Source organism: Tasmannia lanceolata, unplaced genomic scaffold (assembly GCF_043159265.1).
Source record: "Tasmannia lanceolata isolate RefF3 unplaced genomic scaffold, GAP_Taslan_0.1 ptg000015l, whole genome shotgun sequence".
NCBI lineage: Eukaryota > Viridiplantae > Streptophyta > Magnoliopsida > Canellales > Winteraceae > Tasmannia > Tasmannia lanceolata.
This window is the reverse complement of record NW_027518692.1, coordinates 25863927-25916398: the sequence shown is the minus strand read 5'-3', so window position 1 is coordinate 25916398 and position 52472 is coordinate 25863927. Positions and strand designations below refer to the sequence as shown.

General features: G+C 38.6%; 2 protein-coding genes and 1 pseudogene across 7 annotated transcripts; 1 reads left to right on the top strand and 2 right to left on the bottom strand.

Annotated features, from left to right (window-relative positions):
* The first annotated feature begins 1261 nt into the window (after nucleotides 1-1261).
* CLC-D (chloride channel D) lies at nucleotides 1262-25050 on the top strand. 6 transcript variants are annotated; one of them, XR_013234518.1, is made up of 24 exons: nucleotides 1262-1823; nucleotides 2488-2560; nucleotides 2722-2943; nucleotides 3044-3090; nucleotides 3196-3294; nucleotides 5462-5536; nucleotides 6774-6862; nucleotides 7932-8072; nucleotides 8176-8246; nucleotides 8355-8434; nucleotides 8556-8705; nucleotides 10858-10917; nucleotides 11124-11198; nucleotides 14131-14282; nucleotides 15471-15606; nucleotides 16024-16155; nucleotides 16258-16335; nucleotides 16419-16474; nucleotides 16886-16972; nucleotides 17060-17216; nucleotides 17335-17436; nucleotides 17520-17561; nucleotides 24075-24293; nucleotides 24704-25050. XR_013234518.1 is itself a non-coding variant. In XM_077354173.1 (23 exons), the coding sequence occupies exons 1-23, from the start codon at nucleotides 1647-1649 to the stop codon at nucleotides 24713-24715; spliced, it is 2313 nt and encodes a 770-aa protein (XP_077210288.1). In that variant the 5' UTR covers nucleotides 1262-1646; the 3' UTR covers nucleotides 24716-25050. The 6 variants fall into 6 exon arrangements, 3 of the variants coding, with proteins under 3 accessions (XP_077210288.1, XP_077210286.1, XP_077210287.1); XR_013234519.1 differs by having other exon boundaries at nucleotides 17520-17566; XR_013234521.1 differs by having other exon boundaries at nucleotides 17520-17586.
* Nucleotides 25051-29196: 4146 nt separating this feature from the next.
* On the bottom strand, nucleotides 29197-29307 carry LOC143847705 (U6 spliceosomal RNA; annotated as a pseudogene).
* Nucleotides 29308-34845: 5538 nt separating this feature from the next.
* On the bottom strand, nucleotides 34846-42008 carry LOC143845750 (sugar transport protein MST4-like). The gene is made up of 6 exons (XM_077354160.1): nucleotides 41792-42008; nucleotides 39820-40139; nucleotides 37705-37829; nucleotides 36588-36876; nucleotides 35965-36177; nucleotides 34846-35547 (listed from the first exon to the last, which is right to left on the bottom strand). The coding sequence occupies exons 1-6, from the start codon at nucleotides 41925-41927 to the stop codon at nucleotides 35059-35061; spliced, it is 1572 nt and encodes a 523-aa protein (XP_077210275.1). The 5' UTR covers nucleotides 41928-42008; the 3' UTR covers nucleotides 34846-35058.
* Between the last annotated feature and the right edge of the window lie 10464 nt (nucleotides 42009-52472).

Genomic DNA, 52472 nt, shown 5'->3' with positions numbered 1-52472 from the left:
CTATTTGGATTTGCCGTTCCCGTTGAGAAGAGAACCCGAACTGGTTTAGAATGGGATGTTGAATCCGATTCTTGATTCAAATAATCCAAACACACCCTAAGGATACCAAATTGACCCACGAGCAATTTTACATGGACCCACCTATGCTCAAAAGGGACCCATATTAGTTTTCTGGGTCGACTAACGTCCATAAACAAGGCACTAACGAAGATGCGATATTCACACTCCTACCTTCATTCAATATTTTTTTCCCTCATCATATTCTTTTTAGAGGTATGTTAAACTCAAGGGTGCCCTTGCAAAAATCAGCCGCGCGTCGCCGAGTGCATTTATAATGGCTTCAAGTCAAAGAGTATATAATGCACTTTGGTGACATGCAGCCAATGGAGGCGCCCTTTTAACTGATTTTTCAAGGGCACCCCTTAGTCTAGCACTCCTCTTCTTTTTATCTCATTCTTTCATTTTCCACCTCTACTGTGCGCGGGTATCAGTTCCCTATTATCTCCACATATTTCACCAACATTTCTATCCCATTTTTTTTGTCTTTCGATCTTTCTATGAAACGTAAATGCTAATAAAGAGGGTGGAATATCTCCTTTTTGTTGTAATATATTAGGGGTGCAACTCGGGTCGGGCTGAGTTCGGGTTCAGGTTGAGGGCTTAGCAACCTCACCCGAATGAAACCCGGCATTTTTTGTAATTTTTTTAGTGAGCTTAAAAAGTCGGGTTGGGTCATGTTGAGCTCAAGTTGGGTCGGGTTCGATGTGGGAAAAAAGGGTTTCTCGGGCCGGGCCGGGTTTGGTTCGGGCTTAAGAAATGGTTCCTCGGGCCGCATTCGGATTGGCCTCAAACCGACACAATCCGACCCGAGTTGCACCTATATGACCTATAATAGAGAACGACTGGGCACACTGGTAGTGGCAGGGGAGTGCCATCAGATCAAAGGTTAGGATCAATTATAGTGTCCCGAGAACATGAATGTAAAATCAAGACCGTCGATCCTGTAGAAAATCAAGAGGCCACGCACATGATCATAATCTCGTGCCAAACGGACATCTCATGCAAACAATAAATAACTACGAAAGGCTTAATCGATCAAGGCGTTCTGGAAAATAATCCGGCCGGACTTCTGGTCGCCGATTGGCCAACGGACCTGATCACATCGACGTGGCACAAACGGGACCACAAGCCCATAAAGTGACGGTCAGGATGAAGCCAACAGCCACCCTCATTTTAGTATATATTTTTTCGCGACTAAGGAGAATAGAGAGATTAGGAAAAACCAATGTATTTCTTCACTACAAAGCAAATGAAAAACAGAGAACGACTGTTCAACATTCCACGCAACAGTCAGTTTCTATCCTTCCTCCACTCTCAAAATCCTCTTCCATTTTTTCTTACGAAAAAAGTCCTCTCTATTTCTCCTTTTGAAGTCCTCTCTATTTCTCTTATTTCAATATCCCTCGATCTATTCTCAAGCGCTTCAAATTGCATGTCTGAATCTCTTACAACCTTGCAATGTCGTACGGAGCTGTATAATTAATCTTCTTTTGTAGGAAAATGTATCAGAGATTAGGGATTTGTTCAAATCTAGGTTTTTGATTCTGATTCAAGAAGCCTTTCTGCTCTTCTTTTTGGAGTCAATCATGCTTTCGAATCAGATTCAGAACGGAATAGAGACGGCGAAGCTCGTATGGTCTCGATTGCCGAGTTCGGAGGAAGGTGAACCGGAGGAAGTACAGATCAGGGAAAAAATTCATGGCAGTGGTGTGGAGAGTCTAGACTACGAGATCATTGAGAATTACGCGTACAGAGAAGATCAGGTAAAGTGTCTAGGCTTTTGATTCAGTTTCTTAAAACAATTACGTAGGATTTTGTATTATTCGCCTGGTAAACAAATCTGAGAAGATCAGCTCAAGGTCTAGGGTTTTGATTCTGTTTATTAGAGTAATTGCTTAGGATTTTATGTTATTTGCCTGATTTGTTTATCTGAGAAGATCAGCTCAAGGTCTAGGGTTTTTATTCTGTTTATTAGAGCGATTGCATAGGATTTTGTGTTACTTGCTGGTTTGTTTATCTGAGAAGATCAGGTCAAGTGTCTAGGGTTTTTATTCAGTTTCTTAGAACAATTATGTAGGATTTTGCGTTATTTGCCTGATTTGTTTATCTGAGAAGATCAGGTTATGTGTCTAGGGTTGTGATTCAGTTTCTTAGAACAATTACGTAGGACTTTGCATTATTTTTCTGAATTGTTTATCTGAGAATATCAAGCCAAGTGTCTAGGGTTTTGATTTAGTTTCATAGAGCAACTACGTAGGATTTTGCATTATTTTCCTGAATTGTTTATCTGAGTAGATCAAGTCAAGCGTCTAGGGTTTTGATTCAGTTTATTTGAACAATTACGTAGGATTTTGCATTATTTTCCTGATTTGTTTTTGCGTTATTTGCCTGATTTGTTTATCTCTATTAACTTTCGAGATCGGATAGGCATTGAGAGGAAAGCTGTACACTGGATATTATGTGTTGGTGAAGTGGTTGTTTTCTCTGCTGATTGGTATTGGTAAGAAGACAGGCTTTCTTTTTTGATGTACAGTAAATGTTTAGTATTTTATTTCATTTTTTACATGATAACATCTATTTTTATTGGTGAGGTGTGGCTATTTGAATTGTGATTTTTCAATATACAAAATTGTCTGTGATGACACTATTGTATACTATCAGGCACCGGATTATCTGCGATCTTTATCAATCTAGCTGTTGAGAACTTCGCTGGCTGGAAGTTTTCTGCGACTTTCTCTATCATACAACACTCATACATTGCGGGTTTTGTGGTGTACACAGTGATAAACTTATCTTTGGTCTTTTCTTCTGTATATATAGTCACACAATTTGCTCCTGCTGCGGCAGGATCTGGTATTCCTGAAATCAAGGGTTACTTGAACGGTAAGCTGTAGTTATTGATTTAATTCGTTTAGGTGCCCATGTTTATTCAATTTATCATTCTATCATCTAATTTTTAATAGAAGGTTGCAAAATTTTGCAGGAATTGATACGCCCGGTATACTTCTTTTCAGAACTTTGATAGGAAAGGTCTGTTTTTTTTTTTTTTTTTTCTGGCACGTCTGTGTTCTAGTGACATTTTTAATATTTTATTTTTTTCACAATTTATTTCTTTTCCCACTATTTGGTGAACAGATATTTGGAAGCATTGGTTCGGTGGGAGGCGGGCTTGCTCTAGGCAAAGAAGGCCCTCTTGTCCATATTGGTGCTTGCATTGCTTCTCTACTTGGACAAGTAAGTGCATATTCTGATCTGTTAGTTGTCTGATGTACTTGCTGATGCTGTGTAGACACTCAAAAAAGGTTTCTTAACTTATTTTGATATGCACAATTGGGCTGTTGAGGGTTATAGTATTGAAAATTAGGCCCGGTAGATGCGTTTAGAGGTCTAGCAATTCACTCCTTTTTAATGAAGGTGTTGCTAGTCATTCTTTTCTAATTGATATCCAATACAACAAGAATTGGGTACGGACACCGATAAATTGATCATTCCTTGTATTGTTATAGGCTTCTATAGAAGCGTCTTAATCTGATTATCCTTCTCAGATACTTGAATATCACAGATCTTTGAAGGATCCACATGTCATAGGCATGGATGTCCTTGGTCAGAGAATCATAAAAATATGCTTTGCCATGCTTCCCAAGCATGCGTAGTGTTATTATTGTTATATATAATAACCATCCAGATTACTCCAGAGAAGAAAGGGCATCTGTTCAAACCGACAGCTTGTCTTTTAGTAGAACGGTAGATCATAATAAAATCCATAGTACATACAAATAGAATAGTTAGAAATACTCGATTGTGTATTGACGTATTTTAGTCACATACCTGGGAGATGGTAAGTGAAATAACCTTCGTGTAAATGTAATATGAGCTTTTACCGAGCTTCTAGAGACACAAGTTTTTTTTCTTCCACATAACCAAAATTGTGGCCGACAGCACCACTCTCCACAGAATCCTCCCTTTCCTCCGCCAAGGGGCAAAGGACAAAGACTCCTGAAATCTCACTTGAATATGAGTACATAATAAAGCAATGGAAATTCTATTCTAACTCTTTAACTGATACTTGTCTAGGGAATTCTATATGTGGGATCGGAAGCTGTCACTTCAAATAACCAACTTAACCAACCTTGGATTTACAGCCAATTATGGATAATCAATATCAATGGTAAACACACAACCTATGGATAATTCTTTGAAGAGATGTTGAACAGGGAGTTTCAATCGACGCCAATTGTTGTCCACAATGAGAAGACGAAAACTTATACCCACCCAACAACGGCACTCTAATCACCTGTGACAAAAATTTAACTATTTCTATATAAATAGAAACACATTATAGACGGTGGAATACTACTAAGTTCTATCATCATAGTGACTTTATGCAAAGGAGCGCACGATACCACATATCAAGGGGGCAGTAAAAATTTTAAAAATTAGACATTGTTTAGTAAACATATGGTTATAACCAGATGATAACCGAATTCTATACGTGGGATCGGAAGCTGTCACTTCAAATAACCAACTCAACCAACCTTGGATTTACAACCAATTATGGATAATCGATATCAATGGTAAACACACAACCTATGGATAATTCTTTGAAGAGATGTTGGACAAGGAGTTTCAATCAACGCCATTTGTTGTCCACAATGAGAAGACAAAAACTTATACCCACCCAACAACGCCACTTTAATCACCTGTCACAAAAATTTAACTATTTCTATATAAATAGACTGTGCAATACTACTAAGTTCTATCATCATAGTGACTTTATGCAATGGAGCTCACAATGCTACATATCAAGGGGGCAGTAAAAATTATAAAATTAGACATTGATTAGTAAATATATGGTTATAACCAGACGATAAGGCATTGCCATTCAAAAAAAATAAAAATAAAAAAATACGGCAGTGAACCCTAGCCTAGTCTACCAGCTTTGGTCGACCATATGCTAGCCACAAACTATGAACCTGTTCAGTACAGAGCGTACTTGTGAACTAGGTAACTATAGGAGGGCATGGCCTTCTGAGGTATTGGGATTGGTCAACTGGGCTATTTAAACTCCATTTATGCTCCGATTTTGTTCGAAGTCATCTCAAGAATATCATTACTCTCTATTTCAAAAAAAAGAATATCATTACTCTGCTGGTCAAGTGTGTAGATTTATCGTTGGATGAACTGCATTGCTGATATTGATCCCAAAACTCAAACTTGCATGAACATGAGCATGCTTACGAGAATGCTTGTTTAGCATCCACTCGATGATCCATCCTGGCTTAATACTGCTTTTGTGTTCTATCAAGCTCATATTATTGAGTCATGCCTTGTCTGCTCCTTATTATAAATTAGTGTATGGTTCTTACTACTTACATTTCCTTTGCCATGGATATGTACTCAGGGTGGATCCACAAAATATCATCTAAGCTCCAGATGGCTGCAAGTATTTAAAAGTGATCGAGATCGTCGTGATCTTGTGAGTAGCTTGAGTAGCTTTAATACTTTTTGTTGTCGAAAATATTAGCTTTGATAATCTGAATTATGCACTATCTCAAATGTGGAGCTTCTATTTTATATTGTAATTTAGGACACACTATGCTTTGAATTGCTTTTTGTTGCTGCTAATTCTTGAACCTGCTTGTTCCATACTTGTTGAATTTTCATTTATTTCTGAATTTATATTATAATGTTTGGAGAGAAGGATTTTTGAACACATCCTTGGGCACTGAAGAACAGAATTATTTTGGAACGTAAGCTCTAGGTAATATGATCCACACCAAACAGTGTAAATGTAAGCATGTTGATAAATAAGCCTGAAAGTGTTGAGGGTAGGCTCTTCGCCTGGACCTATAAAAAATACATAAATAAAGCTCTTTGCTTGGAGCATAGTCCTCTGTTTTTTCGTAGATAAGTTAGGGTCAAATACCTGACTCAAGGGTTGTGACATACAGCTTCGCCCATTGAGTCATGGGATTAATCCTTGGAGCATAAGACTTTGACAATCATGGGGGTAATGCTACTTTCATTGCAGAGTAGGTTGTAGGCATCTTTGTAAATGAGATGGAACTGCTGATATAGCCCTATAGTTTCCCTTGCATAATCCTGGCCTAGACGCCCATGGTATACAACTGTTACTTTTAAGCATTTATTTTGAGACAAGGAGAAGCTTCATGAACATAATGAGGAAAAATTTGGTAAAAGAAACTCTCAGAGGAGTGTCTGCACTCCTAATTGAGCTGAATAAATACGTGGAAGGGCCTAAAATGTTATCTTGGCAAAGAAGGGAATTTGTCTATCGAAGGCATCCTGTGGAAAAAATTGGATTAAAAAACTACTGAAGGGAGTTTTCAAAGTTCTAGAACTTAAATCACTCAGAAGTCAGAATTATGGGTCATGTTGTGTTTGAGGAACACTGCTTTGGTGAATGAATTCACTCCTTTCAACTTCTACTTGACTGGAACCAAGATATTGGGAAAAACTTGAAAAGCTTACAAAAACATGGAGCATTATATCTGTTTGTATAATTTTTGTGCATGCATGTATTCTATCGTCGGCCCAAATTCAATGCTCATATTAAGTGGATGTCTCATCCTAAGCAAACCTATTAATCTATATTGTTTACATAACATATTCCAAATTCCTGAGAAGTAATCTTCTACTATTTTTTAATTAAGTTTTGCTTGTAGTGACTTGCGTTTGATGTTTTGAAAAAGGTAACTTGTGGATGTGCAGCTGGTGTTGCAGCTGCTTTTAGGGCTCCAGTTGGGGGTGTATTGTTTGCTCTGGAAGAAGTTACATCTTGGTAAGAATGCTTTTTTTCTTTGCTTCTATTGGATTTGCTAGCGTCCATCGCAGAAGGCATTTCTTGGATGGTCTGTTGCATCTGACAGCAGCCACCTCATGAATGAAGACAAAATCTGCTGAAAAGTGAGCCTCTGTGGGTGCTGTCAGATGCAACAGACCATCCATGGAATGCCTTCTGTGATGGACGCTAGCAAATCCCTGCTTCTATATATTATTCAACTCCAACAATTGTATGCTACTGACACTGTAGTTGTTGCGGGTATGTTTGATAATGGAAAAACTGCTCTTTGAGTATCACATTGTTTAGGGTTTGTTATTTCTTTACGAGCCTCGAAGTCCTTGTTGTACATTTCTCCAGTATCACGTAGATGTCATTTGGGAAAAGAGACGTAGGTACTTAGCATGTTATCTTCTCCTTACTAATGCAAAGTGGGCTCTATAATAGATCATGCAAGATATTCCAAAATCAGTTTAGAATATAAGTGAATGCTTTTTGGTTACCCTATTGTTGAGAAGGGGATATAGTTGTTGGTTGTGTGTGGCTATGTTTTCTGCTTATCGTTTCATGACTTATCATTTCATGACTATCTGTATAATTTCTCATTTACTTCCCGTTTTCCATTTATGAATAGATGGTATCTATTTCTGGACAAAAAAGAAAAAAAATTGAAAAACTGAATGCCTTTTCTTTTCTTCCCGTTACTTCTCCACAAGTACACCTTCAATCATTTTAGTTTGAAAGATATTATTCAAAATCCCAATAAGATTTGAGAATTCGAAACTGAATGAATATTGAAGCTTGAGGTGTTTAGGGTTTTCCAGGTGATTATATTGGTTTTTTTGTTTTAATGAAAGAATACTTTTATGCCGTTTCATTTTGCTGTGGTATTTATGAGCCTCATTCGTAACTACATCAACTACTTTAAATATGCTTTCCATAACATCATGCGGTGTTTAGGGCTTTTTCCAGGTAATTATATTGGTTTTAGAAGTGCTTTCCTAATTTTAGTGGGGTTCATACTCATAATAAATAGAACACACAATATTCACTTTATGTGTTCTTGAAGGTGGAGGAGTCAGCTGATGTGGCGTGTCTTCTTTACATCTGCTGTTGTAGCTGTTGTGGTACGTTCTGCAATGGGCTGGTGCAAAAACGGAAATTGTGGTCATTTTGGATCTGGTGGCTTCATAATCTGGGACATATCAGGGTTAGAATTTGAGTCCTTTTCTATTGTATTCTATTTTGTTACTTTTAGTTTGTCTTCTGCTGGGGTCTGTCTTTGCTTACAAGTGCTATTTTCTCTCTATTAGTGGTCAAGAAGATTACTCGTTCCAGGAATTATTGCCCATGGCTGTTATTGGTGTTATTGGAGGTCTTCTTGGTGGGTGCTCCGCTTCCTGAAACTTATGAATATGCTCGTGATATTGTTCTATATTGATCAGCATCTATCGCTTTTTAATAACTGTTACTCTGCTGGCTCCTTTTTCAGGAGCCTTATTCAATCAGCTTACTCTATACGTTACTCACTGGCGTAGAAAATATTTACATAAGAAGGGGAATAGAGTCAAGGCAAGTTTTGGGTGTATGGTTGCTGAATTGCATTCCAGCAGTTCATATTGTTTCTTTCATTTGCAATTCTCTGGCTGCATGTAATTGTTTAAAGTCTGGCAGTTGTTTTCCAATGTTGCAGATCATTGAAGTATGCCTTATATCTTTGATAACCTCAGTTATTTCCTTTGGATTGCCACTCCTAAGAAAATGCAGTCCATGCCCAGATTCAGAAACTAATTCTAGTATCGAATGCCCTCGTCCGCCGGGAATGTATGGAAATTATGTGAATGTGAGCTCTCTATCATGGTATCACTATTCAGATTTGGATTATCTCATAGCTTAATGTTTGCCGTTGTTCTTTCCCTCTTGCTATTTAATTGGATACATATGAAGAATTGGTTTAGTATTCCCATCCACATACAACTTATCATACATCATTTTAAAATATTTTGCAGTGTATAGAGAATAAATACTCAAGTATAGAGATAAAATGTAAAGATTTAGTTATAGACTCCTTTGTGGGCACCATCAACATTATACTGGATTTGGTGTGTTCGTGTGGGTGTGGCTGCATGTTGGTTGGATGGAGCCTCAAGGCTCACCTCATGGTAATAGAGACAATTGTAGGAAATGTTGGGGATGAGTGCAAGTTGTTATCCACTTTGGGTTTCTGAAATAATTTGGGGATAGAAAGTGGAAGCACCATGTTTTAATAGACCACTGGCTTGCATCTCTAATTGCATCTTAAACAGCAGGGTGTTATCTCATTATTCTAATAGATCAACAATTCTGTTTAGCTTACATGAAACATGTTAAGAGGCTTAAGATGAAGATAGAGAAATTGGAGATAAAGAGGACAGGGAGTCTAGTCTTGAGGTTTGATGAAGTGAGTGAATCAAATCTCAAGCCTTTGTCTCTTGTATTTTATTCAAAAAGAATTTATAAATATCCTTCAAAAGACAAGGAAGATGATGTAGAGGTAGTAGGTTGGCCAGCCTGATCAATTGCATTTCCTTGAACTTTTATAGCGCCTAGTGGCTTTTTATCATCCTGGCGTCGAGCTATTTTTCCGCAGGACCTCCCCTACAGTAGAGTTTAACCACCAAGTTCGGGATGGATTGGTGCGGTTCCTCTACGCCTAGGACACTAGAATATTGAACCATGAACGAAGAAAGGCATGAGAGAAAAGCGAACTCTCATCTCAGCTAAAACAGCACGTGCAAACAAGATTAGTCGTTCAGTTCGGTCCCTAAGATTAGGGACCTCACTTCACTCACTTTGATATTTCGTAGGTTTATACATAGGGAAAGCCGTGTGCAATGAAAAATGCAAGCACGGTTTGCGGAGGGATCTTTTTCTACTATTGCAAACAAGGAAATTATCTACTACATCCGATTAGTTCCGGGTTCGAGTCCCGAGCAACCCATTACCATACGTTAAAGTAAATCCAAAAAAACCACTATCGGCATTAGGGACAGAGGCGCCGGAAGGGGAGGGTCTGAAAGAGGCATATTCCCTGCTTGTAATACGATACGCCCGAGAAGGAAGGTCACCCATTTCATCGAGATGAGGCACTCTAATATATATATATATATATATATAGGGGAAAGTGATTGTGAACGGCCCCTCATATAAGCTTGTATGAGGTGACCGCTAAAAACATGGTGGGCCCACATTTTTGGGGTGATCCGAACCGGTCATTTGATAGGCCCTGACATAGATAGGGGGTGCCCAAAAAATCAGCTCCATAGGATCGATCATCCCAACCCTTAGAACTATGGAGGTGAAAGAGGGGAAAATGGGCGGGATAAATTTACCCACTTACCTGTCCAATTTCCCCTCTTTCACCTCCACAGTTCGAAGGGTTGGGATGATCCTATGGAGCTGATTTTTTGGGCACCCCCAATCTATGTCAGGGCCTATCAAATGACCGGTTCGGATCACCCCAAAAATGTGGGCCCACCATGTTTTTAGCGGTCACCTCATATAAGCTTATATGAGGGGCCGCTCACAATCACTTTCCCCATATATATATATATATATATATATATATGTATGTATAATAAATAGATATTTATATCTATATTTTGATTTTGATATATATTTTGATATCTATATTATATAGATTTTGATACATATATGGATGGATATGTATTCATCTAGAGAAGGCCCCACAAGCAAAGACAAAGATCCAATCTTCATATTACATAAATTCCACCCACAAATGAAAATAAGTAAAAAAGGCTAATTTTAACTTACCCTTACACTAACAATAATGACAAAAGGAATAGAAATAAACTTCAACTAAGTGCTTGCTTATTTTGTAGATTATGTGATAAATGCTGGTTCTGTTCCATATCTCAAAAAAAATAAAAATAAAATCCTGCTTCTGTTCCATTATGTGCTAATGTGGGTTTATCCCATTTTTATGCTATGTGCAGTTTTACTGTCCGAAGGATAAGGAATACAACGACCTGGCAACTATTTTCTTTAATACTCAGGTTTATATGAACTTTGCAGTCTTGAAATTTCATTTCAGTATTCGGTTTATGTGTGGCAATCCCTGCCCGGTCTGTAATTTTGTTATATTTTTTAAAATACTCAGGTTTATATGAACCTTTTTTGTTAGAATAGTCACTCCTTTACTTATTGAGATTTTTTATTAGTTTTTCCTATCAGCTAAATGTATCCATATTCTTGGTTGCAGGATGACGCTATACGCAATTTATTCAGTGCGAAAACATTTCACGAGTATAGTGCTCAAAGCCTCCTCACCTTTTTGGTATTAGATTTCTTACTTTTTATACGAGGAATCAGTTATGTTTTTTTTTTTTTCTGATGCTTATTTCAAAATGGTCTTCCGTAACTGCTAGTGCTGCTGCTTATGCTTCTAAATGAAATTATCATTTATAAAAGAGTCAGTTATACAATAGACCTTGTCCATGTAATCCTTTGCCAGTTTTAGGGATTTGTCGTCACTGTTTTTAGTTAAGGGTAAAATAGTTAGAAAAGGATTATAAAGGTAATTAAGGCACAAAATTGTTTGTTTTAGTAATTAAAAGAAGATTTAGGAAATTTTTGTTGATAAATTTTAACGGAGGGGTTTCTAGAAATTTCCTCTTAATAAAATCTATAGCTCGTCTTCAAGGTCATTTCCAGATCTACATGGATTTCTATGAATTTTACACGGTTTTACAGTTTCAGGACTTTGAACGTGGTCAACGTTCAGTGATGTAACTTTTCAGTTTTGGAAGTGGACAAATTTTAGTATGATTATTGAATTTAATTTCTTTATTTCCTTTAGATTTTGTTATTTGTTATTTTAGTTCAAGTGTTAGTTTTTCCCGCAAAAGCACAGTACTGTAGTACAAACAGTCTCTTCCATTTACTGTTCTCTATATGCCCATCTTCTATATTTCTGCTTATTTTCTGCTGTGTGTTTTTTCTTCCATCCTTGACTGGAACAAGAAGTCAGTGAAGGGAAATTGCTAATACAAAAGGAGAAAATTGACGAGGGAAAGCTTGACCACGATTCATGAGTAAAAAGAAGAGAAAATTGACAAGTCCTTTTTCACTTTCTTCATTTTCTTTGTATCTGCATGGATAACTATCGAGAAATTTCTTTTGGTTGTCACTTGTTGCGGGTCTATATCATTCCCAATCTATGCACCCTGGGCTCCTGACAAAGTAGACGTAATTTTTTTTTCTCTCATGACAATATCTGCATCCCACACTTTTGAAAGAAGCCAAACCTAACGTATCGTCTTGTTTCTTCAGAAAATTTATAAATCAAAGTGGCACTGCACACTTTTCTTTTGATCCCCAAAAGAACAGGGTTTGTTTCTGAAGACAACATCCATACTCCATGATACTAAAAGAAGCGAAACTCTAATTTTTTGTTATTTATTCTGGAAACTAAGAAACCAAAGATGTCATCGCACATTCCATTTCTATCCCCAAAACAAAAAAACTTGATTCTCCAGAATTTCTTTAAATAGATGGCCATAAGTTTGAGCCATCTCGCTGTCAGTATGCATGGTCGTTCGACGTCACTGCACATTCCTTTATTATCCCCAAAAGCAAAAAAAATTGGTTCTTCAGAATTTCTTTTAGTGGATCGCCATAGGTCTGAGCCAACTCACTCTCAGTGTGCATGGTCGTTCCTTCTACTCCCATCATTTTTAAAAGAGTAAAAAACCTAGCTTCTCTTTTTATTTCTTCACAAGGCTCATACGTCAGAAACCAAAGCGGTACAATATATCTGCTTCGTACTCAACCATCCTAGCCTTCTCTTATGTTGTTTGTCTAATCCAATGAATCTTAAATAGGACAAGTCACATAGAATTCCTTTTTTGTTCACTATTTTCTTCATTTCCAGATTTGCGTGAAACTCTTGATAACATATAATGTAGTTTTTTTTCTTCTTCATACGGGAAGATTAGGCATAGTGCCCCATAGGGTTTGGAAAAGGAGGGTTACTCCCAGTCTCCCACTAGTCCCCTTTTTCTTCCAATTTAGCATGCCAAGCGTCATCCTCTCCATTTTAGAAAGGTCAGTGTCAACCTAAAATCACTTCTAAAAAAATCCTCTTTCGGCAGCTTCTACTCCCAATATGCACATTTTCCCCATTTCGAATAGAATCAAAGCCCAACTTCTCTTTTTATTTCTTAACAAAGCTCAAAAGTCAGAAATCAAAATGGTACGTTATGTTTGTTTGTTATTCGACCATCCTACTACACTCACATGTTGTTTTCTCTAATCTCATGAATATTAAACAGGACAAGTAATGTAGTTTTTTTCCTCACGTGCGAAGATAGGGACTAGGCACCTCTTTCGCATCCAAACCTATTCTTTTGTGAGGTCAAATTTAACTAATATTTTCCATATTAATATCAGTCAAAACCTGTTATTTGGAATTTTAATGTTTTTATCATCAGGCGAGCAAAATGCTTCAACTCCTTGATGGGCTTAGAAGTGATCTCATGTATGTGCTTTTTTTTTGTTTGAACAAATGATTTAATTAACGGAAAGAGGGCTGAAGGCCATACAAAAAGTACCTAGAGCATAAAGGAAAACAAACAAAAAGCAAAAAAGAAGAAAATTGCAAATCTGGAACTTAGTGTCAGGCCATGAGATCATTACGTAGAGCCCTTTAGTTAACCAAATTATCAGCCTTGGAGATTTTTTTAGATGTGAATGTTTTTCTCTTCATCAGGACTTCCTGTTATTTGATCTTTCCTAGTATTTTAACACTGCCTGAGTCACTGATCCACTGATGTTGGAGGTGTTAGCTAAATTATCGGCCTTGAAGATTTTTTTGAATGTGTATGTTTTTATCCTCACCGGGACTTCCTGCTATTTTATCTTTCCTAATTTTTCTCTTCATCTGTTACCTCTCTCTCTTTTGGAATAAACTTTGTTAACCTAAAAAAAGTATTTTAACACTGTCTGAATTGCTGACCCACTGATGTTGGAGGTGGAACTTAGTGCTTTCCAATGCCATTCATGGGTTTAAGTTCTCTTGGACCTGGTGGCATCTGGTTACCTAATTGCGACAGAGCTTTGTCATATTCTTTGAGGAATATAGGTCTAGACTTTCAAATGAATATCTAGAACTTAATCATGTCAATCTATTGGGATTTGTTTGATCAACATTGTGTTATTTTTTTTTTAAGTTGCTTGGTTTCACTCTTCTTTTAATGTGTTATTTTCAGTTTATGTTTTACTCCCTAGCAGTGGTGACATTTGGAACTGCTGTACCATCTGGCCAGTTTATTCCTGGAATAATGATAGGATCAACATATGGACGGCTTGTAGGAATGTTTGTGGTTAATTTCTACAAGAAGCTCAATGTCGAGGAGGGAACGTGAGTCTCTTGTTTTTTTTTTCTGCTGGTGTTTATAAGATTTTGATATGCTATTTGCTATTTTCTCTTCTTCACTGTCTCTTTGTTTTTCCTTTTTACTGTAATATGATTAGTGAACCATCCAGTTATACAGGAGGTTTTTGTGTGTCTTGTTGGTTGTGTGTATTGTGTTGGTTGTTAGGAGCTAGTTCCGAATGTGGAAACCTTCTCCTGTTATTTTAGATATATGGAAAGACTGGAATTCATTGCATCTGTAGCAGGAAAATAGTGTGATACAGATTGAGGTTTCAGTTAGTGAACTTATATCTTTTGTTATTTAAAGGGATTTGCTAGTGTCCATCGCAGAAGGCATTTCGCGGATGGCCTGTTGCATGTGAGAGCAGCCACACCGGCTCACTTTTCAGCAGATTTTGTCTTCATTCATGATGTGGCTGCTCTCACATGCAACAGGCCATCCACGAAATGCCTTCTACGATGGACGCTAGCAAATCCTTTATTTAAATGTTCATGGTGGACACATGGCCTTTGTATCTTTTGCTGAACTTTGTCACTAGCCAAGTTATGCTGTCTGTCCTTTGAATAGCACATGCAAGAAGCTTTGCGGGCTCCTTGCCTCAAGAGTGGTTAAAGTATGTCACAGGATTCATACTTTCTTCCTTTTTAACTCGATTCTGGTCTGTTCCTTACATTCAGGATAGTGTAATGATTGTTCTTTATTCCATTTCTCATTCTAGATGTTCTCAGTTTATTATCACTTTTGGTTTATTTTATCAATTTATGTTGTCAGTAAAAATCCATTGACCACTCATAGGCTTAGTTCAAGCAGATAAAAAAAATAAGGTTTTGCAAAAAGATGCAACTCTGTGCAATGCCTGGGTAGTTTCAGACTTCATGCTATTTTCTTTTCTTTTTTTGGGTTGTTGCTGATCCTCCATGAATCGTTGCTCCCATTTATTTTGGCGTGTACTTTCTTGAGTTTTGTTGGATCACATTTATAGTCCCATTTCTTAGTTGCACTCATTCTATGGTTTGTTTTTAACTTTTTATTTCCTGTTTTTGCTTGTTACCTGCGACTCCATGTGCCACTGCCATGCACCAAACATGCTGATGTCACTATCTATGAGAAATTTTAATATGCAATCTACGCCTTGTTTTGAGAAATTCTCATAAAAATTCTTCAATTTTCAGGTATGCTCTACTTGGCGCCGCTTCTTTTCTTGGAGGTTCTATGAGGATGACAGTATCACTTTGTGTCATTATGGTTGAGATCACAAATAATTTGCAACTCTTACCTCTTATCATGCTAGTTCTTCTAATATCAAAGGTATGCCTTTCAATGTGGGAGCTTTATTCATGTTACTCTTGGGGGCTGTTTGGATACGTGGATTTTGGAATCCAGGTTGTAGTTTGAATGCGGTGTAAAATTCTGGATTTTACAATCCATTATCCTGCATTTTAAGTAAGAAATCCGGGTTTTAGAAATCTCTCCCCCATCCTGAGATATCTAAAACCTTGAAATGGGACGATCTCCTACTCTCTCGCTCGACGGAAAGAAGGGCGAGAAAACAGAAAACGACGGAAGGTCTCCTCTCGTCTCCCATCCAGGATGTTGAGGAAATCCAAGATTCTAAAATCCGCGTATCCAAACGGCCTCTTAGAGTATGTCCTTCAATGTGAAAGCTTTATGCATGTTACTCTTAGAAGCACAACAAACCAAAAACAATTATGTCCTTTGTTACAGGCTGTTGGTGACGCTTTCAATGAAGGCTTATATGAAGAGCAAGCCCGCTTGAGGGGCATCCCATTGCTTGAGTCGAGACCAAAACAGTACATGCGTAAAATGACAGCAAAGGAGGCCTGCAATAATCAAAAGGTTGCTCTCACTAGAAGGATCCCAAGCAGGCTATTGAGTTATACTATTTTTATTGCATGGAGTTTTTGACTTACGAGTAGCTTACTTTTTGACCTATGAAAGGTTGTCTACTTCCCCCGTGTTGTTAAAGTTGCAGACACCGTTTCTGTTTTGCGAAGCAACAAGCACAATGGCTTCCCTGTGAGTTATCACACTATCTCTTTTCAGGTTTTTGTTGTTTCTCACTAGTTTCTAAATTATGTTCCGTTTTGTTTTGCATTTAGGTGGTAGATCATGCACGGAATGGAGAGCCACTCGTCATTGGGCTCATACTTCGGAGGTATAACTTCAAAAATTGTCTGTTACCATTCTCTGTTTGTGGGGTTTTTGTTTGTTAGAAGCAAGGTTTTAAATTTCGGCCGAAATACTGAAATTTCGGATTACAGTTGGGACCGACAACGAAATCACCTAAATCCGAAATTTCGGCAATTTAGGTAATTTCGGCCAAAACTTTGGGAAAATGTAATTTTTAATTTTTTTTTTCTGAAATTTACTATTTTCCAAAATTTCGCTGAAACTTTGGTTTCGGCTATGTCCGAAACCAAAACCGAAACCGAAATTTTAAACCTTGGTTAGAAGAATCACACACACACACACACACACACACACACACACACACTTGTGATGTTCAGAAATTAGTCAGCGATGCATGCAGAGGAAACCTGACTTGAATAATTGGTTCTTCATGCAGTCACTTGTTGGTACTTCTGCAGTCTAAGATAGATTTTCAGCATGGCTCTTTGCCCTATGATCCAAGAGATGGGTCCAAGCCAATCACGTTAGTGGAAGCTTGATATTAATATTTATCCTACCCTTTTGTTTCATTTGTGAGAAGTTAATGAAGCGCCTTAATTCTCAAATCCAGGCACAATTTCAGTGAATTCGTGAAACCTGTCTCAAGTAAAGGATTGTCCATAGAAGATATTCATCTGAGTCAAGATGACTTAGAAATGTACATAGACCTTGCCCCTTTTCTAAACCCTTCCCCATATATTGTCCCAGAAGATATGTCTTTGGCAAAGGTGAGCTTTTTTATTTCTACCTTGCACTGATATGCTCTCTATTTATTGCTTTTGGCAAGTGATGTCATATATCATGCAATCTAGATCTGTGACTATGCCCATGTTACCTTCAATACAGGTGTACAATCTTTTCCGTCAACTAGGATTGAGGCATATTTTTGTTGTCCCTCGTGCTTCCCATGTTATTGGTTTGATTACTAGGAAAGATTTGTTGATTGAGGTATTAGCTGCGCCAGATACCTTTGTTTTCTTCCATTTCAGTAGATTTCAGAATGATTGAATGTTTCTTCTTTTTTGTTGAAGAAAAATGAGGATCCGGCGGTAATGGAGCTCCAATCGACTAGTGTAAGGTCTTGATGCAGCTAGACCCGTGTAATATCTCTTCTATTGCATTTTTTATACCATGTGGCAAGAACATACTTCAAGCTTCCAATATGTTTCTTATATTTCTATACCATGCGATAAGAACATATTCAAATTCACAATACATTTCAACATTAGCTTCCAAAAAAAAATATTTTTTACATTTTTAAAAGGTTACATCACGAGCTCTGTCATGATTAATTTCCAATGAGAAACCTGTGCCACGTGCATGAACTTGCAGATTTTGACTATAAGTTTTGCATGAATCCAATTCTCATCCTTCGATAAACTGTGTGCAACTTTTGCTTTCCATTCAGAAATTTGTGTACCTGGTGTATGAAGTACTTAAGTTTGTCTGGGTGAATTTCTGGTGGGAAACTTGTATGACCAGCACTGGAAATGGTTGCCACTGGGAGGACAGTTTAATTTGTATATGCATTCCTACATTTGTTATGTCTGACTTTTGAGTTCCTTCTTTAAGGTGAGCTAATTATCCTTTGGGCATGTAACACATATTGCCAGTGTTTATTACGGAGACAATGGATGACATGCAGATCCCTATTAAATTGTACACAGTGGCATATAGTATCGTAGGATGGCTTCGATGGAAGCGATTTCCGGAGGCAAGAATAAGGACTGATTTGGTGAACTAAATGAATGAAATCCAATCAGATCTTGGGAGAAATTTGAAAAGACAATCACTTAGGCGTGTTATAAAGGTTTTGAGGAAACCCGTAAATTTGAATCAGATCCAACAACAGATCTGTTCTGGATTGCAAAACAGCAATATTAACCCTTGAAAGTGAGAGATTAATCAAGAATGAACTAGCACCGGACGTATAATTGAAGATCAGATTGATAATTGAAAACTGGAAGAAAACTCTTGAAAACGATCCCAACAATTTAAAGAAGTGAACATAAAGTTAGTGAGAAGCACGGATAAAGCAAGCAGAAGAAGATTTAAGTTAATGTATTCAAAACTCAAAAGTTCCTTTGAAAGGAAATAGAAGTAGGATGTAGAAAAATCCACTCAAATCCAGTCAGATGTATTTCTAACTTTTAGTATGATTGAAATAAGAAACAATGCCCCATGGGAACTTTAAAATCATAAAACACAAAAGCAAAGGGAAATGAGAAAGAGAATAAGTAGAGTATAGCGGAGTGGTCTTTTGCAATGCCTCATGGTCCTCTTTGCCAGTTGGTTTTTTGCATCTTGGCCAAAAAGAGGCCCAGCTTATGTCGCTAGGTTTACCTGGCGGTTCTCTAGAGTATATGGAAAGAAAGGAATGGTGATGCAGGGTTGATGCCACGGAACGCTTCGATACCAAACTGATGTAGGCCAGGGAAGAGGGATAGAAGAAAGAGGAGAAAAGAGAAGAAGAAGAGGAAGAGAAGAAGAGAGAGAGTAGAGAAGATTAGAGGGGAGAAATCTCATTCAATATTGTTTTTATCAACTGCTAAAAGTCTCCAATACATGACAGCCTTATATAGGCAATTGAAATAAACTGGAAATAAAATAACATGGAAAATAAAAGTCCAAAAAATGAAGGATGAAAATAAAAGTCCTAGAAACTAAAATACCATGGAAATAAATCCCTAAAAGTCCTAATGGGCAAATATGCCACTTATTGGGCCCACGATCCTCGTCAAATAGTCATGTCTTCGAAAGAGTCTTTGAGGACATTCGAAGCTGTCGACATCACTTTTTTTTATTTGACGGTGTGGTGGGCCAGTATCCTGCCAGAAGCTTCTGGCAGGGGAGTCATGGGAAAAACGCTTAGAAGATCGTGGGACGAGATTCGAGATAGCATTGTTCTCCAAATAAAGGCGTCCCTAGATGAGTGCCACCCCCACCATGCTAGCTAAAGTTTGATGGCTCTAAGCGTGGGGAACCCTGGATCAGCAGGAGTTGGGGGTCTATTTTGAGAGCATAGCGGGGCCACGAGGGGGGCATACTGGGTCCTTGGAATTAGGATGCTACCAGCGCTGAAGTGCAAGCCCTTCTAGCTGGGATTTGCTTTGTAGATTAGCTTTGAAGTCTTTGATTTTCTTTCACCCTGATTTGGTCAGCTTGTATTTTTCTCTTATTTTTTTCTTGCTTGATCGTACTGACCATCTTGGTCTCTGGATCTTGGCCCTCTTCTCCTATCAAGGCATCACACCAAGATCGAAGAGGATGCGAAACCAAGGTTGCACTAAGCAACAATGTTTTTCATTCATTCATTCATAACATATCATAAGTCGATGAACCTAAGGTCTGCACTATATAGGTCTCCACTTGCGATTCCAGAGACTTCCTACAACTCAAACTTAAGACAAGTGCCTCCTTCTCTACACACACAAAAACAAAACCCTAAAACCCTGATTCTAGAATATTCCCACATAAAAACTTGCTAAAATAAAAACCAATGAGTGAATAGTTCCATGTAAATAGTGATAATAAACCCTAACTAAAACACTATCCCATCCCAATTACATTGAAATTAAAATCCCAAATACAATTATAGCCCTACCAAAATAAAAGACACATCCCTACAAGCAAAAGTGAAACAGCGTTCGAATCCCGGAAGGGTGTGGCTCTTTGGCGTAAATCATGGGTTTGCTCCCCATTGACGAGCGTTCGAATCCCCCCTTGCTTACCCGATGCGCGTGGTTTCCGGGTGATTGCGCGCATCCGTAGGGAAATAGTCCTACCCCCAAAGGGGGCGGGGACACCCTTCGTTACCAAAAAAAAAAAAAGTGAAACAGCTAAATGACTTCTGATGGTCCCCATTACCATATTTAGCTCCTTTTTTTTATTTTCATGAAGGATGATCTCCATCACATATACACGTGTGCATATGTGCAATGAAAAAAATGGAAAGAATTAGTAAATTTTAGGTCATGAGTCTGGTGATGTTGACTAATGGCGACGATGCTAAAACTGATGTCTAACGATCAGATCCACAGTTATACTCAGATCCAATATTTGACAATGAAGAGAAAGAGATAGAACTCAAGCAAAAGACGGAGGACGATCAAGGAATCGATCCCCTAGAGTTTCCAAAACCCTAGAAACATGAATGGGCAAGAAAAGATGCAAGTTGTGCCTCCCAGAAGCAATTTGTCATTTTTTCTCATATAGTTGTGTGTATGTGATGCTCATGTAAGATCTGTATGTCATTTGAACAAATTTCAGCCTAAAGTTCTCCACAGATCATTTGTTGGGTACAACTATCAACTGAAAGGATTTAAATGGTTTGATCCAAATTGCCAACAAGTAATTTTATCAAGATATGTTACTTTTTACGAGGTACTGTTTTATTTTGCAATGGATTGTTCTATTGAAACCACTTCAACTGTGAACACATTGGAGGGGGGTTCATTCATTCCAAAGTTCTGCTTGCTCGGCGTTGCAAATTAAGTATGGTGTCTGTTCCTGCTACAACCAATGACTGACTCGTCCAATGACATATCTACTCCAATATAATGGAATTCTTTACAATATGGCATCCACAACTTCATCTTTAGATTTACAGTCACCAGTGTAGGAACAAGGTCCTAGTGAGGAATCCCCATCCCACGTTCTCAAAGGCTTCAACGATCTATGCAGACTCGATTCCCCATAACTCGTTACCCTATAACCTATAGGAAAGTTTGTTGTGCATAATCGTTTTCCTGTGAGACATCAAACTTCGTACTTTAAGCTTTATCTGAACCTCCCACATGCAAACATCCCAAGGGAGTGCCTACTTGGGCTAGGCACTGCACCAAGTGTGTAAGGCACTGCTAAAGAACAACACGGGGACATTCGTGTCTTATCCTTCAAATATTAATCCATTTTTTGTTTGCAGATTTACAACATTAATATAACCGAACCGAACATATTGAAATTTTCGGTTATTAAATTTCAAAAGCCGAAACCGAACCTAAATTTCCAAAAACCGAACCCATTAAAAATTCGGTTATTCGGTTATAACTGAATAACCGAATAGTGAGAGAAAAGGAGGAAAAAAAAGCAAAATCCCGGTCTGGATCGGAGGGCTAGGATCATCCTATCGAAATGATTTTTTGAGCACAACCTATTTAAGTTGTGATCAATCAAATGGACGGTTTTGATCATCCTACGTAGTGCCCATATAGCACTTTTTTGGGAAAAATAATGGTTTTTATCCATAATTTCGGTTATTTGGTTAACTGAATTTTTTTTGAGATAACCAAACTCGAACCCGAATAACCAAATTTCCAGAAAAAAAAACCTGAAACCGAACCGAAAAGGAAAAAAACCGAACCGACCAAACCAATTCAGTTCAGTTCGGTTATTCGGTTATAACCGAATAATGAACATTCCTAGTTTCTGTAATGGTTCAATAGGGAAGGTTAAAACAAGCTCCAATTAAGCATGATATTGTAGAATTGTACTGTTCTTCAATCCCAAGGCCTTCGGCTGAGCCTAGCATGTCTTGTTTCTGTTTTTGTATCCCCCAGCGGTATCGTTCTTCTTCTTTTGTTTATGTTAATGAAATTCAAGATATGCTAAGCCTGTTTTACAGAATACTTATGAAACGAAAGACTTGGAGCTTAACTGTACGTCCAAGGGAATCATGGTCTATCAACACAAATTCGCTTTGGACCTTCTCAAGAAATAACCTGACCCAAAGCCAATTCCTACACTTTGTTTTATCAATCAAAAATTGTCGATGGATACTCATAACTTTCTAGATGATCCTACCCATTGTTATCAAATGGTTGGAAGACAACAATATTTAATCGTCTCACATCCTTCTTTGACATTTGCTGTTAATCAACTATGTCAATTCATGCCTATACTGTTAGTGAATGGGCTGGTTTCATCTGACGATTTTCCTTCAATTATTGGTTGTGCTGTTTACTTGGGAAGCAATCTTGCTCCTTTGGTAGCAAGAAGTAGAAGCCATGTTCTTTTCAGGTGCTAAAGCAGAATATAGAGCCATGACCATTGCTGCAATTGAACTTGCCTGGCTTCGCTATTTACTCTTTGATATTGGTTTTCGATCTACTAAGCCAATCAGACCCAACACTGATAGTTGCCAGCCTTGTTATGCTCAATATTAATCATATTGAAGTTGATTATCTTTTTCTTAGACAAAGGGCGCAAGCATATAAAATGAAACCTATATACTCGATCTTTGGAACTCACCCGTCGCTAATAAGACTTTCAACTTTAGACTCAATGTTCCAAACATATATACTTTTGTAGATAAATAATATCTTTACATCATTGGATCTCTTACAAACTTTTGCTTCTCAATCCGGCAACTCGGCTTGTTTGGCAGGGATGGGGTGTTATAGTACAAAAAATGGATTTTTTCTGTTATAATGGATCCCAAAGGGTATCTGTAATTTGTTGAGTTTCAAGGGGCAGTATTATTATTATTAAAAGGTGTGAGATTCCGTCTTCTCCAAGGGTGCTTTGTCCGCAGGCCTAGCGAAAATCCTCACGATGGACCATCTTTGTAATCGCCATATGTTGACCATTGATCACTGTGTGATGTGTGTGGAAATGGACTGCATGCTCCTTCACTCCAGGTTGGTGTGGAGTAATATCCTTCGTAGGTTTGGTATATCTTGGGTATTTCCTGCTAGTCTTTCACCCCTATTGTATAGCCGGTTCCTCCCTCCTTTGTGCGGCAGAGGTAAAACCTTATGGAATCTGTCATTGCCTTCCGCAATTTAGGTGATGTGGAAAGAGAGGAATGCCAGGGTGTTTAAAGGCTTTGTGAAGTCACCACACTACATCTTCATCAAGGTGATAGCACTAACCATTTCTTGGGCCAGGGCGCTACCCTCATTTAGATTTGTATCAGCATATGATCTATTGCACGGGTGGTCTGCAGTATTCTCCAGCAGGGAGCATAGGCCGTCCATTTCTCAAGATTGGTTCCCATCTAGTCAGGGATGTTTCAAGCTAAACTTCGACGGTTCAAGCATGAGTAATCCTGGGCCGGCCGGAGTGGGCGGTCTTCTTTGGGATGATGATGATTCCATGATATGGATTTTCTTAGGCCCCATTGGTTCTGCAGATTCCAATGAGGCAAAGATTCAAGCGATTCATCAAGGCATTATGATGATGGATCCCAACAACCTTGATCAAGTGATAGTGGAGGGAGACTCTCTCAATGTTATCAAGTGGTTGAACGGTAGCCTCTCTCACTTGTGGCGATTTGCACAACGGATAGATGAGATATTGGACCGAGTGGCGAGTTTCTCCATCTCATTTCAACATGTAAGAAGGTCGGCAAACAACGAGGCTGATTGTCTAGACAGGGATGGAGTCTCTAAGGCGGCTTTGGAATTCTTTGATTTCCTCCTCCCTTGAGGGGCATTGCTTTTTCTTTCTATTTTGTTTTTTCCTCTTTTCTTTTTCTCAGATTGTATTGATCATCTCGATTGCTGGGGTGCACCCTCTGTTTCTCTTTTCTTCAATTCAATTCGTTGCCATTAAAAAAAATTATTATTATTTTGATGCGATGACAGATTTCGTTGACAAAAGAAGAAAGCAAACATTAGAGCAGAGCTTGACCCGCATGCTTTGCATCATTGGCAGCCGCTCTTACTCCAAGGGTGTTGGCCAAGTCATTAGCTACTCCAGGAATATGGGAGAAAGAAGTGCCAGTCCACCTACACAATCAACATTCTTTGTCACCTTCCACCCTTAGCTTTCCACCAAACTCCTCGAACAAGGGGCATTGTCAAGTGAGCCCCATCTCTCTGTGTCCTCTATGCATAGTGAATTTCAGATTCAACGTACCAAAAACTAAAGTCCTTGCAAAAGTTCTCTGTTATCTCTCACTTATAGTGGAAGTCTTTGCCTTATTTGTTGCATTGTATGCGGGGCTCAGCTTGTTCTTTCCTTCTTTTGTAGATTAAAATATGCGTCTGTACATAGATTTTACGTTGAATACAGTTCGCAATTCATCTTGATAGCTTGAAAATTGTTTTGAGAGTTGCTCTCACCAAGTTTTATGTTTTCTTTTCATATGCTTTTGATTTTCCCGTATAAACGTGTGATATTTGCTTGATGCTTGGGTTTTATAATCTCTGCAGTGGGAATAAAATAAAGGAATACGGTGATGCACTAATCAGCTTCCTTTTTCTTCTGACAGAGCTCACGATAACGGAGCAGTTAGAGGGCTTGGAGATTCAGAGCTCCCACTTCTTGACAGTCTTCTAGCCCAACAGTGACACCATCAGGCTTATTTTTCTGCGCGTCACCTCTTAGAAATTATATGTTTGTGCATTAGTTGCTCCTTTATATGCAGGAGCACATTCTATCCCTTTTTTCCTGTACTTAATCAATAGGGAATTAGGTTTGAGAAAATAACAATTGGGTTCAGTTCAACCCAACATTATTTTTTTCATACGGCAGGAACCTATGTATGAATAAGGTTTCTACGGTGTTCCCAAAAATTTCCTGTCAAAAGGTGAAGAAGAAAAGCTCAGGTTTCATTTAGCTTGCTGGATGTGTTCCACATACTTGATCTCTGTTTGTTTTTTCTTTTTTGGAATGACGGAAATTTTATTGAAGAAGCAAATAGAAAATAAGCAATCCGAATGAGAAGGTAGGTTGGGAGGGGAAATACAACCACTTACAAAGGGAAACTACATACAATGAATAGAAAGAAGCCTCATTTGTAGGGCTGCAACTCGGGTCGGGCGGGTCGGGTTTTGGAGAACCCAACCCTACATTTGTAGGGCTGCAACTCGGGTCGGGCGGGTCGGGTTTTGGAGAACCCAACCCTACCTGAGAAATATCTCAGGTTGGGTCGGGTTTTTTTTCGGAAAGCCCACGATTCCCAAACCCGGCCCTACTCATGATAAATCTCGGGTCGGGTCGGGTTTTTTTACGTTGACGCAATTTTTTAAGGAAAATTCTTGTTTGGCAAGGCAACTCAACTCATAGAAGTAGAAATTACACTCACATTACACTTGAATCAAACAATGATGAAATTACACTCACATTACACATGAAATCAACAATGTTGTAATTACAATCAAACAATGCTGAATCAAACACTTGAATCAACTCAACTCATAGAAGCAGAAATTACACTCACATACAATAACAGTGGGTGCGTGGGTTTTCACTTTTAACTTTTAACTAACAATAGAAACAAATGTACATACTATAACTTATGTAACTCGGGTCGGGTCGGGCCCCTTCAAACCTGGCTCGACCCGAGATTCATGCGGGCTTTTGAATGCTCAACCCAGCTCGACCCGAAACCCATGAAACCTGAACCCAACCCAGGCTATTTTCGGGTCGGGTCGGGTCAATGTGGGTCGGGTAAAACCCGGCTCGAGTTGCAGCCCTACTCCTTTGGGAGGTAGAAAATTGACGACCTCCAAATTAGCCGACCTTTAGACGTGCTGAAAAGAAACATCATAAACCGCCACCCGATCCAAAATCTCAACAATAAAGTGGGCAAATCTCCGTATGTGAGGATTCCTACCCTCCAGCCATCTTATGATGTTGTGAGTATCACCTTCCACTATTAAGCTATCCATAACTCTACACTCAATCAACCTGATCCCTTTGAACTGCCTTCACTTCTGCCTTATCGGAGTCCGTGATTCTAATAGGTCCCTCAAAAAGACTATCTACCTTAAAGACCATCTTGTGAACCGCCTCTGGTATGTAGATTTACAGACTGGTCATCTTCATGAAGCCTAAATGCAAGCTCACCCGTAGGAAATACGTGATTCTGTCCCTGAAAAGTTTGCTCTCCCCCGTTCTTTCCTCTCAAATATATCCTCATATGGCATCAACACCTAAGCCAAACCTATAACTTTTATTTTTATCCCTTTTTTCTTAACAATAGTGGTGAGGGTGGAACATCTTGTACTGAGATTGAGATGAAGATCAGATGTCTGATAGAAGGGCCGCCCATTCTTTAACCCTTTTGCTAAAAACCTAAGTGACAAGCCAAAAGCTTCATGACTGCTTAAACGTGTTAGGTTAAGCCCTTTAAATTTGTCTCATATCATGGGGAGTACCACCTAGTCACATACCAAGGCAAACCCGCCCTTAGGACCGTAACATTCCATGACGCTTTCGCATTCACCATCCTCAGCTTCCACTCTGTAGTGGCTCACACTCTGCCTTGTATTGTTCTTCTAGTCCTTTCCATAGGTTGCCCCGTCTGTGGGGGCCCGTCTTATGATAACTTCTTTCCATAGGCTTTCACTTTTACATTTTTAGGTACTTAACCAATGCACCAAAAGTCCGAGGACTGATGGAAGACGTTATGCCTAGGCCTTATAAAACCTTTCCCGTACTAGACTAGGTCCCACCTAGTCACCTACCTAGGCAAGCACCCACTTAAGACCACTGATAGGCAAAATTCAATAATACCCACCACCTAGTCACCTACCTAGGCAAGCACCCACTTAAGACCACTGATAGGCAAAATTCAATAATACCCACCACCACCACCACCAACAACAACAACAATTCATTAAGTGGATGGAAATTTTATGTTACTTTTTTTTTTTTTTTTTCTGAATGGTAAAATTTTACGTTACTAGAGTCACTTACCTTGCGCATGGATTGCTAAGTGGATGGAAATTATGATGCTACCAGTGTTGCAAGCAATCCTGATCCATTTTACAGGTTATAAACCCTAGTAAGACATGGTTGGCTATGCCGAAAATATTTTTATTGATTTTATTTTTCAGTAAAAATGTTATTTATTTTTGAACTAGTTTGTGGGGGAAAATAGCACAGCTATGGAAGATTTTTACCTAAAAAAAGCACAGCTGTGGAAAATTATTTTCATGAGTTGGTTTTTCAAGGAATTTTATCAAACTACCAATTGCTCCAAAAGCTTAAACTGTTTGGAGAAGGCATTATTTAATTTTTTATACTTTAACAAATTTTGATGAAAATGAAAATTTCTTATTTCTTTCGATGTAAAATAGCCGTAAAATAAATTTTACGCCAATTTTAAGTGTAAAAATGGGCATAGAATTTGTTTATGCGCATTTTAAGGAAAAGTTTTCTGCAAGGCAAAACATGACTAAAGGATGCAAAAAATTGGAAAAAGCCCTAGACGAAGTTCAACATGCATTCATGGGATGTCATGCATTGGTACCAATAAGGGCTGTGATAATTGAAATTAGAAATTTAGAAGAGTGGGAAGAAGAGATGTAATTTTTCTTCTTTTTAGTAAAAAAAAAAAAAACACAGGTGTAATATTTAGTTTGCTTGAATTGAAACAACATCAGGAAGTAATTTTTCTTAAGCCCAATTAAGAATCCATCCATACTATATAAAATATGATTATCACATCGAGTCACTCATACCAAATGCTTATGACCCAAGAAGGCCTGCACCCTAGTGCCAGTCTAGTTGAACAAAATGCAACAAAATGCTGTGCAACACAACTCTGCAAATCTCGTCCATATCATAAAACAAAGACACTAAAGAGTGAAAAAAATCCAAACCCAAAACTATTCAGGCACTTGGAAGGAGCATGGCTCTTGTCTGCAGAAATTGGTGGAGAAACAACAGTAGGCACTGCGGAAGGCGGCGAAGACGAAGGGGAAGGTGGGAGCGCCGAAATTTGATCAGCGATCCTTATATCGACCTTCTGACCAATGGAGCAATGGCCAGGAAATCCACAAATGAAGAACTGGTGCTTTCTCTTAATGGTTATAGAGTCGTTCCCTGTGGAAAATGTTGCGATGGGTGCTGAAGCATTGCACGATCGGTATTGAGGCCTAGTGACTTCGAGGACATTGTGGAATTGCTTGTTGTACTCAAAAACTGCACACAAAAAAGCAGAGAAAATGTTGGAATTTAGTAAATCAAAATTAATGTACAGTGTGACAAGTGAAGTGTCATTGTAGTCTTACAAGTAACTGATGATGGATTGAAAAAGGAAAAGTGCTTGTATACTGTCTAGAAATTATAAGTCTTACAAGAACTACAACCGAAGTGATTAATGTGGTTAGGAATTGTTATGAAAAACCTCTTCAATAGTGATATGCAATTTCAACGGCAAAGCAAAAACGAAAGAACCAAACACAAGTAAACACACAAAGACACAATGATTTACGTGGTTTGGCAAAGCCTACATCCACGGTAGAGGCGACGAGAAAATCCACTATAAGAACAAGAGAAGATCGATATCTCTCACTAAACCCACAAATAACCCTAGTACCCCCCCACGCACACACCAAGTACCAACCCTCTTCTCAAAGACGAGAAGGCGAAAATAAGCCCTAAAACCTCTTTATATAAAGCGGGCCAAAACTCATTCAAATCGAGCCAAAATCACTTAAAACGGGTTGGGCCAAGCGAATCCATAGGCCGCATCAGGTTCCCACACAATAATTCGGACCCAACCGGGTTGAATTCAAGACACTCAACTCAACAAGAATCTTAAAGTTGTTTATGCCTATGAATATGTAGTCCATTCGTGCAGAGAAAAGGGAACATAAGAAGTGAAGAGAACCAGAGAAGAAGAGATAAGAACAATTTTGTCTTGTAAGCCATTTTGATATATATAAAGTATATATTTTGGGGTCTAGTGGAGTTCTATATTAATATTAGCCGCAAAATTCCTTTCTGCGATGGCCCCTAGTAAATCCCTTTTATATATTATCACTTCTCAATTTGTGTCATCCTTGCGCCCCTTGCGCAGGGGCCATGCTAATCTTCTCTGTATCATTCCAATTTTATCAGATGCCTATGTATATTATGGGGTCTAGTGGAGTTTTATATATTATCAAGTTGCATCTTTTTTTACAACAATTCATTCTATTGGGGACAACATAAACCAGTCTCACCACTGAGAGGAGAAGGCAACGAGTCGAATGCAATTGAGTCATTCTAATCTAGGCGATTAACTCGGCGAGTCTTTGATTTGTTCCTTCTACTGGCCGAGTGAGATGGGTCCCCTGCTTCTATGGTGGGGTGCCACTTTGGACAATGATGCAGAAAAAAAAATCGGATTGGGAAATTCTTGCCCTCCGATTGTGCCCACTATAAAGGTGGACAGGTTTTACACAACTCGGTCCACAGTAGTAGGGAAGTCTCCATAAATTGGTGAATTAGGAGGGCCTACGAATCCAAACGTTAATGAGATCTAGACCATTCATCCATTCATTAGGCACATGGTGGGGTGGGTGGTACCCAACAAAAGTCACATCTTGGATTTTGTGTTTTCCTTCACCACCTCTAAATCTGAAATAACCCGGAAAGGTTAGCAAATAGAGAGGATAAAAAGATACATAGGTGGTTTCGAGAGTTGGTGATTTAGTACTTCTCAGGTTAATAAAATTGGTACTTGACTGAATATCTGCCACACATGTGGCACAATGAAAAAATTGTAACCGGGAAGTGCACATGGGGGGGTGGGATCTGTAGGTCTAGATAATGTAGTTAGTTGAATGGATTAAGACCATGGGTGGAACTTTTTCTATGAATAAAGGGGGGGTTGGTCTCTCCTGTCATCTAACTGATTAAATGAGATCTTTTCCAAGTCCAAGAGATTAGGCAAAGCAAAGAGGCTAATAATAACTCCTTAATCTTCCTTTCATATTCTAGTGATTTGCATGATTTGATCTGTTTATATGGATTTTTATAGATTTTTAGTAGAATGTCCAGTAGATCTATTATTATGATCACGATATTCTAGACGTATGCTTTGAATGCTCTGGTCCTAGTTTCACGGGAAGAACAGTGAGACCCAAAATACGACAAGATAAAATAGGGAAAAAAAGAAAAGAAAAGAAAGGAAATAGAAACTCATGACATTAACAGAAAAGGCATAGAAAAATTACAAGGCACTGTGACCACTCTCAATCTAATGGGAAAAAAGAGAAAAATACAGGCTAGGAATTCCACCAATTAAATAAGAGAAGTTTGAAAAGGAACAAAAAAAAAAAAAAAAAAAACTAGAAAAGACACAAAACCCATGAAATCAAATAGGAAAGAAAAGAGGAGAAATGAAACCCACATCCCCAAAAAAAAACACTTACTAAGAGTGTCACCCGCTTGGAAAGATTTGGTTGAAGCCCAAGTGGTGTAGCTTAAATTCCCAATAGTCCAACCAGCAGAATCACCCACCTTGTAAATTTCAGCCATAGAGAGCCCTATAATGGTGCAGACAAGGAAGAAAATCATGGCTTTTTTAACAGTAGCCATGGCGAGAGAGAGAGAGAGAGAGAGAGAGAGAGCTTTATCTGGCTTTATCTGGCGTTGGCATTTATATATTCTCCTGAATCACGGTATTTTACTGTACTTTTTCACACAGAATCACAGAGTTTTGACAGAGAAAGTTTGAACAGGAAGCAAAAGCAGAGAGTAAAAAAGACACCTTTCCTTTTTTTTTTTCCTAAAAGTACAATATTATCCTTCTGACCTCTTTCTTTAGGGCCTGTTTGGGTTGGAAATGTTTTTCATAAATTGAAGGTCTCTCCACGTCAAATTTGAATATGGGTGGTTAAGTTATCTCTTTTCATGTGTGAAAAAACAGTATGAAATTTTAGAAATGTTTCCTTTCCAAACATTTCTAGTAAACCCGGAACCCAAAATAAGGCTTTGGGAAATTTTTTCCTTTTGGTCACCCTTCTCCATGTGATGCGTGAAGTGGCTAAAAAAAATCAAGAAACACATATTAGAAAAGTTGTGTCTCAAGTTATGAGAAGTGGCTAAAAATCAGAAAACGAAAGACTATTGCTCAAAAGACATTTTCTTGTTTTTTAGCCACTCCCTAGTTCCAATCTCATCCCAATCGTGCCCCCTCAAATACACATCCCAACCCCCACCACACACACAGCCTCTCTCTCTCACGGTTTCACCAATTGAAGACACTAATTTATCATGAAAAAAAATTTCCTAGCCTTTATTTTTTCTAGAGAGATATGGTTAATTTTGAGTGATATCATCATAACTTGAAGCTTCATCTAATTAAAAATCGAATAGGGTTGGTTCTAGGCTTCTAGCTATGCTTTTCATGTTAAAAAAAATGTAAGAAATTTTAGAAATATTTTTCCATTTCAAACTTTTTCCGAAAATTTCGTGAAATCCAAATAGGACAACCAGTAGTTCTTACGAGATTTTATATGCTGTGTGCGTGAAGTCCAGTGTTCTTCAAAATGTACATCGGGGCACACTTAATAAGATTATCCAAACCGTTCATCCGTTGTGCCACAACATAAGTAGGCTGTACTTTGTAGATCATCTCCATAGGATGATCTAACCCCCTGATTTATAGAAAGTCTATAGATCAGAGGGTTAGGATCATCTCATGGAAATGATCAACGCTGTAAAACGTATTTACCTTGAAATACAAGAGGTCTTCTTGTTCATTGATCCAAGCCGTTGTGGGAACTATAACATCCTTTGACCTTTATTTAAATAATAAAAGACAAGATGAGTTAGTGCAATTACAAAAAATGACAGTGCAACTATCAGTAGTCAATGAGAAATAGCATTTAGGCCATTGTACTTTGTGCTCTCATTGGGAGAGCAGCTTGTGAATAAAATTCCCGGCTAGCAAAACGGGGTTTCGTTTGGAAAATAAAGACGAAGTCTTATTTTGTGAGTCTTGTGACACACAACATAGTGAGCTCGAATCCCCTAAATGCAAAAAGCACTAGAAATGACCAAATTGTTGGTCAATTTCACCCTCCTCTTTATTTTTCAAATAAGAGGAAAATGCTAAACTCAGTGGCGCCTTTGCAAAAAAAAGGATGAAAGGACGCCCCCATTGATCCACATCACCATAGATGTTAAATGCATCATGGTTAGGGGGACCAATGGGGGGTGTCCTTTCATCCTTTTTTTCAAGGGCGCCCTTGAGTTTAGCATTCCTCTCCAAATAATGAGGGGGTGTTTGGTACGAAAACAAGGGTGTAAGGACTTGTGAAGGAAGATTGCGTGGGTGTCGCTTTAAAACAAAGGGAGAATCAGAAGGTGAGGGTGATGATGAGAGGGGAAGGGATATGGTGGGCAAATATTTTCAGTGACCTTCTCCTTCTTATTTTTAATCTTTTGGGGGACACACCGAGTAGATGATGCTTCTGTAGCACTTTAGGAAAATGATATATTCTCCACTTTTTTCCCCTCGTACCACCCCCCTTTTAATGTAAAGGGTAGTCATAAATACGCTAGAGGGGCTGCCCCAGGAGAAAAAAGTGGACCAAATAAAATTTGCTCGTTTATACCAATCATTCAAAAAGGTGGGTCCTAGTTAGTCACAAGAAATTTAAAGTCACTTAAAGCATATGAAAAGGAAGGCAGGCAGGCATACACCGTGCACTAAATACTGTATGTTAGAAGATTCTTTTTAGGCCCTGTTCTTTTAAGATTGTGACCATGGTTTTAAATTTAGACCGAGATCCGAAATTACGGTTTCGGGGTTGAAACTGAAATCGGGTATACCCGAAACGTTACTAGAAATTTAAAATGAAATTTAAGGAGTTTCATCCAAAAATCTCGATTTTGTTCATTATTTAATATTTTCCCTAAATTTCAGCTAAAATTCTGTATGGGATAAAATATTATTTTAATTGATGTAGTCGGATTTCGGCAGAAATTTCAGTTTCGGTAAGGACTGAAACACATTCCGAAACTGAAATTTGAAACCATGATTGTGACAACCGTAATTTTGAGTCCAATAATTGGTTGGAAGCCCACGATCGGTTGTCACAATCTCAAACGAACAAAGCCTTAATTAGCGGTTGGAGAGCTTTTAAGGATTCGTAACAGCTTTTGACAGATGGTTTAATAATAACAAAAGACAAGGTGGGTTTGTCTCATTATGAAAACAGAGTAGTAGTGGGAATGGCAGTAGCCAGAAGAATCCTAAGAAGGAGATTGTAGGGGAGTTGGATGCCAAAGACATTCATTGTGAAACAAGAACGATGATGACAAATATACAACACTCACCCATATTTATGATCGTGTTTCAATTCCCGTGTATTGGACACGAGGATGACCTGATTACACTGTCACCGCATTTGGATTGCCGGAATCAGGAATCGGATTCCATATCATACTTCGATTAATCATCTGTCTCTCCTTTTAAAGGGAATGAGAACAAAATTAATATAAGATTTTTAATTCAAAAAAATTTCAATTAAAAGTTTCATTTTGATCGGGGCAAAATTAGAATACTACCTATTGGGGCGGGAAACAGATTAGATTAGCGCATTTTTCCTCTTATAATTCCGTGTCGTCGTCACTTCCGTCCTATTGATTTTGTTCATTTTTTGAACCAAACGGCGGAATCCGTCAAAATCAGAATCAAATCCCAATTCCAATGCCTGATTATGATCATATATACATTTGGATTCTACACTTTGCGGGTCCCACATCAGATTGCCTTTGGCTTAACTATTGATCTGGACGGCTGGTTAAGATGTAAGATCAAATGGGTCCTTATTAACCAAGAATTTTAATCCAAACGGTTCTCTTTAATAATTATCTTATCTAAATGTGAGTAAAATTTCACACCCATTTTCAAGTGCAAAAATGGGAGTGCAATTTGTTTTGTGCCCAGTTTAAGTCCAAAGAAATGGAGCATTGATATTATATTTTTCTTCTCTCAATATAATTGCACTTGCGTAGGATGTTCCAAATTTTTTTTAAAGGGATTTGCTAGCGTCCATCGCGGAAGGCATTTCGCAGATAGTATGTTGCATGTGAGAGCAGCCGCACAGGCTCACTTTTCAACAGATTTTTTCTTCATTAATGAGGTGGCTGCTGTCACATGCAACAGGCCGTCCACGAAATGCCTTCTGCCATGGACGCCGGCAAATCCCTTGTTTTTAAAGGCAGGAGAGGAAGAGAGTAGAGAGGATAGGAGTGAGAGAAGCAAGAAAAGCTCCCAACAATCAGGAAAACAAAATTTAGCTATTTTTCATTATTTTTAAGGATTGATGATGCTCCCTTCACTCCCACTCTACTCTTTCCCTCTCGCTCCTCCGCCCCTCTCACACACTTAGGCCTAGGATTATTCCATGGAAAAGATTTTCATTGTTGCCAATCATGACATTAATTTCCAGGATACAGGATGTAATCTAAAGATCCACATCGTTGGAAAATAAATAATGTAGATCAATTTTTGGAAAAATCGATTGCACATTTTACGCTTTCGTTTTTTCCAATGAAACAAAATCACATGCATTCAGATGATGTTCTTTTTTTTCTTTAATATTGAATAGGAAACATTCACACTGACTATAGACTATATAGATGATTAGCCTTGATTTTCTGCTCTGCTGACTCTGAGTCTACCACTTTCAAACAAGAGAACTTGTGTATTTGTAGAAAAAGAAGCTCTTCGGTTAAGTTTCAATGTAAACATTGTAAAATATACTTTTCTTCTTTGTATAGCTGCCCAGCAAAGGCAAAGCAAGTAAAGGATTTCCATATGTAAGTAAAGAAATCTTTGACGATCAGGTTTTCGTGACTAACTCCCTGAGTATTCAAGCAGATGTTTCCAATTTACAACTTAGAATCATCGTAACCATTCGTCTTTCCAACTTTCTTTTCATCATGTAATTCTAGTCCTTCATCATCATCATCCATGAATCTCTTCCAGTACCAGTGTCGCTTCCACACCTTCTCGGTCATCTCTTCAATGGGGATGTTCTTAGTCTCAGGAACGAGGAAGAATACGAAGACCGACATTATGAGGACCCATCCGGAGAAGAAGAGGAAGATGCCGTACTTGAAATGGCATAACATGGAAAGGAAGGCTTGCGCAATGACAAAGGTGAAGAGGAGGTTGACACACACTGTGACACTTTGGCCAGCCGAGCGTGTTTCAAGGGGGAACGTCTCGCTGGGGATGAGCCATCCTAATGGGCCCCAAGACCACGCAAATGCAGAGACAAATACACACACCATGACCACCACTAGGATCCCGATCCCGTGGGGTAGGCCATCGGTGTGATCCTTCAACTTGATGCCTAGGAGTATTGCGATCACCACCTGAACAACGGACATCAAAAAGTGATTATATTAGCACTTCTATAAGGAAAAAGATAACCATTTGCATGTAAGAAAATACATACAAATTATTTTTAGAGACATCCCAGGAGGCCATAAACCCGAAATATCACTATTCCCTTGGGGCGAAATAATTTAATGAAAAAGAACATTTCTATGGTTAAAAAGCTCTAGGTCTAGCTAGTAGGGTTGAAATTTTCCTAGAAAAAAGAGACATCCCTTTTGGAAAAAAACACATCCATGGAAAATGAGTACATACAAAACACTTGAAAACTCATTTTTCTGGAAAAAAATTTCTTGGCAGCCCAGTTGTGTTGAAATTAGCTTGATAGAGTCCTTGGTTGCATTTGAACGGAAAAGTCGGAATGTTGGGCTACAAAAATGGTTTGATATTCTTACCTGTGAGAGGAACATCTGAATTCCTGCTTCGAGCAAGAGCACTCGTCGGCCCAACTTGTCAACAGTATAGATAGAGACAACGGTGGAGATGACATTGACAGCACCAGTGATAACGGCAGAATACAACGAAGCATCATTCTTGAACCCCAATGTGTTGAACAATACGGGAGCGTAGAACATTATGGCATTGATACCGGTGAATTGCTGGAAGATCTGTACATTTTAAAGAGAAGAAACTTAGATAATTCAACATATCAAGGGCACTTCTTTAGATACCGCAAAAATTGACCTTTACTTGCAAATAAGATTTTTCTAAGTTAATTTTAGTTGCAAATGGTAAATTAACACTACTTTGGAAGCAATTAACTAAGAAAAACTCTTCATAACCATCTCTTTTCATATAACATTATATGCAAATAAGACCATATAAATACAAGATGAGATTGTCTAGGCAATTTCCCAAAAACCCATTTCCCAAACAATCCCCAAAACTCTAATTAAAGGACAATCATCTACCCTAAAAGTTCTTCATAAGTCATAACTAAATTTTAAGTGATTGTTTCATTCTGAATCATTACTTCAAGACTAAATTGAGAAAAAAAATTAATTGGACTTTATGGTACCTGTAGGAAAATGGCAATAACCAGTTGAGGGCGGTTGCGTCTTTTAAGCAAATTCCTGAATGGATGCTTCACTTCCTTGGCTATGCGACTTGCCTCCAATAGCTCATTATATTCAGGTTCCACATTTTCAGTGCCCCGTATCTTCTTGAGCACGGCCTTTCCTTCTTGAAGGTGGCCACGTTGTATAAGGCTATTGGGTGTGTCCACCACCAGGATTGACCCTACTGTTAAGAGTAGAGCGGGGATCCCGGCCAGGCCTAGTGAGAGCCTCCAACCCCAGGGGTGGATCCTGCAAGGTAAATAGTAATGAATATCATTGCCAAGCCCAAGAACAGAAGCATAACAACAAAAAATACATCATAATCATCATAAACAATAACAGAAACAGCCATAGCACTAGAGAGGGTGGCCCGGGCCACCCCTTTGTAGTGTGAAAAGATAAATCACACATACACTAGAGGGGTGGCCTGGGGAAGAAAAGGAGTTGAATATATCTCACTTCGCAAAAACTTCATAAATGCCTAGGCAGGCCCTCTGATAGGGGTTGAGTCTCTGGCTCAATTGATCGAGGCTTTGTTCCAAATATGGGACTATTAGAATAGAGAGTTCGCATGGAGATGATTTATGGGGTAAAAACTCATAGCCTATTTACATCGGGGCCCTTCATATGAATGGTTTGGACTTTGGATCATCTTAAGAAATGGGCCTATAAAATTTCTTTGAAAAAAGAAATCAATGAATCTATTTTATTGGGCAATGATAAATTCGCACCTCCTGTAGGATAATCCGCACCCCTTTAACGTGAATTGAGTCAATTGACGTTATGCTACATGCCCTCCTTTAAAGGGGTGCGAATTATCCTACTGGGGTTGCTAATTTATTTATCATCTCCCATTTTATAACATTTTTGTTCAACGTTTTCTAAATTACTGCCTTTTCATGACAGGAATACACATAAATGTTTCCTAGGTCACTCATTAGGTAAATCCTTCAATAAAACTACAAACATGACCCTGTTTTATTACACGTGCCAACATTAGCGTGGCTGTAGGGAAAGGTCATGGAAATATCATTCACATTCTCTGTTTTGTGATTAAGAAAGCAGGTAACAACTTACTTTGCAGTTCCATAGTTGACCAGATTAGCGAAAAGAATTCCAATGGTAGTCATAAGCTGGAACAATATGTTTAGGGCTCCTCTGATTCTGGTGGGTGCGATCTCTGATAAAAATAGTGGTACAGCCTGTGACACACAAGAGAGCCAATGAATAGACATATACATATAATGCTTTTCTTGAAAATTTCGGCATTTTAGAGAAATTTTGAGGAAAACTTATATATATATAAATGTACCCTATGTTGCTATTAAATACCTTACTTTTTTGGGCACTAGCTGAATTTATATCTCATTAATATTTTCACCACGATCAAATCCCATCATCGGCTCGGCACATGATCAAGATTGACTGTGATGAAGTGACGTGGCCCACGATATCCCATCACCACAACAATAGAGTGTGATGAAATGAACGCGTTTTAGTTATTTTTCTAGAGTTGAAAAAGGATGGGAGAAGGTGTACTCTTCTCTATCTAGGGCTGCAAATGAACCGAGCCAGATCACGAACATGTTTGGGTTGGCTCCTTAAAAGCTCAGCTCGGGCTCGTTCGTTTACTAAACCAGCCGAACCCGAGCCCAAAAATTAGGCTCGTCAAATAAATGAGCCGAACTCGAGCTTTGTATAATTCGGCTTGGACAAGCTCGTGAACATTTTAGGCTCGGATTATGTTCGTTTAAAGCTTTAAAGCTTTGTCCATTTTCCACTCCACCTTTGATTTGGTTAAGATAATCCTATAGGGCTGATTTTTGGTACACACCCTATCCATGGAAGGGCCTTCTAAATGAATGCTTTGGATCCCCAAAAAATGTGGGGCTACATGTGTTTGTGAGCTATAGCTTAGGAACACTCTCCCCCCCCCTCTCTCTCTCTCTCTCTCTCTCTCTCTCTCTCCACATATATATTACTTAATGATATTTATTTGATGTATTTACTAAACGAGCTGAACCCGAACTCAACCAAGCTCGAGCCTAAGCGAGCCGAGCACGACATCCCAATGTCGGCTCAGCTCGGCTCGTTTCCAGCCCTATCTCTACCCTACCTATTTTATTAGGACACCGGCTTCTTTTGCCATATTATCATCACATGCTCCAATAAGGACTGGAGTGGAATATTAGAGTGGGCCCATGTTAGATGCACGTGCGAAGCATGATAGTCGTGGTCGGAACCTTAAATTAGGGTGCACGCAACAGAAAAAGAAAGGCCTTCCATTTAAAAAGAAGGAAAACGAAACGAAACGGCCAGGGTGGGGATTTGATTGCGATTCAACTATATAAAATGAGAAAAAGCTTGACTAAAATGCCAAGGCTTTCGAAAGTAGCCATGTACCCCTCTTTTTCCGGGCATGGTAGAGTTTGAAAAACAGATCCATCTTTTGTTTTCAATGATAAAAACAAATCCATATTTCTGTGAAGGAATCTCTTGGAAGTGAAAGGAAAAGTCTTGGTTATTCTAAAAATATAAACAGTCGGAAACAAAAGATGGAAGGCAGCTTGGGATTGGATTTCTAGCAGTCAATGTTCAAAGGTCAAATAATAATTCTGAATTTAGGTGTCGAAATCAGAATTCTTCAATTATGATCATCGTTTAGTAAAAAGAATCTCATTAGATTAATCTACTGATAAGCTGTTGTTCGTTTTGGATTTTGAGAATTGATTTTGAGTCCATTAGAAGCAATTTTGAGTCCAATGATATGATTCGTTTTGGTCTAAAAAATCAATTCCCAATATCAAAACGAACAGGGCCAAAGTGTGATTAAATAACACCAACTCTAATACTAATGATTAAATAAAACCAACACTAATACTAGTGATTAAATAACACAACTCTAATAGCTTAATCTTTTAGAGTAATTGGTTGAGTATTAATGATTAAATAATACCAACTCTAATAGCTTAAGCTTTTAGAATAATTGGTTGTTGCACATGGTATCAGAGCAATTGCCTCACCACAGGTCCTGGGTTCAAAACCCAACAACTCAATGATATTAAAAATCCACATATACGGCCAACTCAGACAAAGAGGGGCCACACTTGAGGGGGAGTGTTGAAGTATTAATGATTAAATAACACCAACTCTAATAGCTTAAGAGATCTTGTAATTTTCAATAGAACTGACCTGATTGGCAAAGCCGACTCCACAACCGAGGAAGATCCTTCCAACAATTAACATGGCGAGGTCCTGAGCTGCTGTATTTAGGATCACTCCTATGATGAAGAAAATCCCCGCGATGAGCATTGTAGGTTTGCGGCCGAAATTTCTGGTGGTGTATGAAGCAAAGAAAGTCGATGTTAAACCGGCGAGATACAGAGATGAGGTGAACAACTGAAGGCCTTGATTATCATATTTGCAGTAATTGCTGTTATCCGCTTGGTGTTTCTTTCGATAAACGACCGGAAAGAATTTTACCAAGAAATCATCCATGGAAGTAACTCCCCCTGTAATAAATTAACTTATTAGAAGTAAAAATGATTAAGACAGAGAGCATAAAACATCAAGCCTACTGATATTGGCACTACCATGTTTTGATAATTGCACAAACTCACCTTGTCTTTTATTATTTAAGCAGATATGAAAGGTTATTACAGTAACCAAAATAAATACCCCATCACAAGCAAATTAAAACATAAAAACAAGCTGAGTTTGTGCAATTATTAAAACAGGGTCTAGGGAGTTGGGGGTCCACCAAATAAGACTATACCTACCTAAGATAAAAGGTAACCCACCCGTCACTTCATTTCGATTCAGTGAATACGCCGAAGTTTTTAATTCACTCGAAAATAATACCCGTTAAATGAAATTTCTGCCCCTCTTTCGCAGCTGAATATTTAGATTTTAATAATATAATTGGGGCTAAATAAGTAAAACTTGAATAATGGTTAACTCGACTGAAAGTTTGCAAAACCTATTCCCGTACAAAGGTTCGAAATGGCGGGTGTAAAGACCAAAGTGACCTCGAGAAATAGGATGTGGCACCGTGACGTAGGGAGGGTATTTCCAGCAGTGTAATTTTGTTGACCTTTCAGTAGGGTTGGCAACGGGGCGGGGCGGGGCGGGTGTTTCATTCCCTTCCCCGCTTTGGGGATGGCAGGGAATCCCCGTCCCTACCCCGCGGGGAATACCTAATGCCCATCCCCGCCTCATACAAAAATCCTCACTTCAAAATTTTGGTACTGCCAATATCACTAGCATAAAAAAATTATTTATTGTTAACTTAAAAAACACTAAAACAATACTAAAATAAGAGGATATTGATAATGGCTTGCATAGTAAAAAGGGGTGGGCGGGTCCATCTCCATCCCGCCCGTCCCCACTGCGGGGAATTTTTTAAGTCTCGTTCCCACCCCGGGCAGATCCCCGGTTTCACGGGTGAAATTGCTAGCCTATCTTTCAATGATACAATAGTACTGATGAAAACAAAATTACACTGCCGAAAATACCCTCTCTAAGCAAAGTAGCCAGACAAAATATCTTTTTTATTTTTTATTATAGTTGCCAGACAAAATATCTGTTTTTTTTTAGGCTTAATACTTGCCAAGTTCCTAATGGTATTTTGGTAAATTCACTTACAACTCTCTGAGTATCTGCTCGGATTTCAATTAGGCGGGAAATCTCTATTTTTCCGTGGAATTTATTTTCCTTTCTAGATTTGTTTTTTCTAAATCAAAGTTTTTCCGCTTTTCTATTGCTGAGATCAAGATCTACTACTTCTTCATCATCTTCTTGATATTTTCTTCCATTTGAAAAAGAGAAACGCTGAAACTAAAAATGTTTAGTTTTTTTTTTTGTTATGTTGTGTTTTTGTCTTTTAAAGATGCTTGTTCTGTAAATTGAAGCTTTGAATCAGGTAATCTAACTGATTAGGTAAAGAGAAGGCTAAGATTGTCTAATTTTCTTCTTTGAGCACCAGATCTTCTTTATTCATGCTTGTTGAAAGTAAAAACATTTTCAAAAGAATTAAATCTTTTTCATTTAAAACAGAAAAAAGACAGGTATTATTTTTCCCCTAACTCATCAAAAAGCTCAAGAAAAATCAATGAAAGGAAGGAAAAAAAAAAAACTTAGAAATTTCAGATCTGAGAAAACTCACCAGAAACTCCTACATCATATCCAAACATGAGACCTCCTGTGGCGGCCATTATACAAGATATCACGACTATCGGCGTGATTTTCGCTTCGAATTCAACGCCATTAGGCGCCGGAGCTGAGAAACCTCCGGCAGGCATAGTGATACTCCGGCTACTTGTATCGGGAATTTGAAATTCGCGTTTTCTTCACAACCAAACAAAAGGGAGCTGTTAATGAAATTATTCTCTTTTACTGTCCAACTAGTCTGGTTTATATAGAGGGAACGAAAGTTCCGTTCTGAAATTTCTCTCCATTGGCCGTGTAACGAGATCTTGCCACGTGGATAATACCACTTGGTGGGCCCCACAAATCGTCAAAGCTCTAGAAGTTGCCTAGAAATGCAAGACATGAAATTACCAAAAACATTCTTTCTTTCTCGATAATCCATCCCCACAATTGGTGTATGCCCTTATAGTCCGTATTTTTCAAAAAGTACTGTACGGACCACATCAGAAGATGATCCAAACTGTCCATGTGATGGAACGCGACGTAAATAGGTTGTGCTCAAAAAATCAGTTTCATAGGATGATGCTAGCCCTCCGATCTATAGTGGTTTCCATAATATGCAGGTCCTTCATAGATCGGAGGGTTGAGATCATTCTATGGAACTGATTTTTTGGGCACAATCTATTTACCTTAGGGGCAATGACATCAACGGTTTGGATCATCCTACAGTGTGTACTTTTTGAAAAATATGAGACTTACACCGTATAAATTCTCGATTTAATATTAAGGAAGTGTTATCAGCACTACTGTATTTTGATGACGTCACTCTCACTTTATTAAAAGTACTGTATAGCCCACACTATAGGATGATCCATACCATCCATTTGATTGTCCACAGGCTAAATAGGTTGTGCCCCAAAAATCATTCCCATAGGTTGATCCTAACCCTCTATAGATCAGAGAGTTAGGATCAACCTATGGAAATAATTTTTGGGGCACAACCTAATTAGGCTGTGGCCCATCTAATGGACGGTTTGGATCATCTTGTGGTGTGGGGTCATACCGTACTTCTTATAAAGTGAGGAGTGCCGTCATCAAAATACAGTAGTGCTGATAACACTTCCCTATCCGTACTTTTAACACCGAAACAGCTGAACTGGGTTCCGACCACTGGGGGTATTTATGTAAATTTGATTTTGATATGTTATCCGAAGGGGAAAAACACGTGCCGAAACGACCCGCGGTTTTTGATTGATCAGTCAACAATGGGAGCACATAACACGTGGCAAATAAAGAGCACGTCGGCATAGTGGACGGCTGGATATGTCTCCACGTGGCAAATGGTGATTGGTGGGATGTGAGGCTGAGTGTTGAAATTACAGTCAAACGGGAAGGTATTTGTTACGTGCTGTAGAGACCAAATTGCCTCCGTGACCTTCTTCGTTTCTTACTACTAATCTGATTCCTTTTAAAAATGCAAAGCCAGTTGTAGTTGGCCTCCTTTGATCCGAAAATCCTGACCGTTGGAATAGAGAAAAAAATATTCCAGTCAGATATGAAGGCTTGTGGATATTCAGTTTGGATGAGATACTGAAAGACTAACACACTCGTGGTTTGACAAATCGCTCTAATTCACCTTCCCTTTATTTAGTGTCCACACGGGTGCAACTTGCATGTAGTCTACTACACAAATTTCTTTTTTCCCTCTAATCTCGTTTTTTGTTTCACAGTAATCACGTGAACTTTGGCTAGTGTATATAGACTAATCTTCACTATCAAATATCATCCAAATCTTTATGGTATTTTATATCAGGAATGCTAAACTGAAGGGTGCCCTAGCAAAAACCAGCGGCAAGGGTGCTCCATTGGATCCAAATAACCCAATTGCAACTATAAATCTTTAATTTCGGTATTTTCTGTGAGGTGGATGCTGGTGATTTTCAAAGTAATAGTAGTTTGAAATGAAGAGGTTTTATTTTGAATAAAATGGGTGTTTTAAAGGAGAAAAGAAAAAAGCTTGTTAAGAGTAAAAGATTTGGAGAGAGAGAGAGAGAGAGAGAGAGTAAAGTCTGAGAATGATTTGAGAACGCTCAGGTAAAGCACAAGGCAGCAATTGCCATTTCTTCCGTACTCGTAGCACTGTTTCATAACCATGGTTTTAAATCCGAGATTTCGGATTTTGGTCAACACCGAGACGGAAACATTCTGAAACCGAAATTGCCGAAATGTATCAAATTTAGGTTGAAATTTCAGTAAAATACTAATTTTTTATTTCTTTACAGAATTTCGGCCGAAATTACTGAAATTTCAGGACAAGAAACCGACATTTCATGAGCTTCTATCGAATTTCTGCTGAAATTTCGGTTTCGGTGAACACCGAGATTTAAAACATGGTCATAGGTCATAACATAGAGAAGTCAATAATCAAATGCAATGTGGGCCCAACGTGGAGAGAGGGATTTTAAAGTTAAATCTTGTGTTCATCTATCCTTTTAAGTCAACAGTCAGCGTTATCCTGTTTTTTCCGCATGGATAAAAAGTTTATGAATTGAAAAGGAGAAGGTAGCAAAGACGAAATCGAATACTGGTTGAAGAGAGCGATATTTTGCGGGCTCCATATTGTGGGGTTCGTTATGTTATCGTCATGTTGACTTGGTCTTTACAATTACAACGCATGGACATGTTTGGCAACCGTGAAAAAAAATTCCCTCGATTTTTTTTTTATCTATTGTTACTTTGTTAGAGAATGACAAAGCTGTGTTAGAAAGAGAGAGAGTGAGAGAGACTGAGCCAGGGCCGGTGAGTGAGGTGAGCATGTGATGGCGTCGGAAAACAGGAAAAACAAAAAAATCTGATTTTGAATATGGATTTTTTCTCCTTGTCTACTCACTCAGGGCCCTCTCAAATCTCTCTCGCAGTAGCCCATTCTAAACTACTCTCGGTAATCAAATATCCCATGATTTCTTTTTCCATGGTTGCCAACCATGCCCAGATTGCTCTCACAAGTCATAGAGATTTTTCTTCTCAACGACGTCACAGTTAATGAAAAAAATTTGTAGTTGTCGTACAAAGTAAGGCCATGTCGTTCATGCTAAATCTAAATTTGCTAGTTACTCACGCTGTCTCTTATTCTGTCGTGATCTTTGTGGTTGAACAATTTGGATGGTTTGGATGTTCCATCAGGTGGGGCGACCATCTGTGATACCATATAATTGTAAGATCAACGACTGTGATCAGAGGTCAAAATTAGTTCACCAAAAAGACATTGAACTGGTTTTTTGGATTTTCGGAAAAAACAATTTAGCGGATTTTTGTGTGTAGGGGTGATGCGGCTCAAATATGGATGGGTGCTGAGAGGGGGTACCGCCTACTGTTCCATCAGGCAAATGAGAGTTGAGATGGGAGATGGCGAATAATTACGTCATCTGCGCTCATGCGCTCTTAGAGAGAAGATTAAGGACCACCTGGAATATGAATTTTGGGAGAATCCTTCAACACTTAAGTCAGATAGGAGGCAACATAATGAGAGCTGAACACCTGTAGTTTGCGGGGGTTTTCTGGGAGGTAATGAGTCAGCCTTTAGTATGGAGAGGAGGGTTTCCCTCTATAGGCGGGCATGACGTGACACTGTGTGATCGCCGGTGATGGTGCCGGCGCAGAGCGCGCAAGGGTTTCAGGTTTGTGATTTGACTGGTGAGAGGCATTGTCCGCAATGGCGGCAGGGAGATGCTGGGATCTTATGCGGTGGATGTTAGAGGATAGATGTATCCTTAACGGTTTTCTACCCTTGACGGTGAGGCGTATCGCGATCTCCCAGGTTACCCTTGACGGGAGTGAATCAACAAGTGATGACGTCATGAAGGGCCCTAGGGGCCTTCCACCGTCCAGAGGCGAGCGTCGCGAGGTGCCACTCGGATGAAGTCCTTCTGCCCTAAGGGACCTACCCAATCGGCAGTTCTCTCATCGCTTCCACTAGATGGAATGGCAGGTTTCTATAGATGCTGTGATTGACTGAGTGGCTTTGTCCTTTGGGGGGGGGGGGGGGGAGGGTGAGAAGCGGTTTGTAGTCCGATTTTACCCTTAATGATGGGAAATTTTTATTAGATTTTTTTCACCTGGAATAATTGTTTTAGCAATTGTTTAATTCAACTTAGCTTGATTAATATAATATTTTCCTTGTTTTTCAAGAAAATTGCAAGCCTGCTAGACCTTGGAATTTTATTTTTAATGAATTATTTATTTTCACTAGATCCAAACATATTATGAATTTTTTTCCTAGGAGAAAAATTCCAAGGTCTAGTAAATATTTGATTTTGGAAAAAATAACATGGAACATGAGTTTATGAAACACTGGAGATTTCATTTTGTTTGGAAAAAAAATTTCCAGTAAAAAGTACTGTAAAACATGCATGACGAAGTCAGCCAACCCGGGTTGGCCAGATTAATGCAAATCACCTCCTAAAGACAGAAAAGATATTACAATGCAAATCTCTTCCTAATGATAGAATCTAGATAGATAAGGCACAGGGATGAAGTCGTCCACCACGCAACCACACATATCTCCTCCAAAATGTTACATGTTAGGTACTTCTTGGGATTATCTTTGTAATATAGTTCACACCAATTTATCAGCCATTATGTAATGGAAAGGAAACACTCTTCTAACGTTGAAAAAGAGAGCTTTTACCAAATTTCAAGCTTCGCTTTTTGTGTTAGAAGTAAGGTCTCTCTCTCTCTCTCACACACAAAACTATTGTTTTTATAAGCTATTCTTTGCACTCAACTATTGTTTTTTTAATGTTAAGCTATTCTTTGCACTCAACTATTGTTTTTTTAATGCAAAGAAGTAATCCAACCCCTGGTGATCGAGATGATCTAAAAAATACAAGGGCCAAGAACAAAACCATGAGAAAATACACCTCAAGATGGAAGCAAATCGAAGACTCCAGATCCAACCTAAGTAACCTCCCCTCGCTAATTAACCTATTCCCCTTCGAATTAGCCGACCTCCTAATATGTTGATATGAGATAGAGGAGCCCACCACTTGGTCGGATATTTCATCAATCCATTGGGCAAAACGCCAAGGAGGTGATGAACTACCCTCTAACCATTTTAACACGTTTAAAGAGTCCCCCTCCACTATTACTTCTCCTAACTGATCTTGGTCCGACATCATTATTCCTATGTGCACCACCCTCATCTCTGCCGCATTGGAATCGGCACCCCCACTAGGGTCCAAAAACTCCCAATAGTATTATCATCCTCATCTCTTAGAATTCCTCATATCCCTTATGCCCGCCGGTCCAAGGTTGCCCAGACTTTGAACTGTCAAAACTCGACTAAAATAATCTGCTGCTAGGAGGCTCCATACATGACAATTAAACTCAACAATTGTTTCTTCTTCTTTTTTTAACTTCTCCCTCTAGAAGCATCTCTTGTTAGTAGGGGTGGACATGGTTCGGTTCGGTTTTGGGGTATACCCAGAACCGAACCATATATAATCGGTTCCCTGAAATTGGAACCAGAACCGAACCATATATGTTTGGAACCGAACCGAACCAGAACCATATATAATCGGTTCGGTTCGGTTCGGTTCTGGGTTTACCCGACCTTCACCAAATGTAGATATTTTGCCTAAACGTATTTATAACCGGTTCGGTCCTGTTTATATATGAACTACAAAGACTAACATGCACGAATTTGGAATAATCAGGCACAAATTTGGGCAATGCAAAAATTATATATGACTTACAAACATGCACAAATTTGGAATAATCAAACACAAATTTGGGGGGTGAATTAAAATTTTAAAGGCAAAGCAATACGTTAAAGAGGGGTGAATTAAAAGGGGGGTGGGGTGATTTTATCAAGCGATGAGGCATTGGGTTTTAAGGTTAATTGTCGGTTCTCGGTTCGGTTTTCGGTTCCGGGATCTCAAACCCAGAACCGAACCGAATTTCCATCGGTTCCAAGATATCAGAACCGGAACCGAACCATATAAATATGGAACCGAACCGAACCGAACCATATGTGCCGGTTCGGTTCGGTTCCTCGGTTCGAACTGGAACCATGTCCACCCCTACTTGTTAGAATTAGTAACTCAATATTTTCTCCATCGAGAAGCATCTCTTATTAGAATAAGTAAATGAAAAATATGTGTTTCAATGTGATTACTATTTTCCTTAATTTTATCGTTATATGAAATTCATATAATGGGAGCGGTTGAGGAAACTTTTGTGGGGTGAATATATCAATTTCCCAATTAAGCCCTGTTTGTTTTGGATTTTCATAACCAGTTGGGACTCCAAAACGGTTATTGGAATCAAAATTAAGGTCATGTTGTGAAGAATTTTGGAGATTTTCACTAATCTTGGATTTCTTAGATAAATTACAAAGACAATTGATGGTGCTTATAAAGAGCACTTACATGATAAACATAGAAATAAATCAAGACAACTATGGAAAGAGATAACACTAGAATATTCTAATCTAACCTAATCAAATCTACTTTCCTAATCTCTCTTGCTTGCCTCTTCTAATCCACTTGACTAATTTATCTAGTTGCTTCATTTAGCCAACTTACCCAATCTACCTCTAAGATGATCCAACGGTGAGATCTTAACCCAATCCAACCGTTGGATCTCACACACATATTCTAACATGCCCCCTCAAACGTATATGGATTGAAAATCGATATACGTTTGACAATAATAATAAAAAAATCCCAATACAATAGAATTCCCCAAATTACAAATGTAATCAAAATCAACCGATTTGATGCACACTTCCAGAAGTCGATGACGAAGATCCTCTGATAAAGATTGATGTTGCTGCCAATGATTATTGATGATGGTTGCCAAAGAAGATGCCGCTTGACATTTTGTCACGAAGAGGGCTTAAAAGCCAATAGATCATAGCCTCGATGGGGCTAGAGGATACTCAAGCCTTGGTGGGCGAGTAGATATGGGTCACTATGGACCGATGCCGGAATGGGCAAGAAAGGGCCAATGGGCAAGACAACATGGGTCGGTTTTAGAATACCGATCCTCATGGGAATTCGAAACTACTCTCGGGCACGCACCTCAAACCGAGGCACCTCAACCGAGTAGAGCACTATTTCAGGCACGCACCTTAAGAAAAGGTACCTCAACTGAAATTAAAAAAAAATAAAGATTTGAGAATTTGGAGAAAAAGAAAATAAGATGAGTGGCAACGAAAGGTTTGCGGCTAGGACAGGGCGAATTACGACAACACGAATTTTGTGGGAGTAAAAATATCAATTTTGGGGTTGTGTATTTTGGGCCTTCTAGAAAAATTGGTAATCATTTCAAGGGGGTGGTGCCATCAAAGACATGGGGGTGGTGCCATCAAAGACAAGGGTGGAGTCCAATCATTACTGACTTTCTTATGAGATGAGATAACTTTGAAAAAATGGAATGGAAATCCAATAACAAGCAAGAGAGTACAAAAAGGTCTGTAGCATAAGAAGAGAAGAGGTGTTTGGACTAAAAACTGAGGGGTGATTTTTTTTTTTTTTTTACCTTTATCTCATGCTCTTGTGACTTCGATTTGCCTCATCAGACTTTGTCATTACTAATGACAAAAGCAATGTATCTTTTCCGTTTTAAACATTTTCTTCCATTTTTTTTTTTTTTTTTTGTTATTGCATCTTCTCTTTCTTTGGTTATTGCATCTTCTCTTCAAAGAACGAAAATACGGGATGGTGACATCGATTGGCAGCAAGCTTGGGACGAGCGCGCCTTTCATTGCCGGTGGCCCATTAGTATGGGCGATGGTGCACAATCTGCAAGGGGTCCGGCAAACGCCGGCTCAGAGAGATCTGGATTGAGTTGAACGACCATGGGGGGCAGAGGCAAGAAAAAAAAACCGGCAAAGATGAAGAAAGAGCGCGCTGAAAAGAGACGTCCAACATGTATATTAAGGATGATGCTAGTTGGCGATGGGATAGTAGGAGAACAAATCTAAGAGAACAGTAGGTGAAAATAAAAGGAGGGCCGGGCGGACGGCCGATCTAGCCGTCCGCCGGAAAACAAAATTGGAGTGGGTTGTGATCAAGGTGAGGTCCGATCGACCTGCTCTGATACCATGAAGAATTTTGGAGATTTTCACTAATCTTGGATTTCTTAGATAAATTACAAAGACAATTGATGGTGCTTATAAAGAGCACTTACATGATAAACATAGAAATAAATTAAGACAACTATGGAAAGAGATAACACTAGAATATTCTAATCTAACCTAATCAAATCTACTTTCCTAATCTCTCTTGCTTGCCTCTTCTAATCCACTTGACTAATTTATCTAGTTGCTTCATTTAGCCAACTTACCCAATCTACCTCTAAGATGATCCAACGGTGAGATCTTAACCCAATCCAACCGTTGGATCTCACACACATATTCTAACAGGTTTTAGATTTTGGCAACCGATTGTGATTCCCAAACTGATTATTTGACTGAAAATTAAACATGATTTTGCGTCCAATAATCGGTTTTGGACTCGCAATTGGTTGTCAAAATCTAAAACGAACAGGCTATAAATGTAAATTTGGGTCCAATAATCAGTTTTGGACTCACAATTAGTTTTTAAAATCCAAAACAAACAGGCCCCGAGTTGCCACGAGAAGTGCTTCAATATGTTACAAACTTATTCTAATGTAATGTGACAGGCATCGTGCTACAACATTGTGGGCCCCACCCGTAATGATCCGAACCATCAAGTGAGCTCTTTTGGACGTGGTTGTATCCGAGGTTTAAAATTTCGGTTTCGGACCATGAAATTTCAAATTTTTGGTCAAAATCTGGTACTTGACCTGAAACTAATATTTTATTCAGTATTAAATTTCGGTAATTTTGGTCAAAATTTCGCTGAAATATTAAATTAATATTAAAAAAACATATTTTTTTGGTCAAATTTTGGAAAAACCGAAATTTCGAACGAAATAAATGACCGTTTCGGTTTTGATGCATTTCGGATTTCGGTCGAAATTTAAAACCATGGTTGTATCCCTTTCTTAATAAACTTTTTTTACATTCGAAAAGAAGAGTTTTTATGTGGTGCGCTCGTGAAGTGTTGTGTGGGAGTTTCTGCCCTTGATATTTGATCCAACGGGGTTCCTCTTTTTAAGAGGCTGCTCATGGATCAAAATATCAAGGATGGTACTTTTTACAAGGAAAATGATATATTTCTCCCCTTTTCTTCCGTGGACCACTCCCATGTAGGGTAAAACAAGTACTCGTAAACATGGTTTTAAATTTCGGTTTCCACTAAAATTTCGTACTTATCCGAAATCCCGAAATTTGGTATTGCCGCACAAAATCCCATTTTTTTAGGACGAAATTTCGATCGAAATTACAGAAATTTCGATCGAAATTACAGAAATTTCGATCGAAATTACAGAAATTTCGCACGAAATTACAGAAATTTCGCACGAAATTACAGAAATTTCGCACGAAATTACAGAAATTTCGCACGAAATTACAGAAATTTCGCACGAAATTTGGTAAATTTAGAATTTCGGTTTTGGTACCATTTCGTTTCGTTCGTGAACAAAATCCAAAATTTCGGATTTCGGTCAAATTTAAAACCATGCTCATAAATGTGCCACAGGGGCGAATATATCATTTCACTTTTACAATAACGTTTATCCAGGGAGATGATATTTTTACTCCCCCTGCATTACATGCATGCTCCCCTTATAATGTGATTTGACGTGACCACGACGTTATAAGGGGAGCGTGCATGTAATGCAGGGGGAGTGAAAATATCATCTCCCTTTATGTAATGTGACATTAGGGGATGAACTAGTGGGTCCAAGGCATAGTTAGCAAAACGTGATTCCGCAAAAAATGGGACGGCAAAAAATCGAGTTTAATACGGTACTGATTCCAAAAAAATAGTCAAAAAACGGAAACACGAGAAAAAAAAGTTTAGAATTTTGTCATTTACCAAAGATGTTGGGGGTAAAATTTGAAAATTGGCCAAAAAGACGTGTTTAAAATGTTTAAAACGCATTATTATTTTTTTCCATTGTAAAAGTTTTAAGTGACCCACCAATAAAACTCTTTTTTTTAAGGACCAATTACCAATGGGGGACAAACATTAGGCAGAATTATCAACTGGACCCAGGCTTTTCAGAAATTACCAATGCGGGACAAAATCTGTCTTTTCAGTAAAAGCTGGACGAAAATACCCTTTGGCATATAAAACACGTTTTGACTTTGGAAGGGGGTTTTCAAGTCTCTACGATTGGAGTTATTAGGTATCAAAATGGGGTTACCAATTTCAGAATGGGGTTTTCAAGTCTCTACAATTGGGGTTATTGGTAACCCCATTTTGATACTTGATAACCCCAATCCTAGAGATTTGAAAACCCCATTCCAAAACTCCAATACCCTCGGCCAATTTTCAAGGACTTGATAAGCCCATTCAGAAATTGGTAACTCCATTTTTTATACTAGATAACCCCATTCCTAAAGACTTGAAAACCCTCTTCCAAAACTCCAGAACTCTCGGTCAATTTTCAAGGACTTGAAAACCCCGTTCTGAAATTGGTAACCCCATTTTGATACCTAATAACCCCAATCGTAGAGACTTGAAAACCCCCTTCCAAAGTCAAAACGTGTTTTATATGCCAAAGGGTATTTTCGTCCAGCTTTTACTGAAAAGACAGATTTT

Excerpts from the sequence above, each read along its gene's own strand:
- CLC-D (XM_077354171.1), top strand. The coding sequence starts at position 1,647 with ATGCTTTCGAATCAGATTCAGAACGGAATAGAGACGGCGAAGCTCGTA. Across the intron at positions 8,706-10,857 it reads TGTATGGAAATTATGTGAAT|TTTTACTGTCCGAAGGATAA; the intron begins GTGAGCTCTCTA and ends TGCTATGTGCAG. Across the intron at positions 17,217-17,334 it reads AAGATATGTCTTTGGCAAAG|GTGTACAATCTTTTCCGTCA; the intron begins GTGAGCTTTTTT and ends CCTTCAATACAG.
- LOC143845750 (XM_077354160.1), bottom strand. The coding sequence starts at position 41,927 with ATGCCTGCCGGAGGTTTCTCAGCTCCGGCGCCTAATGGCGTTGAATTC. Across the intron at positions 37,830-39,819 it reads GAGTCGGCTTTGCCAATCAG|GCTGTACCACTATTTTTATC; the intron begins GTCAGTTCTATT and ends TGTGTGTCACAG. Across the intron at positions 36,178-36,587 it reads TTATTGCCATTTTCCTACAG|ATCTTCCAGCAATTCACCGG; the intron begins GTACCATAAAGT and ends TAAAATGTACAG.